At 38.7% G+C, this 72,089-nt stretch overlaps 3 protein-coding genes and 2 long non-coding RNA genes across 5 annotated transcripts in view; all 5 read left to right on the top strand.

Annotated features, from left to right (window-relative positions):
* Window positions 1-29,905: 29,905 nt before the first annotated feature.
* LOC138907131 (uncharacterized) lies at window positions 29,906-32,787 on the top strand. Its single transcript, XR_011414893.1, has 2 exons — window positions 29,906-29,975; window positions 30,962-32,787. It is a non-coding gene; the product is annotated as an uncharacterized lncRNA (long non-coding RNA).
* Window positions 32,788-36,526: 3,739 nt separating this feature from the next.
* LOC104104307 (kunitz trypsin inhibitor 5-like) lies at window positions 36,527-37,460 on the top strand. The gene has a single exon (XM_018773486.3). The coding sequence runs from the start codon at window positions 36,578-36,580 to the stop codon at window positions 37,184-37,186; it is 609 nt and encodes a 202-aa protein (XP_018629002.1). The 5' UTR covers window positions 36,527-36,577; the 3' UTR covers window positions 37,187-37,460.
* Window positions 37,461-39,664: 2,204 nt separating this feature from the next.
* Window positions 39,665-40,000, top strand: LOC138908282 (uncharacterized). Its single transcript, XM_070198940.1, has one exon. The coding sequence runs from the start codon at window positions 39,665-39,667 to the stop codon at window positions 39,998-40,000; it is 336 nt and encodes a 111-aa protein (XP_070055041.1).
* A 1,783-nt stretch (window positions 40,001-41,783) lies between these two features.
* LOC138908281 (uncharacterized) lies at window positions 41,784-42,182 on the top strand. The gene has a single exon (XM_070198939.1). The coding sequence runs from the start codon at window positions 41,784-41,786 to the stop codon at window positions 42,180-42,182; it is 399 nt and encodes a 132-aa protein (XP_070055040.1).
* Window positions 42,183-71,446: 29,264 nt separating this feature from the next.
* Window positions 71,447-72,089, top strand: part of LOC104104306 (uncharacterized) — a 7,145-nt gene continuing 6,502 nt past the window's right edge. The window contains exon 1 of the long non-coding RNA XR_688106.4: window positions 71,447-71,604. This is a non-coding gene — a long non-coding RNA (uncharacterized lncRNA). The remainder of the gene's footprint in view (window positions 71,605-72,089) is intronic.

Below are 72,089 nucleotides of genomic sequence, written 5' to 3'. Positions count from 1 at the left end.
CATGACCAGTGAGGTCTCGTTTACTACTTTTCAGTTTACTAAGGATGCCTTCATATGATGGGAGGCCTATGAGAGGAGCAGGACAGTCGGTGCTACACCACTTTCATGGCATGAGTCTTCGTTCTCTTCTTAGAAACGTTTGTGCCACCGACCCGTAGGGAATGGCTGCGCAACTAGTTCGAGCAGCTACGTCAGGATAGCCTGTCTATGACCCAGTATGAGATGAGATTTTCAAAGTTGGCTCATCACGCGGTTTGGGTTGTTCCCACTGAGAGGGAGAGGATTAGGAAGTTCAATAATGGCCTCACCTATTAGTTGTGTTTTGCTTTGACTCAGGAAAGTGTATCTGGTGCTCGGTTCGACGAGGTGGTTGATATTGCTCGGCGGCTAGAGATGGTCCGTAGTTAGGAGCATGAGGAGAGGGAGGCCAAGAGGCCTCATAGATTGGGTGGTTTCAGTGGTGTTTCTTCTAGGGTTCAGTTCTACCATAGCAGGGGTCTTCCTTATAGGCACGCCTAGATGGCTTATCCAATTCATCGCCGTGCATCATCCTGCCATGGTTCATACAGTGCTCGTCATGGTCAGTCATCTCTCAGTGCCCTTCCAGCTCCTACTATCAGTTAACTCGGTACTTGGGGCCCCCTTCAGTCCCCACCACCACCATCGTGGAGTTTCTTCGAGTGCGGGGAGTTTTATCATATGTGGAGACAGTATCCTCATTGCCCGGGAGGTCCAGTGTAGAAGAGGAACCAGGCTGCGACTTCAGCACCAGTTACTTCACCACCCGCCCAACCAGCTTGAGGTAGGGCCCAGGCAGCTAGAGGTCGCCCTAGAGGGGGAGGCCAATCAGGTGGCGGTCATGCCTGATTCTATGCTATCCCTGCCAGGCCAAATGTTATTGATTTAGATGCAATGATCACAGTTATTGTCTCAGTATGCCACAGGGATGCTTCTGTATTATTTGACCCTGGTTCCACTTATTTGTATCTATCAGCATATTCTGCTCATTATCTGGATATACCCCATGAGTTCTTAGTCTTATCTATTCATGTATCTACGCCAGTGGGCAATATTATTGTTGTGGACCGTATATATCGGTCATGTGTAGTGACTATTGGGTGATTGGAGGTTAGATTTGATCTCTTATTGCTTAGTATGGTTTATTCGACATGATCTTAGGTATGGATTAGTTGTCTCCATGTCATGCTATGCTGGATTGTCACGCTAAGACCGTGACATTGGCAATGCCGGGTTTACCAAGGATCGGGTGGAGAGGTTCTCTAGATTATGTTCCCAACAGGGTGATTTCTTATTTAAAGGCCCGATGGATGGTTGGGAAGGGTTGTTTATCTTATTTTTCCTTTGTGAGGGATGTTGGTGCTGATACCTCTACTATTGATTCTGTTCCGGTAGTGCGAGACTTTCTGGATGTATTTCCTGCAGACCTGCCTGGCATGCTGCCTGATAGGGATATTGACTTTGGTATTGACTTGGTTCGAGTACTCATCCCATTTATATTCCTCCATATCATAAGGCACCGGCCGAGTTGAAGGAATTGAAAGAGTAGCTTCAGGAACTTCTTAATAAAGGGGTTTATTAGGCTTAGTGTGTCTCCATGGGGTGCATCGGTTCTATTTGTGAAGAAAAAGGATAGTACTATGTGGATGTGCATCGACTATAAACAGTTGAACAAAGTTACAATCATGAACAATTATCTGTTACTGCGTATTGATGATCTATTTGACTAGCTTCAGAGAGTGAGGATGTTCTCTAAGATTGATTTGAGGTATGGGTATCACCAGTTGAAGATTCAGAACTTGGATATTCTGAAGACAGCATTCAGGATCCGTTATGGTCATTATGAGTTCCTTGTGATGTCTTTTGGGCTGGCCAACACCCCAGCAACATTCATGCATCTGATGAACAGTGTATTTCAGCCTTATCTCGACTCGTTTGTCATAGTATTCATTAGGAGCATACCCAACATTTGAGGATTATGTTGCATCAGTTGAGGGAGGAGAAGCTTTATGCCAAGTTCTCCAAGTGTGAATTTTGGATTAGTTCGGTGGCGTTCTTGGGGCACGTGGTGTCCAGTGAGGGTATTCAGGTGGATCCAAAGGAGATAGAGGCGGTTTAGAGTTGGCCCAGGTCGTCCTCAACTACTGAGATTCGAAGCTTTCTCGGCTTGGCTGGTTATTATCGTCGCTTCGTGGAGGATTTCTCGTCAGTTGCATTGCCTTTGACCAAAATGACTTAGAAGGGTGCTACTTTCAGGTAGTCGGATGAGTGTGAGGAGAACTTTCAGAATCTCAAGACTGCCTTGACCACAGCTCCAGGTCTAGTTTTGCCTTCAGCTTCAGGTTCTTATACAGTGTATTGTGATGCTTCTCGGATCGGTATTGGGTATTTCTTGATGCAACAGGGTAGAGTGATTGCTTATGCTTCGCGTCAGTTGAAGCCTCATGAGAAAAACTACCCCGTCCACGATTTGGAGTTGGTTGTCATCGTTCATGCATTGAAGATTTGGAGGCATTATCTTTACCGTGTGTCTTATGAGGTATTTATGGATCATAGGAGTCTCCAGCACTTGTTCAAAAAAAGGATCTAAATTTGAGGCAGCAAAGATGGTTAGAGCTGCTAAAAGACTATGATATTACTATTCTGTATCATCCCGGGAAGGCCAATATGGTGGCCGATGCCTTGAGTAGGAAGGCGATGAGTATGGGTAGCCTTGCATTTATTCCTATTGGTGAGAGATCGCTTGTAGTTAATGTACATGCCTTTGCCAACCAGTTCGTGAGATTAGATGTTTCGGAGCCCAGTCAGGTTCTAGCTTGTGTGGTATCTCATTCTTCCTTACATGATCGCATTAGAGAACGCCAGCATAATGATCCTCATTTGCTTGTCCTTAAGGACACGGTTTAGCACGGTGATGCCAAGGATGTTACTATCGGGGATGATAGGGGTGTTAAGGATGCAGGGTCGGAGTTGTTTGCCCAATTGAGATGCGCTACGTGAGTTGATTCTTGAGGAGGCCCACAGTTCACGGTATTCCATTCATTCGGGTGCCGCGAAGATGTACCAGGACTTAAGGCAGAACTATTGGTGGAGGAGATTGAATAAGGATATAGTGAGGTATGTAGAATTTTCAGCAAGTGAAGTATGAGCATCAGATACTGGGCAGATTGCTTCAGAGGCTTGATATTCCAGAGTGGAAATGGGAGCGAATCACGCTGGATTTTGTAGTTGGACTCCCACGGACTTCAGGGAAGTTTGATGCTATTTGGGTGATTATGGATCGGCTGACCAAGTCCGCGCACTTCATTCCAGTTGGGACTACTTATTGTTCAGAGCAGTTGACTGAGATTTACATCTGCAAGATTGTTCGCCTTCACGGTGTGCCGGTGTCCATCATTTCAGCACGTAGTTTACATCGCAGTTATGGAGGGCAGTGCAGTATGAGTTGGGGACCCAGGTTGAGTTAAGTACAACATTTCACCCTCAGATGGACGGACAGTCAGAGCGCACTATTCAAATATTGGAGGACATGATACACGCTTGTGTCATTGATTTTGGGGGTTCTTGGGATCAGTTTTGCCGCTCGTGGAGTTTGCCTACAACAACAGCTACCAGTCAAGCATTCAGATGGCTCCACATGAGGCTTTATATGGGAGACGGTGTCAATCTCCGGTGGGTTTGTTTAAGCCGGGTGAGGCTAGGCTATTGTGTACTGACTTGGTTCAGGATGCTTTGGAGAATGTTAAATTGATTCAGGATCGGCTTCGCACGGCGCAGTCTAGACAGAAGAGTTACACCGATAGGAAGGTTCGTGATGTTGCTTTTATGGTTGGGGAGAAGGTACTGCTCAAGGTGTCACCCATGAAGGGTGTTATGAGGTTCGGGAAGAAGGGCAAGTTGAGCCCTCAGTATATTGGGCCGTTTGAGGTACTTCAGAGGATTGGAGAGGTGATTTACAAGCTTGCCTTACCACCTAGTTTGTTGAGTGTGCATCCTGTATTTCATGTTTCTATGTTCCGGAATTATGTCGGCAATCTGTCTCATGTTTTGGATTTTAGCACGGTTCAGTTGGATGGTGAATTGACTTATGATGTGGAGCCGGTGGCCATTTTGGATCGGCAGGTTCAAAAGTTGAAGTCAAAAGACGTAGCTTCAGTGAAGGTGTGGTGGAGAGGTCAGCCAGTTGAGGAGGCTAATTGGGAGACCGAGTGGGATATGCGGAACAGATATCCGCGCCTATTTGAGACTCCAGGTATGTTTTAAGACATGTTCGAGGACGAACGTTTGTTTAAGAGAAGGAGGATGTAACGACTCGGCCAGGCATTTTGGGAGTTGTAGCCCCGTTCACCCATTTACTGTTCAGTTTATGCTTTATAGCTGCTATGCGACTTTTCGGGGTAGTTGGTTCGAGTCTGGAGAGGGTTCGGAACGAATTGAGATACTTGGTCTCAAGGTTGAAAGCTTAAGTTGAAATGGTTGACCGGATATTGACTTGTGTGTAAACGACTTCGGAATAGAGTTTTGATGGTTCCGTTAGCTCCATTGGGTGATTTAGGACTTAGGAGTGTGTCCGAATTGTGATTTAGAGGTCTATAGTTGAATTACGGTTTGAGTAGGTCTGTGGTGTCATTTGTGACTTGTGTGCAAAATTTGAGGTCAATCGGACGTGATTTGATAGGTTTCAACATCGTTTGTAGTAGTTGGAATTCCTTAGTTTCAATAGGCTTGAATTGGTGTGCGCTTCATGGTTTTAGCATTATTTGATGTGATTTGAAGGCTCGAATAAGTTCGTGTTGTGTTTTAGAACTTTTTGGTATACTTAGTTGAGGTCCCGGGGGCCTCGGGTGGAGTTCGGATGAATTTCGGATCAAGTTTGGAGTTAAATGGGTAATGTAGCTGAAGCCTTCTGGTGTAATCGCACCTGCGGAGCATTGGTCGCAGGTGTGAACTCGCAAGTGCGGGCTGGGAAGCACAAAAGCGACCTAGGACGGAGGTGTGCAGTGGTCGGAGGTGCGAGGCAATTTTCGCACCTGCGTGGTTGCAGATGCGGCGTGATGGGCGCAGAAGCGGAGTTGGCCAGTGGGGGAGTTTGCGCAGGTGCAGTGGAAATTTCGCACCTACGATTGCGCAGATGCGGAGGCAGGACCGCAAAAGCAAAAGGGAGCCTTAGGGCATGTACGTTGAAGCTAAGGAGTTTCCGCAAAAGAGGAACCGTAGGTGCGGTTAAGTTTCCGTAGCAGCGAAAAGACTGGACAGAACTTTAAAATAAGGGTTTCGTGGTTTTCTTCATTTTGAACATTCCAAGCTCGGGATTTGGTGATTTTTGAGGGGTTTCTTAAGGTTAGTCACTTGTGGTTAAATTTGTTCAATAATTATGTTTTCCAATTGAATTCCCCACCTACATTGTGTGGTTTTGAGGTGTAATTTGGGAGTTTGAGGCTAGGAATTTGGAGGGTTTAAATTGGGGGTTTGGGTGTCGATTTGGTGTTGGATTTTGGTAAAGTTGGTATGGTTGGACTCGGGGTTGAATGGGCTTCCGGATTTTGTGACTTTTATTGGATTCCGAGACGTGAGCCCAGGGGCCAGCTTTTGAGTCGACTTTTTGACTTTTGATTAATAACTTAGTATATTCTTATGGGATTGATTCCTTTAGCTCGTGTTGATTGTATCGAACTGTTTGTGGCAAGATTCGAGTCATTTGGAGGACGATTCGTGAGGCTAGGGCGTGTTGGAGTAGGGATTTGTACGGCTTAAGGTAAGTAACAGTTCTAAACTTGGTTCTAAGGGTATGAAACCCCAAATTACGTGTCAAGTAATTGGTATTGAGGTGACGCACTTGCTAGGTGACGGGCGTGTGGGCGTGCATAATAGTAATTGTGACTTAGGCAATTCCATGGAATTGTATACTTGAATAATCTGTTGTTATCCGTATATTCTCCATGTGTTATAGAAATGGAACTGCAAATCGTGTTAGAAATCATGCTTAGGCTATGTGTTGATACTGTAGGGACCCACAGAGGTCGTGTTACATGTTGAATTATCTACTAAATTGCCACTTTGTACTCATTCACAGTTTTTACTTGCATATTATATCTCAGTCTCTGTTGTTCTTTATTGATACATTATATCATCGCTGGTTGGGCTGATTATCATGATTATTGAGAGATCGAGAGACTGGAGAGATTGATGACTGAGTGAGGCCGAGGGCCTGATTGTGTGGATATTTATTGGGATCGGGTTGCATGCCGCAACATGTTTTATTGATCAATACTACGATTGGCTTATTATAGCGCTTGGGCTGAAGGATGCCCCACGGAGTCTACACATCAACGGTGAGCGCAGGTACTTACTGAGTGTGAGTGCGAGTGCTGAGCGCGAGTATCGAGTGACTGGGAGAATTGAGAGACTGTGAGGAATGAGTGACAGTGAGGATGGAGTGAATGGGAGAACTGAGTGACTGTTATTCTGAGATTATGCACTTGATTTCATTACTGTTGTACTTCAGCTGGCATATATCACTGTCATTTAGTCTCTGAGAGATACTATATACTATTTCGATTTAACTTGACATGAATTTACTGTTTTGGCTTTAAATGTCGAACTTGAAAGCATGCCTATTTTTCCTGTATTATATTTTTTGTAATTGAACTGTATCCTTGAAGCTCGTCACTGCTTTCAGTCCAATAGTTAATCTTGTTACTTACTGAGTTGGTTGTATTCACGATACACCCTGCACTTTGTGTGCAGGTCCAGGTGTTTCCGGACACGGTGGGTATTGATTATCTGAGCATCTTGAACATTCGAAGATTTCAAGGTAGCTTCCCGACGCAGACTTTTACTCTCCTTCCCTATCTTTCAGTTTTATGTATTTAGTTTCATTTTTTTTCATAGACAGTATTACCAGACTTGTGTTGTATAGACGCTCATGTACTTGGTGACACCCTGGTTTTGGGAACTTCTGTATTGAGTTTTGACTTTCTATCCAGTTTATGAGAGTTTTAATTATTTAAACCTGTGCTATTTTATTCTTCCTTTAAAAGTGTTGGAAATGTTTTGAGGTGTCGGTTTGCCTAGTACCATATTAAGCGCCATCACGATAGGCTAAATTTTGGGTCGTGACATGTTCGGGACAATTTCCTTTTGAGATACCTAACGTATTCTTCCAACACGTAATATTATTAACAAATTATTATTACAACCCATGACCTTCAGCAGTAACGTAATAAGCTCTCTCATTAGGAGCTCACAGTACTTACTGTGCACTTTGCTGTCAAACTTAAACAAAAAGGATGAAGTGATCCATTATTTAATCAGAAATTGTAAAAACATAAATCATTTTAAGCTAATTATATTCATCAACTATGTGTCTGCTATTTTGTTGGATTTTTTTAATCAAAGTAATTAAGTAAATGCAAGCTCAATATAATCAAGCATACATATAAAAAAATCCCCCCTCCCCCCCCCCCCCAAATCTAAAAATTCACTCAATTTAAAGCTTTATGAAGAGTTTGGACAATCCGAGTATCAAACATCAAAATCAGAGAAGATAAGAGAAATTAATGGGACGCCTTTTTCAATACGAAATTATTTGTTGGGTCAGAGGATTGGAGTTTTGCGCCGCCCATGGGGTCAAATGGGGGGACCAAATTGGGCTCTAAATTCCAAGTGCCGTCATCCCAAAGTCATAGGTGAAACTTGACACTAGCCTTCCAAGCAATCGTGAAAATATTTAAACTAATAAAATTGTACTTATCACCTAATTTTATTATTATTGAAACTTGATCTTTAATTGAATTAAGTTCGAAAATCACTTAGGGTCTGTTTGGAAAGCCACCCGATAATTGAAATTATTGTAATTATTTACCCGTAAAACGATACAGTTAAATTTATACGTGATTTCTAGACAAGTGAATTAATTCAATCGTGAAATAATAAAAAAAATGAAGAAGTATACAATACTTAGCTTTGAGATGAAGATTAAATAGCAGATACAGTAGTTCCGGGAGCAAGGCTTCCGGGCACAACAATAACAAAATCAAAAAGTAAGAAAGTAAAATTATATAAAGTTTTGAATGGTTCATGCGAGGGTTCATCTCCGTCATAAACCATAAGAGTTCGCTTTTGAAGGGATCGCTCTCGTTGTTGTGACCAGACCCACTCCCCCAGCCTCATCAAAGCCGACCTCACCCCTCGGGGTGTTGTTGTCGACCATTTGCTTTGTTTGATTAGCGGGAGCACCGGGAGGAACTGGACGTCGTCCATTCGTGTTATTGGAAGCACCCGACAACGCCTGCTTCAGTTCTGTCATAACCTTATCATGTCGTGTGAGATGACCTAAAATGACCTCTTGTTGTTCCTGCAGGACCCTTACTGCTTCAACAACATGCTCCTCTTCAGCATCATCGGGAGTCACCTCACGAACATGTCGCGGGTACGGCCTGCCATGAACCGACATGGAATCGTTTTCCCCATTGCGGGTATCACTGATTGAATCCTCGTGCTGAGGCTGGTCTCTTTAGGTCTCAAGATTGTGTGTGTTGTTAATACCATTATCTGCCATTTTTGTGATTTTTACTAAGAACGGATAAACAAAACACGTTAGTAAAAAAGGCAAGGATCAACTTAATTATACGATTGTCTAGGCCCCACGGTGGGAGTCAAACTGTTTACCCGTAAAACGGTACAATTGAATTTATATGTGGTTTCTAGACAAGTGAATTAATTCGATCCTGAAATAATAAAAGAATTGAAGAAATATGCAATACTTAGCCTTGAGATCAAGATGAAATAGCAGAAACAGTAGTTCCGGGAGCAAGGTTATAAAGCTTTGAATGGATTATAGCATAAGTTTGCCAGAATATTTGTGTCCTTTGCAATGATAACATAGCTCCCTATTTATAGTTGCACCTAGGGACCAAGGTCCTAGGATCATACCCTTCTTTAATGTCAATTATAAGGGTCATTGAAGAATGTGTAACGGTGAGCATGAATGAAAATATTTTTGTAACGGGTAGTGTATTAAATGTTGCAAAATATTCTCCATTAAATGATACCGAGTGTGGCAGGAATTTATTGTATCTTTATGAGCATCATTATTTCCGGTAAGAAATGGAACAATTGTCTTCGGTCTTAGCTATCCTCTGTCATCGGTTTCTCGTGTCATGCAATTACTTAACATAGCATATTTTAGCTATACAGATAGTCCCCCTGCTTTCCGGTGACATAACTTTGTGTCATCGGGAAGTTGGTATATACATTCTTTTTGGCGAGAATTTCTCTGACCCTCTCTGAAAAGCTTCTGATAGTTGATTAGACGCACGTCTCTCTGCATTTAATGCCTCGAACACGCGTCATCCCATGATTCAGCGTAACCTTTGTCGGTTATCGAGGTAATTATGGCCACGAGTTTAGCCGCCTAAACCTTTACTTATACGCATCTACTTCCTTAATTTTACACTTCATAACATTTGGAATTTTCTAAGACTTTCTTTACTCAACTCGTCTTCCGAATTCAACCTTTCTTCAACTTCCTTCTTTGAGAGAAAAAACTCTTTTACTGATAAGAAATGGCCTCTTCTTCAAGAAAACCTAGTTCTTCAAAGAATAAAGGCAAAGCTGACGATACTGCTCCCTCTACGGTGAGTACCATTGTCCCAATGAGCCTAATTAACACCAAAGATTTCTAAGAGAAGTTTCCTTCTGCTAACTCTCCTACGTGGGCCGTTGGCAGATACCCTTCGTCCATCCGTCCTTCCAGTATTCCTGTTGTGAAGGAAGATTGTCGTTACCAGGATTTAGACATTATCGCTCCTCATCTGGCGGTGCAGTAACCCTACCCAAGGAGGGTTTTATATACTTTTACATGTATCCCTTTACTTTGGGAACGTTTTCTCTAAGTGGAGAGCTTGATTCCGTTATTGTGGAGTTCTATCTCCGCTATCAAGTGTGTTTGGATCAAGTAAGTCCCTCTGTGTGGAGGACTATTGCTTGTTTTTGGTGCATGTGCCAAGACACGGGAGAGGAACTATCTTTAGCTCACGTGATGAACCTCTATTCCACCAGAATCTTCCGTGGCGAAATGATAAAGTTCAGCAAACGCGGCCACCATGCCCTGCTATCTAGCATGGATGATGACAACGATTGTGGGAGGATGGAACGGTTCTTTGCAGTCGCCACCAGTGATATCATTTCGGCAACGGCTTCATCCTTTCCAGAATCATGGAATCGCACTCGTAAGTTCTTTGTTTAATATTTCTTTCATTAAAAGTTTTTTCATATCTTTATCGACCCACCTTTTTCGCCTGTTTCAGCAACTCAATGGGTTCCACCTAGGGTTGAAGGCTTGGACTAGTGGGTCCAGAAAATCCTAGACGTTACTATGCCCGAAACCCGTATGTGGAAAGAACTGGCCCTTAAATACGGGTGGAAGCCTAAAAATCATGGTAACTTAGACTCATCTCGTCTTTGTTTTTTGTGTGAGGAAATTAATTAATCCTTTCTCTTTTTTCCAAATTCAGGTATACCCCCGGGCTCGGTTGTCGTCCTCGGGGAGGACATTTTGGCTGATCCTGCTGATGTGGCGAGGCTGCTTCTGGAGACTCTTACTCGAACAGGTGTCTCTGGGCCTGCTTCGGGTGCATGTATTTCTTCTCGAAGTCCTAGGTCGTAGGACAAGCAACCAAAAAGAAAGAGCTCCTCCGTGGCTGGGGGAAAGAATAAGAGGGCGAAGAATGCCTCCCCCGAGTCATCTCCGGAAGTTTGGGTGACAAACCCTCTATCCAGGCCGGCCATAGACATCGTGATGATGGAGAATCTAGTAATGAGGGAGCTTCTCTACATAGAAGACGAAGATCCTCATCAACTCAACAGAATGCTCAACCTGTTGAGTTAGTTACACCAAATGAGGACGATGTCTCGGAACTTTGGGGGGGAGTTTGAGAGGGTATAAAATGCAAACCCTCGTTGCCCAATCCCAGTCGCTGCGTTCGGTACCGTAAGGCTGAGTACTGGGCCCCTGCCGTCTTCGCTTGATGAGTAACCAACAACTAGCACTACATTTACCGTAGCTGCTTCTCACCCTTCAACGCCATCAACTTCATTACCCTCTTCACTCATTCTTCCATCAGCAACTACTACATCATCTCCACCGGCCGCATCTGTTCGAGAAGAGGATGTTCCTCTACCCCAGTCCCCAGTTCATGGGAATTTGTGGCAAAATTATGCCGCCTCCTTTGAAAATCCTCAAAGGAGGAGGAGCGTTACACTCTCGGTCTCCACCGGTTTCAACCTGTTATCCCAGCCGGTGGAACTTGCTAACTACCTGAAGTGTTTGGCTTCAGAAAAAGATTGGAAAAAGATACATGCTCTCTTGGGAGAGTGCTTGTCGAATAATGTCATGCACAACGTCACAGCGGTATATTCTTCATTTCCTTTGTCATTTTTTCTATCTTTGATTTAGTATTATTTTTGAATTTGCCTTTCTTGTTTCGCAGGCCAATTTTCTTCCTTCTGAGGGCCTTCGGAGGTTGATTCAGGAAAGGAGGAACTTACCTCCGAGCGGGATCAACTTTTGGTCGAGCATGACCAAACTCCAGCTCGCCTCTCAAAATTGGAAGCCAAAGATACTGAAGATGTTGTGTTGGAGACTCGTTTGCAGCAAAGCAAGCAAGAAGTAGAAACCCTTAGCCAAGAGATTACGCTGCTGGGGGTTCAATTTAAAGAGGCCAAGGCCAAATGTGCTGAAGTCCATAGTGTCATTCTTGCTGCATACAATCGCAAGGCTGCCTCCGCTGAGAGATTGACCAACTTAGAGGCAGCCTTGAACTCCAAACTGAAGAGCTTGCTGTTGCGGGGGTGAAATATGCCCAATTGGAGGAGAAGTATAAGAAGACTATTGAGCATAATATAATTTTCACCTCTAGTGTCTGCGAACTCGACGTTAGCCTCAAATCCATTAGATCCGCCCTGGAAAATCTTTCTGTCGAGGCTAAACAACTTAAAGAAGAACTCAAGCACCGAGGAACTTCCCTCGTTGTTGAAAAAACTTACATCATACACAACATGAGGAGAAAAACCTTGGAAGAGGCCAAGGCGGGTATCATTGACTTTGATGTCGAAATTGCTAAAGCCTGTGAGCTAGAGTCAGCTGCTAAAAGGGGTCTCCCAGTAGGGCCTGATTCTTTTGATTCTTCTAGTTCCGGTTCTGAAACCTCGGGAACTGAAGAGGAATCGGAGGGCGAAGATGTTGAAGGCCAAACTGATGAGGACCAAGATGTTGAGCCATCATCGGACCTAGCCACTTCCCCCGGGGGCGCGGACGCTTCTCTTCCTCTGGGTCCGGAAGATGCAGCACTTTATCTTTTCCTTTCTTTTCCCAACTTTTGTACCTGTGTCATTTTGGCATGTTTGCTGTAAATAAAAATATATTTTGCTCAAGTATTGCATGAGTCTTTCTGCAATCTTTCGTTTGAACATTTATGCAAGATTTAATCTTTGTATTCTTTTTTGCTTAAGTGTTTTGCGCAAGTTTTACTGTTTGCATTTAATTATGTAAGGTCTTGGGTGTATTTTTTCCCAAAAAGCATTTGGATTTCGGGCACAAGTTCTTCCGAAATCAACCCTTTATCGTGAGGGTTTTTATAAGAGAGGGCCCTCTTATGTTTACGGTGCTCTTGAAGAAGACGTCTCATGTTTATTACGGCACTAGCATTTGAAGTACTTGTTTAACTTTCAAATGATAAAATCAATCCATCGTTAACAAGAAACAAGATAGAAATAAAAGAACTTTACTTTATTCCTTCCATTTTCAAAAAGTAGATAAGCATTCATTATGCTAAAAAGAAACTGCATTTCTTGTGGATCTAATGGATCTACGAGAAAAAGCATCTACGAGGCTGGTTGCGCAATCCCTGGTCCTAATGATACAACTATGTTTCTGATTTTCGTATTCCAGTTGACGTGGCAGTCATTGTTGTCGTATCCTCATATCAATACACCCCCCAGTGTTCGAATGCGAAGGAAGAGAATTGGAACACTGGAAGTTTTGCATCTTCGAGGATTCCACTAATCAATTGCTAGATAATATTTAGTTTGGTAACAAACTTCACTTCCCGTTAGAAATTTATGCTATCGAGCCAAAGACTATCTAACAATCCTCTAGTGGTTTACAGTTGTGAATGGTCGAGTAACCTTTGCTTGATAGCAAACTTAATTTCCCTGTGGGAATTTTGCTACCAAGCCAAAGATTATCTAACTTCTCTGGTGTGGTTCTTCGCTTGTGTGCCTTGTTATTAAAGGTGTTATTGATTTTGTTGAAACCTTTTTCGTAGTATGCATTCTGTTGCTGCTTCGTAAAAAACCTTGCCAGAAAAATCCAATTGCGACAAAAACTGGACGAAGGAAAAAAGAGTGCAGCACATACTTTCAGTACAGGTGATGTTCATCAGCAATAATATCTCTTGAGGTGTTCCACATTCCAGTTGCTTGGCAATGTTTCTCCATCCCGATTCTCCAACTCGTACGAACCTTTCCTAGTGATAGCTGAAACCTAGTAGGGGCCTTCCCAAGTTAGACCTAGCTTCCCTGCGTTGAGTTCCCCAGTGTTTTGTGTTACTATCCTTAGAACCAAGTCCCCTACTTTGAAATAATGGAGGTTGGCTCTTCGATTATAATATCTTATCATTCTTTGCTTTTGGGCTGCCATTCTTATATACGCCAAGGCACTGCGCTCATCGAGTAACTCCAAGTTTATTAACATTGCTTCGTTGTTTTTCTCTTCATTTGCTTGGAAATATCTCAAGGTAGGCTCCCCTACTTCCACAAGGATTAAGGCTTCTACTCCGTACACAAGGGAAAAAGAAGTTTCTCATGTACTTGATTTGGTCGTTGTTCGGTACGCCCATAGTACTCCAGGCAGTTCCTCAGGCCATTTACCTTTGGCCGCTTCCAACCTCATCTTGAGATTTTGTATAATCAATTTGTTCGTTGATTCCACTTGACCATTTGCGCTCGGATGATAGGGCAAAGATGTGATTCTTTTGATTTTAAAGTCTTCAAGAAATTTTGTGATCTTTGCGCCTATAAACTTTGGCCCATTATCGCATGCTATCTCTTTTGGTATTCCAAATCTGCAAATTATGTTCTCCCATAAGAAATCCACCACCTTACATTCGCCGATCTTCTGATAAGGACCTGCTTTAACCCACTTAGAAAAATAGTTAGTTAAAATTAAAATAAATCTTATCTTACCAGGGGTCGGCGACAGTAGTCCGGCGATATCCATTCCCCACTTCATGAACGCCCATGGAGAAAGAACTGAGTGTAATAGTTCTGCTGGTTGATATACCAGTGGTGAGTAGCGTTGACACTTATCGCATTTTTGCATGAAAGTAATGGTGTCTTGTTCCATTCGAGGCCAATAGTATTATGCCCTTACTAGTTTTAGTACTAAGGAGTTTGCGCCCGAATGATTTCCACATATCCCTTCATGGAATTCTCGCATAACATAATTAGCTTTGGAGGCTCCGAAGCATCGGGCCAGCGGGCCTTGAAATGTTTTTAGTACAATTGGCCTCCTTTGAAGCTATATCGTGCTGCTTTGGCGCACACCGCCCGAGATGCCTTGGAGTCTCCAGGCAACTTCTTGTGTTCGAGATAATCAATGATCTCATTCCTACAGTCCTAGACCAAATTAGTAATATTCACCTCATAGTAGCTATCTGCGTCCAGAATCGAGTGCATGAGCTGCATTACCATCTCGTTACCTGATCCCTTCATTTCTATTGATGAACCGAGGTTGGCTAGTGCATCCACTTATGCGTTTTCTTTCTTGGGATATGCGTAATTGTCCACTCCCGGAATCAAGCAAGTAGAGCCTGAACCTTCACTACGTATTGTTGCATGCGCTCGTCTTTGGTTTCGAAGATCCCGTAGACCTGATTTACCACCAGCTGGGAATCGCATTTGACTTCTATGATCTCGGAATCTAGTCCCCTGGCCAATTCGAGTCTAGCAATCAAAGCTTCATACTATTCTTCGTTGTTAGTCAAAGGGACCGTTCTTATGGCCTGTCTTAGGGTTTCTCCTGAAGGTGTGGTTAATACTATGCCAAGTCCGGACCCCTTTACGTTGGAAGCTTCATCCGTAAATAAGGTCCAAACTCTCGATGTCAATTTTGACACTATCACTACTTCTTTGGTTGCTAGAGGCAGCAATCTCGGACTGAAATCGGCCACAAAGGAGGCCAAAACTTGTGACTTAATCGCGGTCCTAGGTTTATACTCTATGTTGAATTCACTCATTTCGACGGCCTATTTGGCCAATCTACCCGAGAGTTCGGGTTTGTGAAGGATATTCTGCAGGGGAAAGGTAGACACTATAGTGATCAGGTGACATTAGAAGTTAGGCCCCAGCTTCCGAGCGGCGACTACGAGAGCTAAGGCCAACTTCTCCAAATACGAGTAGCAAGTTTCTGCTCCCGTTACCTCTTCTTTGACTTTATTCCTGGCCTCCGCAATTGGGCGTTTCTTTTGTCTTACCGGAGGGATGCTGGGATCCAAGCTTAACTTGTGTACGGTCACTTCTGTTGGGATACCTATCATATCTGCATGCGACCATACAAAATAATCGGCATTATACTTAAGAAATTCAATAAATCCAGACCTGAGCTCGGGCTGCAGTCCTGTCCCCAAGTGGAATTTCCTCTCCAACAAATTTTCAAACAATGCAACTTGCTCGAGCTCTTCCGTTGAGGACTTCGTTATGTCCGTCTCTTCTGGTACCTGGAAATATCTTGGCACCTGATAAGATTCCGACGCTTCTTCCCCCTAGTTAACTTCACTTGATCCGGGAGCAGGCGTCGGTTCCTGTAATTTCTATGTCGCATGTTCCTTCCCTTTGATACTTGAGACTGAAATTGCATCCATCTCCCTTGCCACCAGTTGGTCATCTATTATCTATTTTATCCCTTCGGGAGTTGAGAATTTCAGCAACTAATGCTATGTTGATGGTACGGCTCTCATCTCATGCAACCATAGTCTTCCCATCATAATGTTATAACCCATATCAACGTCAACAACCTCAAAAATGGTTGTCTTTATCACCCCCTCGACATTTGTGGGCAGCAGGTCTCTCCTCGGGTCGTTACGCTGGCGAGGTTGAACCCGGCGAGGAGTTTTGTGGCCAGAATAATGCTTCTGTTAAGTTTGGCTTGCTCCAATACCCTCCATTGTATGATATTTGCCGAACTTTCTAGATCCACCATAACACGTTATTTTAAAATCTAATATATTTAGAGAAAGTACCAATGTGTCATTGTGCGGTAGCAACAATCCGTCTGTGTCCTCCTCCATGAAAGTGATGTCGTCTTCAGCGACTTCCCAAAATCTCTTGATGTGAGTTACTGATACCTCCATCTTTTTTGCTACCGAGAAGGTAACCCCGTTGTTGTTCCCCCAAAAAATCATGTTGATCGTCTAGTGCGAGGTCTTCCCCTATTTTCGAGGGCTCTGCATTATCACGGTTGCGACCATAATTATTCTTGGCCCGGTCACTTAATAATTCCCTGATATGGCCATTTTTTAGTAACGCCGCCGCCTCTTCATGCAGATGCTGACAGTCCCCAGTCCGATGGTCATTCGTCTCGTGGTACTCGCACCACAAATTAGGGTCCCTCTGGCTGGGATCGGACCTCATCGGCTTCGGAAACCCTGCTTATTTAATGTTCTTCATAGTCGATACCAACTCTACCACACTGATATTAAAGTTGTATTCTGATAGCCTGGGATAGGAAGGATCCTGAGAACCTGACGTTTCTTTGTCCTGCAATGATCTGTTATTCCGACCGTGATTAATTCTTCTATCGGTATCGAACCTGTCTGCTTACCAAAAACCTATGCCACATCTTTTAGCCCGTTCGTAGGGCAAAAACTAGCTCCTCGAAGACTGTCTATCTGTGTCAAAATCATCTTTTGATTTTTCTTTATTCTTCTCCCGACCTTTTGTCGACGCTGGGAAGCCAATCTGATAATCTTCGATCCTTATCTTGGACTCATATCAGTTGTGAACATCCGCCCAAGTCGTCCCTTGGAACTCAAGCAAGCTTTTCTACAATTTCTAGGAAGCATCAGAACTTCTCGGATTCGAACCCTTGGTGAATGCTTCAGCCTCCCATTTATCCGGAATAGCCGGGAGCAACATTCTTTCCTTTTGGAACCGGGTGACGAATTCCCGCAGCAACTCGGCCTCTCCTTGTGCAATTCTGAATATGTCCGCTGTTAGGTCCTGCACCTTTCTGGCTCCGGCATAGGACTTAATAAAAAAAATATGGGAGCATCTCAAATGAATCTATGGAATGTTCGGGCAACAGCGAATACCATGTCAAGGCTTCCTCGTGAGAGTCTCTCCAAATCTTTTCAGCAAAATAGATTCGATCTCATGGGGAGCTAAATCGTTCCCCTTCACTGTTGTTGTATATGTGACAATATGCTCCTGAGGGTCCAAAGTCCCATCATATTTTGGCATGTCGAGCATTTTAAACCGCTTCGGGATCAATTCTGGTGTCGCGCTTGGTTTGTATGGAAACTGAGTGTACTTCTTTGAGTCTGGCCCCTTCAGCACCGGTGGTGCGCCCGGGATTTGGTTCATGCAAGGGTTTATATCCCTCATAAACCATAAGAGTTCGCTTTTGAAGGGATCACTCTCGTTGTTGTGACCGGACCCACTTCCCCAGCCTCATCAAAGCCGACCTCGCCCCTCGGGGTGTTGTTGTCGGCCCTTTGCTTTGTTTGATTAGCGGGAGCACCGGGAGGAACTGGACCTCGTCCATTCGTGTTATTGGAAGCATCCGACAATGCCTGTTTCAGTTCTGTCATAGCCTTATCATGTCATGTGAGGTTGCCTAAAATGACCTCTTATTGTTCCTGCAAGACCCTTACTGCTTCAACAACATGCTCCTCTTCAGCATCATCAGGAATCATCTCACGAACATGTCGCGAGTACCGCCTACCATGGACTGGCGTGGAATCGTTTCCCCCATTGCGGGTATCACTGATTGAATCCTCGTGCTGAAGCTGGTCTCTTTGGGTCTCAAGATTATGTGTGTTGTTAATACCATTATCTGCCATTTTTGTGATTTTTACTAAGAACGGATAAACAAAACACGTTAGTAAAAAAGGCAAGGATCAACTTAATTACACAATTGTCTAGGCCCCACGGTGGGCGCCAAACTGTTTACCCGTAAAATGGTACAGTTGAATTTATATGTAGTTTCTAGACAAGTAAATTAATTCAATCCTGAAATAATAAAAAAAAATTGAAGAAATATGCAATACTTAGCCTTGAGATCAAGATGAAATAGCAGAAACAGTAGTTCCAGGAGCAAGGTTATAAAACTCTGAATGGATTATAGCATAAGTTTGCCAGAATATTCGTGTCCTTTGCAATAATAACATAGCTCACTATTTATAGTTGTACTTAGGGAACAAGTTCCTAGGATCATTCCCTTCTTTAATGTCAATTATAAGGGCCATTGAAGAATGTGTAACGGTGAGCATGAATGGCAAATTCTTTGTAACAGATAGTGTATTAAATGCTGAAGAATATTCTCCATTAAATACTACCGGGTGACAAGAATTTATTGCATCTTTATGTACATTATTCTTTTCGGTAACAAATGTAACAGTTGTCTTCGGTCTTAGTTATCCTCTGCCTTCGATTCCACGTGTCACCCTCTTATGCAATTACTTAACATAACATATTTTATCCTATAAAATAATTACTAGGGTTGTAATTACACAACCTAGTAATTACGATGACCTGTTTGTTTGTTATAACATAATTACAGTGTAATTATAAGCGTACTGTTTGGTTTCACAAATGTAATTATACAATTAGATTAAATTTTAAATGAAGTAATAATCGAAACTAAAACTTAATATAATAAATATATGCCTATAAATAATTTTTATAAGTATAAATGATATTAGATTTGGTATTTAAGATGCATAATGTTTCTTGAATATACACTAATTAGTAATCATATATTTATAACTAATATAATAAAAATAATTGATATATATTTTTCAAATTAATAATATTTAATTTAATTAATTATAAAAACTAAAATATACGTTTTGTAAAAACATCATTGAATGCATGTTTGATAAAATAAATTAATATTTATAAATATAATGTCATAATATTATGCAAATGTTTGACAAAACTAATCAATTCTAACTAAAAAATGAACAACATACAATGTGAAATAATAAGCCAATACTATTAAAACAAGTAAATTGGAACAATAAATATAACACAATTTCAAAATCCAAAAAAAAAAACTTTAACATATGTCAAATTCCAATATAATAAAAAAAAGTTCCAATACAACTTAAGATTAGGAAACATAATAAGTTTATAATTTCATTCAACAACGAAATTCTATTTTAATGACATCACTCATTATATGCCAAGTTTGTTAATGTCACGCCTCGAACCTGGGTCTGGACGTAACACGGCACCCGGTGCCTGACTACATATGACCGAGCGAACCAATTGGCTGGCTGAATAAACATGTGATATCATAATATACTGAATGCGGAAGACAAACTAGCACATATTAATATACTGAAAGTCTGAGAGATAAAAATCAAAGAGCGGAAATACTAATATAATTCTAGAACATATCTATAGCAAACATTGCTTAACATGAAAAGCATGCGACTCTGTCTAACTGTTACTCTATTCTATGAAGCCTATAATGAAGTACTGAAAATACTGACTATCTGTAAATACTGAAAGACTGTAAATAATGATAATGCCCCGAAAGAACTAGGGCTCACCAAATAGCTGGTACGAGAATCCTAGCGCGCTGAGTCATCAACCTATAAATCATTATCTGCATTGTGAGATGCATGCCCCGGGAAAAAGGGGCGTCAATACATTTGAATTGCACTATTATGTAAAGCAACTAAAAGAAAGAAATGTAAATGATGAAACTGAAACTGAAACTGAAGTGATAACTGATATCTGATAACTGAAATGATAACTGTTGAAACTGAAACTGAAATGATAACTGATAACTAATAACTGAAATGAATACTGATAATTGATAATTGAAATGATAATTGATAATTGATAATTGAACTGAATAAAGGAAGTAATGATATGAATACTCCCTATTCTGAATGATGAACCACTTGTCTATCTGAATAAACTACAGCCTCGGGCCCAATATATGTGCACAAGCTACGGCCTCAGGCCCAAGTATACATATACATAACTACGACCTCAGGCCAAAAATGCATAAAGCATAAACTATGGCCTCACGCCCAAACATGCATAAAGCATAATCTACGACCTCAGATGTCACGACCAAAAATTCACTATAGGGTGTGATGATGTCTAACGCCGCCATCAGGCAAGTCAACAGTGATTTATCAATTTAATTACCCATTTTCTTACTTTAGAAATCATAGATTTTAGTCAGGAAGGAGATTTACACTTCTAAATCCACGGGAACGTACAACATTTGTAGTTTATAAAAGAAATGAAAGGCGATAATAATATACGAAATCATAAGCATCAACTAGTATAACCCCAAAACCCGATGTCACAAGTGTATGGCCATTTACTAAGGAGTAGAATAATAATAATACAATATCTGTCTAGAATGTAAATAAGACAGGATAAAATAAATAGTATGATGGATACTCTGTGGACTGCGATGCGTAGCCTGGTATGTAGCTCACATTAAGTCTCCTCCACAGTTGCGCCTACGCGCCAAGATGATCATCAAATGAACCTGTCAGATCCTACACATTTAGTGCAGAAGTGCAGCATGAGTACGTAAATTATCGCGTACCCAGTAAGTATCTAGCCTAACCCCGGAGAAGTAGTGACGAGGGGTCGACATCGACACTTACTAGAGGTCCAATAAGGGAATATAATAAATCATAAGCAGATATGAAGCACACGACAATAATGTTGTAAATCTGTAAGTTACATAATCTTCCAAATATTTCCTTTAAAGTATAAATTTCTCAATCTTGTATTCTACCTTAACATCTCAGAAAATGTCAAGTGTCAATATCAAATGAATAAGGAATACCATATAAAATGTAGGGCATCAATGAAAAGATAATCTCGTGAATATTTGAACTGCCAGCGATATAACACATGATTATGCCGAGGTCGTTTGGTCCGATCCAGAATAATATGTACACTGGAGGCGTTCGGCCCGCTCCACAAGAAAGGAAGGGAAATCATCGAATTACGAGACGCGTGCTTACAATACATGGGTACGAAGCGAATTTAACCTTTACCATTTTTCAAATAACTTTCCAACAACTCAAGGTAATAAAGCTCGTCCTACTTTATATGTATGTATTTCTAAATAAATTCAATTATAATTTCAATTAATTAAGCCAGCATAATGAATTCAAGTATTTCAATTATTACATGATAAAGTCCTAAGTCTACCCCGACATAAAAATGCTTTAGCTACATATGGACTCTCGTCGCCTCATGCGTACATAGCACCCACAACTAACAGCACATAACAATTACATCACCTGGGGGGTAATTTCCCCCTCACAAAGTTAGACAGGAGACTTACCTCGCTCCGAAGTTCCATAACCGACTCCAATGCCTCTCTAACACCTCAACTCCAAGCCAAACATTCCGAAACTAATCAAACAACGTGCAAATCAATCAAAATATACTCCAATGCTTACAATTTAATAATTTGTAACAATTCCCAACTCCGCTCGAAAAGTCAATAAAATCAACCCTCGGGTCCACGTGCCCGTATTCCGGAAACCTTCGAAGATAAACTTTACCCATAATACCGCGAACTCAATATATAATTTATTCCAAATTTCATGTCCAATTTCGTAGTCAAAATCCAAAAATACCAATTTTTAGGTTTTCTACCAAAATCCCAAATTTTTACTAATTTCCATGTTTAAATCCATATATAAACCATGTATTTAACTCATAATATGCGGGAATTACTTACCTTGATATAGATGATGAAAATCTTCCCTCCAGGACCTCCAAAAATCGCCCAACCAAATGAAAGTTGTGAGAGAAATTGGCTAAGTCTCGGATTAAAAACACCCCACTGCCCAGCGACCTTCGCACCCGCGGTCAACTAGCCGCTTATGTGGCTCTGCACCTGCCAGGCAAATCCTCTTATGCCAGGCAAATCCTCTTATGCGAATCAAATTCCGCTCTTGCGCGACCTCTTTTGCGGTCCACACCTCGCTCCTGCGCACTCGCACATGCGGAAACCTTTCGCTTCTCCGACTCCAGCTTCCAGCTCACTTTTCGCTTCTGCAGAGCATTCTTCGCATCTGCGGGCTCGCATATGCAAAAATATCCTTGCATCTGGGGAAATCCCTGCTCAGTCCAAATGTCGCTTCATCGACCACAACGCCGCACATGCGGGCTCGCACCTGCGGCCCTTTCCACGCAGGTGCGATTGCACAAGATCCGAGCTACCTCAGCACTTCTCCCAAGTCCAAACTCGATTCGTTTCCAATCCAATTCGCAGTTAAGGCCCTCGGGACCCCGTCCAAACATACCAACACATCCCAAAGAAAGTTACGGACTTAGTCGAAGCCTCAAACCTTGTCAAAGCACATCAAAACTATAAATAAATGGCCAAAATCTTTCTTCCAACTTTCCAGCCTTCAAACTTTGTCGAACGCGTCCGAATTATACTTAAACATTCCGAAATGACGCTAAATTTTACGCACAAGTCACAAATCACGATACGAACCTATTTCAAGGCTCGGAACTCCAAACGAACATCGATAGCATAAAAATCCACTTCAAACCAAACTTATAAAATTCTAGAACTTCCAAAATGCCAACTTTCCATAATAGGCGATGAAATGCTCCCAGACCACCCGATACTCAATACAAACACACGCCTAAGTCCGAAATCATCATACAAACCAGTTGGGACCTTCAAATCCCGATTCCGAGGTCGTTTACTCAAAAGTCAAACCTTAGTCAAGTCTTCCAATTTAAAGCTTTCGAATTTAAAATTTTCTTTCCAAATCAACTCCGATTTTTTCGAAATTCAATTCCGACTATGCGTACAAGTAATAATACATGAAGTGAAGCTATTCAAGGCCTCAAACTGCCGAACGATGTGTTAAAGCTCAAAACGACCGATCGGGTCGTTACATCAGGCCCAAATATGCATAAAGCATAAACAACGACCCCATGCCCAAATATAGGTGTTCAACATCCATGGATTTAAATTCAGGAACTGAGAATCATACTACAATATGTGATGCTGAAATATTGAATCATATTGAGTTACATGATACTGGAATATTGAATAGGACTAGACTGAGACATGTATTCTTGAACTGATTATGAAAACTGAAACTTCAATTGTTTATGACATGCTGAGTAATCTAGACTGAGACTCATGGGCATCAAACCCAAGCCTATATTGATTACGCACTGAGCTCACAATGTTCAAAATGAAAGTCATGAACGGGTTATGAAGCTAGAGAATAGAAGTTTTGTAACTATTCAAGGAACTAGGTTTAGCTATATTTCTGAGGCAATTAGTAACGTTGTAAAAGAAATGTAGTATAGGGAGAATCATTCACATTCCCAAACATAGAGAGTTAGCCTCACATACCTTAACTTCCTGCTCTTGAGCGTAATACAACATCCGCTAACCCTTTCAACTTTAATCTATATCAATACAAGTCAAAGGGATTCCATATTAGCAATAATACTTATATTTTGGTCACTTAGGCATTTTATCAAACACCTTGAGGGCGTAAAGCCTCATAGACCTCATTAATGGTGTTTCAACACCCAACAACCCATTCTCTTGCTCCTAGATAAATTCTAAAATCTCAAATTTCTTATAATCGATATCATTCCTCATCACCCATAAGATAAACAACACCCTTAACCAATAATCAACAATCAATAACCAAAACATATAAGTGTTCATACTTTTCTACCAGCCCCATCAACTCATATCTCATGAACTTAGATTCTATAATCATTAACCCAAAGTTATAATCAATTGGAGGGTGAAGATATTATCTTTTTAAAGTTCAATCTTCTTGAATTCGAGTTCTAGGGTTTCGTCTCTCAAAACTGATGTCCCAATCGAATATCTAATAATTTAAAAGATTTACCCATGTTAATAAGGTATTGGAGAATTGAAATAAACTTAGGATCACCATTAAAACTTACCTTGGATGGTGGAGGGACCTCTAAGGAGATAGGTTCTTGAGCGCTTCCTTTTCTAGAGCAACGTTTAGTATTTTTGGGGTGTGGGGGACGAAGTGGGGCTTTTAAAATGACCCCCAGGGTGCGCTCCTGCGCAGATGAAGGCCCAACTGCGCACCTGGATGCACATCAAGGTAGTAGCACTGCCACAAGTGCACAGCCGCGCACGGGATCATCTGGGCGCGCACCTGGGCGCGCATACTGCGCATTGTCCAGTATAACGCATATAACGTTTTGCTCAGAAATCTGTTCAGACTACACAATATATCGTTGGAATGATATTTCAAAGGGCTACATCTTTCATGTATTAGGTTTTCCCAAATTCTCAACAAAGTTTAACGAAATTCGGATATAAGACAGACCTTCCATAAACTTAGTCGATTTTATCGAATCTTATGTAACTCACTCTCCGTCATGATTCCAAAACAAATAGTTCCACCCATAATCATCCCGATAGGACTTCATATGTCTAAGATGTCACATTAATACGCATTTAACATGTCCACACCTAGTCCGAATTTACGGAGTGTTACAGTTAATGACTTATTATTTCTAATATTAGGAGGTGTAGTTTGAAAAACTAGAATAATAATGCAGTTACGCTAAATGAAGAAAATAAAACAAATAAGAAATAAAATATAAGAGCAATTATCTGGAATCACAAGAAATAAAGGTAGAGAAATAAAAAATAAATAATGTACAAAGAAAATATATTTTAAAATTAAAAAAGAAAGTAAAAAGTAAAAATAAAATAAAAAAATAAAAATAATGGAAATAAAAAGTTATAAAGAAAATAAATAAAAATAAAAATAAAAATAAAAAGGAAAAAATTAAAAAATAACCTTGTAATTACACAATAATTAGCAACAATTCTCAACTCTCCCTTGAGAATTGGAGAGTGTAATTACACATCTCCAATTACACTCAGTTTCATGTTGACCAAGTAATTACTTGCTCATACAAACATGTCAAACTGTGTAATTACATCAAATTACACCCAAATCCAACTCCTATGTGACTTTCCAAACATGCTCTTATAGTTTGATATTTTTTTAAATACTTTTCGTATCGATAGTGTTTGAATTAGTTTGTGCACATCTCAATTGTTTTATTTAATAATATAGAATTCTACCAACACACATATCAAAATTAATTTTCATCCATCAAAATTTAAATAATGAAGTGATCCATCAAAATTTAAATAATTAGTATATTTTTGTCTCCATTAAAATTTGAGAAGTGATCATGCCAGGAACGCAGCTGAAACTCCAGAGGCGCGCACTTGGGAGCAATTTTTCTTGCCTATGTCTACCGGTGCCAAAATGATTAAAAAATAATTATTTACTCATATTATTCAATAAAAAATGGGTTGATTAATAAACTTTTTAAAAACGGATTAAATATGAATAAAAACTATATTATCCACTTAGAAAATAGATAGTCATTGAGTTTAAATTTTACATTTGTAACTCAAATTGAGAGTTTCTAAAGTAGGGGGTAGAAATTCTCTCAAAAGTGATAATATTCAAGAAGTCATGATAATTCATATTGTCCGTCGATTAATCTATTTTTTATCCGTATTAAATATAAATTAAATTAAATAATTTATTTATTTTTATATTTATTTTTTTTCAAACCGCACAGATCCGGCTCCACCCGTTCAATTGCCACCACTAATTGCCACCACTATCAATGCCCAGTGCCCACAACTTTTATTACTATTCATTTTTGGTGCTAGGAACAAAGAACCATAGTCCACTACAGTACTTGTAGTGTGAGTGGAGATGTGTCCGTCTCCGTGTCTCGCACTGACCTTAAGTAGTAGATAATGTTAGGCAAATATCCACCGACTCATCCTTTCCCCCTTTTTCTGTCTTTTTCAATATTAGCCTTTTGGGTTGTATCTTTTCTTTCTTTTTCGAGATCTATACCTTTTTTTTAAAACATCATCACGTCTACGCAATTTAGTGACTTAACTAATTTAAATTCGTATTACGGATCATAATCAAAGTGAAAATATTCTCTTTACCAGGAACTCAAAATTTGAACTTCTAAACCTAGGGTAAAAATTCCATTCATCTCACAACAACCACACTCCTTGATGATTTATAATCTGTTTGGTCAATTATTTTTTGGGTCTATTTTTTTTTTTCAAAGTTAATATATTTGACCGAGCTTTTAGAAGAAAAAAATAATATTTTTGAGTAAAAATATAAGCTATTTTTAGATGATACATATTGCTAAAAGAAATAGTTTTTTTTAAAAAAAATATACTTAAAAATATATTTTAAAAATTTGATCAAATACCAATTGATATTCAACTGTACCTTTTTAATTATTCATCAAAAAGTACTCCAAAAAAAAAAATCTCCTCAATATAAGCAATAATAAACCTAGTGAAAACAGCTTGTGAAGCACCACCCGTACCTTGCCATTTAGGTTAGGCAGACAGCACTCATCTTTCCTTATTTTCCATTTGGACACGTGGGGTGTAGGTGGTTTATTGTCGCTATTCCAAAGTGGTTAAAAACTTCCTTTTAAACGTGAGAGTTCTTTTTGTCAATTTTAACTTTGGTCAAATTCAATTTAAAGATTTGATTATTTGAAAACTATAGGGTACACCTCATGTCCTTTTGAAATTTAATTATCAAATTGTTGAAGGCACTTTGAAAGTTATATATGTTATTTTATTCATATCACATTGGAATCTTGACAAAAAATAAAAAAGAAAAAGAAGAATTTTATAAGCACCAAGATGATGATATCTATGAAGGTGTTTGGACATAAATTTTAAGATTTTTTTTTCAAATTTGGAATTGTACTAAAATTTGATTTGAAGATGAAGTTGTGTTTGGTTATAATTTTTGTAATATATTTGGATGTACTTTTTTCAAAACCATGAAACATATTTATATCCCACAATTTATAAAAAATATCAAAATCATCCCGATTTGATTATCCTATTTGAAACAAACAAACATGTTGATTGTTTAATTGTACGAACAATATCTAGTAGAAGTTGTAGTGACTCATTCAGGTAAAAGTATAAATGGTAAATCTTAACAGTGGATATCAAAATATAGTCAAAGGCCACTCAATCAGGTGGTAGGTAGTTGTAGGTGTTAGCCGGTGACGGATCTAGAATTTTTAAGTCATGGGTGTTGAACTATTAAATTATTATTAAAACTTGGTGTTAAAGTAATATATTTGTAAGAATTACTAGCTTTTTTAATATAAATAATAGTTCATGACTCCAAAAGTAATGGGTGCTCATAACCATCAACATACATCCACCACATGTGTTACTTAGGTTTAATAACTAATTGGGGTCTTTTATAAATTTAAAAAATATAGGATAAATTTGTAAAACTTAAAAATACCAATTTTTCAATTTTTTAATTGAAAATCTGGTTCTCAGCAGTTTTTCAAATTCAAAAATACATTTTCAAGTTGGATTAGAAAAAATATAAAATTTTCTTAATCAAACATTGTTTTGAATTTTTTTATTTTTTTTGAAAAAAAAGAAAAAAAATTAATGTCCAAATGTGCTCTAAGTTTAGGTTTTGTAACTTCAGATTAAAAGTAGCTCAGATATGAATAACATATTTTAGACAATACGAAAAGAGTAAATTAAAATCCAACATTGACAATCATTTATTGGCATTAATCACATTTTACCTAAATATCCAAGAAGAAACAGAAAACAACTTGAATACTGTTGACATAAACTCAACACTCAATAAAACAGTATTGCTATTAGTTTAATTTCCAGTAATTTAAAAAAACATTTAGAGAAACAAGTCAATTATAGACAGGTAGTGGCCAGTATCATAGATTTATTTAGCCATGTTTTTGTACTTTAATTTTCATAATAATAATAATGCGAAATTGTATAAGAAAGTAAGTATTAAAATAGTATCCTCCCCTTATAAAAGGCCAGCACTTTTAGCTATCTCCTTTTTGTGTTCTCAGATCTATCTTTTTCCTGTCATAAGACAATACTCCAAAAGGAAAAGAAAATGGAGCACAGGGCTTCTAATTTCCTCTGCTTATTCTTACTAATATTTGTGGGATTTTCCCTTCTCATTTCCACCATCGCAGTTCCTTCTTCAAGTAAGTCTTAAACCCATTCCTATTATCTTTTCTTTTCAGTTATTACTAATATTAATTCCAAGCAGTAATATGTATCTTGTGGTGATAATTCACAGGAAGCCTAAAGACAATTACAGAAAATCTACCATTCCAAGATTCTCATTACAAGGTTCCTCTTTCTTCTGTCTTGAATCCTATTTACTTACAGTAATTTCCTTCTTTTTTTTTACTTTTTACGTGGAGGTGTTTAACTCTGTACGGATTACTAAGACTTTTCAAACTTATGGCTATAAAATTATGTCGATAAAGATAGAATGAAATTTTTTAAATTAAATATGTATCTTGTGGTGATAATTCTATAAGATTATCTATGAAATTGATAAATAATTCTAACTTTTTCTTTTGAAATTGTTGAAGGTATTGATGGAGGTAGAGAAGAAGAGGGAGTTGGTGGAAAGAGATGACTATGCAGGAACAGGTGCCAATAACCATCACGATCCAAAACCTCCTGGGACTGAATAAATGAACTGAAAATAAAGAGAAAATAAAGAAAATGTGTGCAGTGAAGTAGATGTAATTATGTTGGTTGTTTTGTTTTCTTATTTGAATGGTAATTATTAGAAATGTAAAGGACTACATTGAAGTACTATATATGTTTAATTTCTTTTGTTTATTGCACACAATAGATTGAGAAATTTGGTTGTTGGGCTTGGTTTGTGACCATGTGATCTTGAAATGAAACAACCTTGACTTCGTTACACATTTAATTTCCCAAAAAGAAAATTGTTTTGTCACGCTTGCAACAGGAAATCCCCATTGGCAAGTTGAGCTGACTGCTCACGGGAGGGGGAGTAAAGGCAAACATGAAATCCTAATACTGCCTTAAGGATAAATTTGATGAGAAAACATAAGTAATATATCTTCTTGCTTTGTTAAAATAATACTTATTTTGGACTAAATTTGAAAGCTTAGCAAAGCAAGAATGGACATAAGGGAGTATTTTCGTGAAAACATGATAGAGAAATAAAAGGAAATTAAATAGAAAATAAAGAAAGAAAGACGGAATAGTGAATACCATACCCAACAAATGAGTAAAAACAGCACTAACCTTTTTTCGGACCGGTTATAAAGGACCGGTAATAAAAAAAATAGTTAACGTTTGTGAAGTCATTAAAAAATAGTCATTATTTTGTTGAAATACAAAAAATTTCAGCATAATATACGGAATTATAGAATTCCTGCATATAAATTTTCAGCATATTATGTTGGAATTCCAACTCACGAAAACTTTCGGCATATATTATAAGAGACTATGCACCTCTTGCATATAAACTTTGATGAAACTCGAACTTATGTTCCAACATATCATGCTTTAAGCTTAAAAAATTCGAACACCAATCATGAATATGGCTATTTATGATTTTACCCAACAAATGATGTGACGAGTTACATGACAAGAATTAATTATAGTACGTACCTAAAATGATAATAATTGATGGAGTGAAAGGACTTCTTTTCCTTCGGCAGGACTTGGATGGTGGTTCTTCGCATGTTGGCATCTTGGTATCCACGCAAAGCAATTGATAACATATGAGGTTAGGATAAATTAAATGGGAAAACTTTCTCTTTTTTCCATTAATAATATGATGACTAAGAGAATTAATGAATACATTATACTCCTATGTTTCTCGAAATAGGCTGAAAATTCCATAACTACTGTTTATATCAACTTTAGGTTTTCATCCTCATGTGATACAGTGATACTAGGAGTAAGTACAAAATATTTAAGAAAAAAGACACGTGTGTTATAAGAAAAATCAAATTATGGTGGATGTCTACTCTTCCTCCATGATCTTCTCAAATGCTTAATGACATATTCAATGACATATTTTTTTTCATTTTTCATGCCTATATAAAGGCCTTGTAATAGATAAGAAAATACACACAATTGAAGAAGAAAATCTCTTCCTTCTCTCTATCTCCATTTCTTGTTCATGTTTTACTAAATTGCTTTTATTTCATAACAACATATTTTGTTCATGTTTTACTAAGTTGCTTTTATTTTATAACACGTTATCAGCACGATACCCTAATCAATTGAGTTACTTATATCTACAAAATTGTTCTACATCATAAAAGGCATGTTCCTGCCGTGCCTAATATTCATCTTGAAGAGATAAGCTTTTCTTTCTCATTTAGCAATTTCAAAGAATGGTATCAAACATAACTGAAGTAACAATAAGGTTGAGGAGACCAGTACACTGTGATAAGGCATATAAGGCTAATGCTAAGATACGTTTTCTAATCCTTTTTAATTAATTCATTTTCTTATTCGTTTTTCTTATGGGTTCTTTATTTGTTATGAAAGTTTCCAATGCTAAGTATTTTCTTCTTACAAATCCATTCATATTCTTAAGTGTTTTACTTTATAAAGGAAAATACTTAAATGTAAACTAATTACTACTCCATGTTTTACTTATTTTATTTTGTTGCATTATCAATATCCATTTCAATGAACGAGTTTCTAATATTTGTTGTAAGTTTGGTCTAATCTCTTTCATCTCGTATCCTGGTTATATAGATCTTATTATAAGAATCAGAAGTATATAATGATGCAGCCAAGAGTTACGTACTAAACCAAAGACCAAATGAAGTACAAGAAATTGGGGAGCTACTACACCTTTTGCAAAGTCATTTGAGGAATTTGGTTCCTTAGTTAAAAAAAAGCAAGAACCTTATGTAAAGTTTCCCTTAACTGAACGTTTTTCTATAAAATATATGCTTGACCATCATGCGCCATTCTGACTTTTGAAAAGGTAATGTGAGGTAAGTTTCTCTCGGGTAATCTTAATAGCACAACTAGCATACATTATTGATAAATAAATATACGATCCAAATGGAAAAATATTTTAAATTAGCATTGGCCGATCAAAACTTTTAATTCTCGTATATTGAAAAATTGAGTGAGTTTGTATCTCTGCAACCCAATTTTTTATTATTTTTACACGATATTCTTAGTACACTCCATTAAATAAAAAAAAGGGTTTAGTTTCTTGTGACTTAAAATACATAACTGCTCCTATTTTATAACTGATGTGGGAGGCAACAAGATGGTAGAGTCATTCCAGTATTGACTTTTTCATTAATGTTAAAAATATTATTAATGATTTTTTCAATTATAGGTTATGCTATATCTCTTTGTTTTTTTAGAGAGCATAATACTTAGTTTTCATAAAAGTGCATGGTAACTAGTACTACTATATTATTCTATTTGATACATTATTTTTCTTTAATGTTCTAGTCATATCACTTTGATCTTGAAGTAAGCTTATTGCAGCAAAGACCACATGTGAATTTTCAATATTATTTTGTATTTTCATATATCTGTTTGACACTAATTACTTAGCTGATTTGAGTAAACGAAAGTCTAATGTTGAGAATTATATCCAAATGACATTATGAATAGTTTAACTCAAGAGGTAAACATTGCCTTCACAATAATAATAGTTCTTCAAAATGTGAAGGCAATGTTTACCATCAAATTGGTATGCAAAATAATAAAGCACGCCGTCGATTATGATACATTCATTGAAGAGAATGTGACTTGTGATAAGCATTGAGAATGCAGACCCATTTCTAAAGGTGAATGTTGTAATATGTTATAAAAGTAATGAATAAAGACATGCAATGCATGATTGGATGAATACCACACAACTCACCTTTGAGGGAGGTTTGAGTGAAATAAAGAGAATAAATATTATTGTGTGGTTACATGAATATGTCATTGGTCGCGTACATGTGATACGCCAAAAAAATATATTTTGTTGTGCCTTATAGAAGGTTATTAAAGGCAAAATTAAAGCAAAAAAAAATGACTTTGCTTATGATGATTTTGACAATGACAATTTATTATGATATAATTTTCTCCATGCAGGAGACATTTACTATATGAATGGTGTGACAAAAGATCTTGTAGTACAAAAGTTGTTAAGAGCTCCGGAAAAATTAATTTGTTACTACCCGAATGAATAAAAGTATTCACGATATTGATATTGTAAAGTCTCAAAAGAAACTTTTTGAGTTTCAAAAGTATAAGTCAAAGTGGTTGGCATATTGAGACTATAAATGAAAGGAATATTTTCATATTTCTATAATCATAACGGATAAATATGAAAGATTGATTAATCGTCAGAGATAGCTTAGAACCAACAGTTCATTATCTAATGGATCTTTCCGTCCAGTGGCGGACGGGTGAGTAACGCGTAAGAACCTGCCCTTGGGAGGGGAACAACAGCTGGAAACGGCTGCTAATACCCCGTAAGCTGAGGAGCAAAAGGAGGAATCCGCCCGAGGAGGGGCTCGCGTCTGATTAGCTAGTTGGTGAGGCAATAGCTTACCAAGGCGATGATCAGTAGCTCGTCCGAGAGGATGATCAGCCACACTGGCCGATTTTCTTTCTAGTTGTACTACACAAATATAAGCATGATGATGGAATCATATGTCACAAGTAAACTAGAGGTTTACTAAAACAAATATTAGTTGGCATGACCGGTTGACCAGCTCAGTTCAATTATAATGCGAAAAATTAATTGAGAATTACATTGACATATATTGAAGAAATATTAGATTTTTCAAGAATTCTCTTGTGCTGCTTATTCTCATGATATATCAGTTAAAGTTGGGATTGAATCCTTTGATTTCTGGAACTAATAAAATGTGATAAATATATGGGCCCAGTCACCTGCCATGTCGACCGTTTACTATTATATGATTTTAATAGATGCATCTATTCTTTGGTCACATGTGCATTTGTTATCAACTTGCAGTTTGGCTTTTGCAAGACTGATTGCTCAAATTATTATAGCACAGTTCCAAAATATAAATTATGATTATTTATCTTGATAATACTGGTTTAAATCCAAGTTGATTTAGCAGAAATTGTATGCCTCCAATTATAGCTAAACCATTAGTTATGAAAATAAAATTGCCAAAATAAAATTTGGTATGTGATGTATTATTTAATATACAACAATACTTGTATGCATCTAACCAAATTAAGATAAGTTCTCCCTATCAAAATCGGTTCAGGGTCAGTAACCAAATAATTTTCATCTAGAAATATGAACGTGCTATATGATTTAATTGTTCCACCACAATATACAAAGATGGATCCCCAAATAAGGCTAGGGATATGTGTCGGTGATCCCAACAATAGGGGAAGAAAATGGGCAGCTGAAAAAGTAATGCATGTAATGAATTATTATTAGTACATCTAGATCCTCGTATGAGAAAATGTGAACTTGAAGTTCAAGGGATAATTCATTTGCAAAATATTGCCAGACGTATTTGCTGACCCAAAGTTAAATATCATATTCAGCTGCTAATGCTCCACATAAAATAAAGTTCATAATGAATAGAGTCTATGGCATGCATGAAGCATAATAGACTAATCGGTTTCAAAGATAAAACTCCTTGAAAAAGGAGAGGAGCAAATGTTCAAGATGGTCATAATAAGGAGGCAGGTGCTCTAGAAGAGCACCACGACATAACACTTCATAAGGCCTCATGGGAAAAGCTCAGGTACCTGAAAATAATAAGAAAGAGATCTCAATAAGTTATGTCTTTATTGGATAATAGTAGAATCGATATAAAATGATCGTCGACGATATTGTTAATATAATGTAGCGCTCAATATTATTAATATTGACGAGGATCTTGAGTTCAAATCTATCATGAAATTTGGACAGATAAATAATTGGCCAAATAAAAAATACGCAATGAAAATTGATTTCACCTGAAAAATATGAAGTTGGACGGATAGTCCCAACACCTGAAAGTATAAAGCCAGTGGAGGTATAAATGCGTTCTTGTACGAAAAAAAAGGTCAAGTCGATAAACATAAAGACGACTTGTGTCACTAGAAAATTTGTAAATATCCTTACATTGATTATATAGAGACACGTTCTCCTGTGGTGGATGTCGCCATTTCAGGTTTTAATCTGGCAATACAAGAAAAATGTGATATGCGTATAATGGAAATCATTGAAGGATTTAAATTGTTCTGAAGCATATTAAGGTTTCCAAGAAATTTATTAAATAAAGTTTCAAAAATCCTTATACGGATTGAAACAATTAGGGCGCATGTGGTATAGTCGCTTGAGTGAGTACCTGTTAAAAGAAGGGTACAAGAAGGATTCAATTTGTCCTTGTATCTTTATAAAAAGATCCGGATCTAAATTTGTTATAATCACCGTGTACGTTGATGATTTAAATATTATTGGAACTCCTAGGGAGCTTCCTAAAGCAGTAGAACTTCCTAAAGCAGTAGACTATTTAAAGAAAGAATTTAAAATGAAAGATCTTGAAAAGACAGAATTTTGTCTTGGTCTACAAATTGAGTATATGAAAGATGGAAATTTTGTCCATCAATCAGGATACACCAAAATAATTTTAAAGCGATTATATATGGATAAAGTACATCCATTCCGACCTCATGAAAATAATGAAGAGCGTATTGGTCCTGACGTACCATATCTTAGTGCAATTGGTGCACTAATATATCTTTCTAACATTACAAGGTCTGACATAACTTTTTCAGTTAATGTCTTAACAAGATATAACTCTGCTCCTACAAGGAGATATTGGAATGGAATCAAACATATATTGCGGTATCTAAAAGGGACTACCGATATGAGATTATTTTATGGCAATGATTATAGTCCCGATCTTATTGGTTATGCCGATGCTGGGTATCTATATGACCCACACAAGGCTCGATCTCAAACAGGCTATGTGTTTACATATGGAGGCACTACCATATTTTGGCGATCGACTAAGCAATCAATCGTGGCTACTTCATCAATTCATGCTGAGATAATTGCTATTCATGAAACAAGTCGAGAATGTGTATGATTGAGGTCTATAATACACCTTATTCGAGACAAATGTGGTTTGAAATGTGACAAACTACCCACAATTTTGTATGAAGACAATGCATCATGCATAGCCCAATTGAAGGGAGGATTTATAAAGGGGATAGGACAAAGCAAATTTCACCAAAGTTATTTTTCACACATGATCTTCAAAAAAATGGTGATATCAATGTGTAACAAATCCATTCGTGATAATATGGCTAATCTGTTCACCAAATCTCTAGCGACGTCAACCTTCAAGAAACTAGTGTACAAGATTGGGATGCGAAGGCTCAAGGACGTGAATTGATGCTCTCATCAGGGGAAGTTAATACGCGTTGTACTCTTTTTCCCTTATAAGATTTTATCCCACTGGGTTTTCCTTGCAAGGTTTTTAACGAGGCAACCAAAAAGCGGATTACTAAACATGTGTACTCTTTTTCCTTCACTAGGATTTTTTTTTCCTATAGGGTTTTTTCCTAATAAGGTTTTAACGAGGCACATTATCTATGGACATCCAATGGGAAGTGTTATAAGAAAAATCAAATTATGGTGGATGTCTACTCTTCCTCCATGATCTTCTCAAATGCTTAATGACATATTTCTATGCTTAATGACATATTCAATGATATATTTTTTTTCATTTTTCATGCCTATATAAAGACCTTGTAATAGATAAGAAAATACACACAATTGAAGAAGAAAATCTCTTCCTTCTCTCTATCTTCATTTCTTGTTCATGTTTTACTAAATTGCTTTTATTTCATAACAACATGTCTTGTTCATATTTTACTAAGTTACTTTTATTTTATAACAACGTGATATATTTTAAAATATCACCATCTATAATTGCGTACTAGTACTAGCCCCGCGCCTTCATCTTTTACCTTCTGATTCATTCGACTAAAAGTCAAGAAATTTTACAGACAGGTTTTCCAATTTATCTCATTCTATTGGTTGACAATTCATAAGCACAACAGATTATTGTCTAAGCTAATCTAGACGTTTGCACTTATTTCTTTCGGTGATAAAACCATTCAAATGTAGTTCTCCATACGGAATGCCTAACTTTACAAGAAATTCAAAACGTGGTAAATTAAATTTCAATGTTTTGACTTTTCTCTACCCATATAGCATACTTTAACGAAAATTAGGCTCTCATTTTTCCAAAAGTTTGAAAAGCAAAACTCAAAACGATCACATATGCCATACATTTCAACATCGGCTTCTATAAATATATAAACACTTGGCCCCAAATATTTCATGCATTAACCATATCCTTAAAAATGAAGATCATATCAAGGATTTTATTGCTTTCTTGCCTCCTCTTTTTTGCCTTATTCCAGGTAAAAGCTGAACCAGTTCTTGATACTAATAAACAAGAAGTCCGTCCAGGTTACAGCTACTACATTTTGCCGGCAACCACCGGCGCAAACGGCGGTGGACTAACGCTAGCGAAAGGCGAAAACGGGAGCTGCCCGCTCGACGTTTTTCAAGCACAAAATGTTCAGAGCAAAGGCCTTCCTTTAAAATTCTTAATGGTGAATTCAAGTTCAGGGCTAGTAATTGACGAAAATGAAGACATAAATATCAAATTTGCAGCACCAAGATACGTGTCTATTTGCAATAAAACCACTGTTTGGAAAATTGAAGATGGGTTTGTGACCACTGGCGGAATTAAGGGTGGGTCTGAAAATGGCACGGCCACAAGTTTGTTTACTATTCAGAAGTATGAAGATGCCTATGCGTTACAGTATTGTCCAAGAGCTACAGGGTGTTCTTTTATTTGTCCAAGATTGTTGTGTGGGTATATTGGTATTGCACCAGCGAATAATGGATCGAGGCGTTTGGCTGTCAATCGTCCGGTTTTCAAGATTTTATTCCAAAAGGCTTAGCATACAGAGGGCGGACTCAAGATTTTTCTTAATTAAATATTTATAACAGATGTGAACTTATATGAGCAAAAGCTATTAGAATTAGGTGAACGCATAATTATAAGCTAGGTTTGCCTCTACTAAGATATTCATAGATAACATATATAGCCAAAATAATAGCAAGCCCTGATGTTATAATTTATTGGCGTGGGCCGTATGCATGTTATGCAGGATGTGTTTCATTTGATTTGTCATTTAATCCACATGAATAAATGATTGATATATATTTAAGAAATGTAAATTTTTAGCCGCTTCCAAAGATAAGATAATGGACGACAAAATGAATATTTATATATATACATTTTTTGGCTAGCGAATATAATTAATTTCGGCCTACCAACCAATTTTGATTTTGCCCAATATATTTCCTGTAGTTCACCTTTTTGTTATTTTGATTTATTATTATCCTAATTTCCTTTCTCTATTGAATTGATTAAAAATCAAGGTTATCAAATTGTTACTATTTTATTTTTTTCTGTACGTTATCATGCATATTTGACTTGCTACGAAGAGTAATTTTTGGTTACTTATATTTTTACAATTACATATGAGGGTTAAAGGAAAAAGGGACGGGACAGTAAGGATTGTGTGAAGACTTTAATAGATACACCAGAATCCAGATTATAAAGCTTTAGTTTGCTCTAATAAGTTATTTGTTATTAAATTATTTATACTATTAATGCAAAAAACTTAAGATCCATGTAAGAAAAATTTTGTTATATATAATTAAAAAGTTTACAAAAAAAAAATAAAAAAATCTATCAATGTCTGCAATTTAACCTATAGCAGGTTGTTACTTGGTTTTCTAGAAATTACGTGTTATAAATCAACTTATCTGATAGTGTGAAAAATGTATATATTACCGGTACACAAAACTTAAATTCCATGTTAATTTAGGTTATATCCACCGTGCCAAATGTATCAAAACAGATGCAGTCGCATCTTTTGTCCTATAGTAGTGTAGTGTCGGCATAGAGGAAACAGAGTAGAAATCGGATAGCTCATCTTGGAGTCGGCACTTACATCTTGCAGTAGCTCCTCTGGTTTTCCAAATCAGATGTAATCGTAGTGGAAAAGGGCATCTGATTGCTCATCCCTGGCCTGAATCGACCAAGGTGCGCTCCATTGTCAGTGGGATAACAATAAAATGATAGAATGCCTTTCTTCACAGCTCTTTTCCTAAACTATCAACGCATTTTCTAATTGTTTTTGGACCGATCTGCCGGATTCATCATGAATTGACAAGTTTTAATCTTATTGCCAGTTTAGCTTTTATGAGGGTTTTGAACCGGCAATGTGAGCAAGCCCGCACTAGGAAAAGTTACCTCAAAAGCCTACAAATCCTTAGAATCAATATAGACTTAGCTAAATATAAGACACAGTGGAAGAGAAAAATCCATTTATGTGATATGTACTAGTTGGGAGTATGTTTTAGACTTGGTAGAGAACTTCCACTATTATTATTACTATTATTATTATTATATATATATATATATATATATATACACTTACAAATTTAGTTTATTTTGGTAACGATGATGATATATTGATATGAAACGAACGACGATTCATAGTTTCATACTGTGGATCCTAACTTGTTTAGAATTAAAGTGTAATTATTGTTATAGTTATTTTATTTGAATCGTACATACTCACCTATGTCAACAGTAATCTGTCAAGGAACAACAAAACAAAAGATGATAAAGAAGTACTAGTAGTAAAATATTTCCAATCTTTTGAGTTGAAAACTTGAGGCGGCTTTTCATTGCAACTAAAAAGTCCACAACAATTTGGCGCAAAGGACTATAGTTTAAATGACCATAATAACCCTTTGATAATATTCTCCATGCATGTGGTTTTTGATTTTATTTCCTAGTGATGTTTCGAAGAATTAAAAAAAAACGTTCAAGAATTTTTTTGGAAATAAAATAATAATGAGGTTCTAAACCCACTTGATCCGTCCCCACAAAACATACAGGTTCTACAGATTGTGAATTCCACTCCCTCCCTTTTTCCATATTTTTTCTGTTTCTTCGTTGGTATTGCTAAAGGGAATATTATTAAAACAGAGTAAAGATTAGTTAGTCGGTTATATTAGCTAATTACGGTTAGTGTAGTTAGTTAACGCCGTTAGTGAGTTGGTTAGTGAGCAGCACATAATGTGCACGCGACTCCACCAAGATATTTGTATAAAGTCTGCAGACTTGTATCTTTGTAATGCAAGAGAGAAACCAGATCTTCTTCTTCATTATTCCCTTTCTAAATTCCAGAATATTCTTTCGCCATAGATGAGCCCTAGCTTCTCATTTATGTAAATTAACTAAGATTCACAAAATTAATCCTCAATTTAATATGGTATCAGAGCGGCGGTCGTGAGGCGTGAACTCCGGCGTAAAGCTCCGACTGAATTAGAACGATTTCGAGCTGGAAGAGGCGGATATGGCGAAAAATGAAGTAAGTTCACTTGATCACAATCATCCATTATACCTTCAAGCTGGAGACACTAAAGGGCTGGTTTTAATTCCAATCAAGTTCACAGGGCCAGAAAATTATGCCCTGTGGAGCAGAGCAATAAAATTGGCCTTGCGAGGAAAGAGCAAACTAGGTTTTGTGGATGGATCGTGTGTAAAAGCTAGGTACAAAGGGGAATTGGTTGAACAATGGGAAAAATGCAACGCAATAGTGTTATCATGGATAGGAAGCATTGTTTCGAATGAATTAATGCCAAGTATTGTCTATGCATCAGATGCGAGGAAAGCGTGGAATGATTTTTAGGAGAGATTTGATCGCTCAAATATGACGAGAATTTATCATTTCTGGACTAAGATAACAACAATGCGGCAAGGAACAGACTCGGTAACGAGTTACTACACGAAAATGAAGGATCTATGGGACGAATTGGATGTGTTGGCTCTTTTATCGTGCTGTGATTGTGAGGAAGCGAGGCCGTCTATTGAACTCTTGAAGTCACAACGTTTGCTGCAATTTCTTATGGGATTGAATGAAAGTTACAACAACGTAAGAAGCAATATACTTGCTAGGAGACCAGTGGTGACAGTAAATAAAGTTTATGCTATTGTCACACAGGAAGAGAGCCAGAGATCGCTTGGTGTTGTGGATACTCACAAAGATCCATTAACTATGCTAGCAGGAAAAATGCAAGGGTTCAGACCAAGAAGACCAGGGATGATATGTGAATATTGTGGCTATAAAGGCCACTTGAAGAAAAATTGCTATAAGATTGTAGGGTACCCCCAGACTTTAAAAGTAAGAAGAAAGGTAGTCAATCTGGTGGAGCTCTTAGGCAGTCTAGCAGCAGAACACAGACTGGAGGAGGCTATAAGCCAAGAATCAACAGTGCAGCAACAGAGGATCAGGTGCAGGGACATATTTTTACTCAGGAAGAGTATTCACAACTCATGAGCTTGCTTAACAAACCTCCACCAGGTGATTGCATCTCGAACATGATGGCAGATACTGTTACATTACTTTCCCAGACTTATAATTGTGAATGGATAATAGACTCAGGAGCATCACACCACATTACACCCTGCAAGGAATTACTAGAAGACATAAGAAGCTTAGAAAAGAGTCACAGCAGTAGAGTGCAAGTACCAACTGGAAATAAGTTATCTATATCTAGTGCAGGAAGTACGGTGGTACTAGGAAGTTATAAAATCACCAATGTGTTGCACGTGCCAGACTTTAAATTTAATTTTCTTTCAGTTTCAAAGCTAACCAAGGAATTGCTGTGCAAGGTCACTTTCTTCCCTAACTTTTGTGTGTTTCGGAGACTTTACAATGGCAAAGTAATGGGGATTGATAGAGAAAATAATGGACTCTACATATTGCAAAAAGAAGTAAAGCCTACAGTAGGAGCAACCGTAATAAAAGGTGCAGATGAAGTTGAGTTGTAGCACTTAAGGCTAGGACATCCTTCAGCTATAGCAATGCAACACATACCAAAACTGAAGAACAAGCTAAATAACGCAATGCAAGAGCAATGCACGGTATGCCCAATGTCAAAGCAAGTGAGATTAAAATATCCTGTTAGTAAAAGTAACACTAGTGGTATTTTCCAATTGATACATGTAGATGTGTGGGGACCTTACAAAAGGCCTATTTTTGATAGAAAGCAATTCTTTGCTACTATGGTAGATGACTATAATAGATACACTTGGGTCTGTTTACTTCAATCTAAATGTGAAGTGTCAGTTGTACTTAAGGATTTCTTAACTATGATAAAAAATCGGTTTGGTGCATGTGTGAAAATATTAAGGTCGAATAATAGCACAGAATTCTTTAATTCTCAATGTAATGAACTCTTGTAATCATTCACCAAAGCAGTTGTGCTTATACACCACAGCAAAATGGGACAGTAGAAAGAAAATATAGACATATTTTAGAAGTGGCAAGAGTATTAAAAATTCAAGGTGCTATTCCAGTCAGATTCTAGGGTGAATGTGTTAAAACAACAGTTTATCTAATAAATAAGTTGCCTACACCAGTACTAGAAGGCAAAACACCATACGAGGCACTATATGGGAAGGAACCAGTGATGGATAATTTGAGAGTGATTGGATGTCTGTGCTATGCAAGCAACTTACCTAGATATGATAAACTAGCTCCTAGAACAAGGAAGACAGTATTGATGGGCTATTCTGAGACTCAAAAGGGGTACGAGCTGTTTGACTTGGACACTAAAACCTTTTTTATCAGTAGGGATGTTAGTTTTAGGGAAAGAATTTTCCCTTTCAGAACCATGCCAATTGAAAATGAAGATGATGTATTATTCATGCCAATAACCAATTTAGGAGGGGCACATACACACAATGAAGAGAGTTCTCATGCTTCACCTACACCACAGCAGTCACCAGATCCAATACACCAAGATGGAAGTGATTCTACAGAAACTACACATACACATGGCATTGCAGATCACCAGATAGATACATAGGACATTGCACCAGATTCTTCATTAGAGACAATGGATGAATGTCAACCAATAGTGTCTAATAAAGAGATGCCTATTGAGGAACTAGTAGAAAGACAACATTCAGCTGAACAAATGACAGAGATTGACAGAGGCAAACGAGTTACTAAACCACCCATTTGGTTAAAAGATTATGTCACTACAAAAGAGGGTCTGCTAAGTGCTCATACTCCATTGCAAATTATGTGGGATATGATCACTTATCTGCTGACTATCAGAAATATTTGATCTTGTTTTCAAGCCCAACAGAGCCAAGAAACTTCAAGGAGGCATCTCAAAATCAGAGATGGATTGAAGCAATGCAACATGAGGTTGATGCTTTAGAGCAAAACCATACTTGGGAGCTTGTTGACATACCTGAAGGGAAGCAGACTGTAGGCTCAAAATGGGTATATAAGGTCAAGTATAAGCCAAATAGAGAAGTGGACAAATACAAAGCCAGGCTTGTTGCAAAAGATTACACTCAATAGAAAGGATTAGACTACCATAAAACCTTCTCACCCGTTGCTAAAATGGTGATAGTAAGAATAGTGATTAGTGTTGTAGCTTCGAAAAATTGTCCTATATTCCAAATGGATGTCAATAATGCATTTCTAAAAGGGGATTGTCACGACCCAAAATCCGACTAGTCGTGATGGCACCTAACCCAACCCGCTAGGTAAACCAATTATCAAATATCCAATTTTAATAACAATTATTAAAGCAATTTAAGTAAAGAAAATCTTAATCTTATACATTTCCCAAGAACTGGTAATATAAATCATGGGTTTCTAAGAATAGAGTTTACAAAGTGAAAATGAAATAAATACATAGTCTGCTTGAATAGTACATAAACAGAGTTTTACAGATCTAATGCTACGACGAACAAGAGGCAGCTACAGCCAGGATGCAGGTACATCTTCAATCCAGCTCCCATCGAACACAGCAACATCAGCAGCCAACATCTACACGCAAGGTGTAGAAGTATAGTATGAGTACAACCGACCCCATGTACTCAATACGTAACAAACCTAACCTTAGGTTGAAAGTAGTGACGAGCTAACACGAAGGTCGGGTCCAACACTAATATTCCACAACAGTTCATAACATAATACAAGTAATAAAAGAGGTATCTCAGAAATAAAATGCTCAGATCGTTCACAGTTCCAGAAAAATAGATATTTCTTTTCAAGTATCTCAGTGAAAACCCAAATCTTTTACTGAAAATACCGAAATACGAGTAAGTTTGAAAAACTGCAATTTTTCCCTAAAACTTCTTTCAATAATAAGTAAGATGTTTCATTTTCAGATAGCATGATGAAAGTACGTCTCTATGCCTACATGTCAAGATACAGGTAAAATCATAAATGTCACCAACACCGGGTAGCAGAAGGAAATGCACCTTTATGCATGTATCTCAAGTACGTATGTCGAATGCAATGCATCTAAATGATGAGATCATGTACTTACATCTCAGAGTACTCAATCTCATAGTCTCGTATTCTCTCTCACTATGCTCAATGCTTAGCACACTCAATCACTCAGCGTTGTACAATACCTATTGTGGCGTGTAGCCCAATCCATATATGACCATAAGGTCCGTTGCGGCGTGCAACCCGATCCTCCCTCCCCACACACACATATATATATATATAGTCGACTGTGCTTATTAGGGGTGTGCAGACTCCGGAGGGGCTCCTTCAACCCAAGCGCTATATTGCTGTGGCGTACAGCCCGATCCAATACTGTTGCGGCGTGCAACCCGATCCAATACTGTTACGGTGTGTAACCCGGTCTAATATATATATATATATATATATATATATATATATATGTATGTATAGCCCGAAGGCTCTTTGCGGCGTGCAACCCTATCCATATAAAATATAATCAATATAATATGCTGCGGCGTGCAGCCCGATCCCAAAATGTCACTCTCACTCAGGTCCTTGGCCTCACTCAGTCATCAATCCCTCCCGTCTCACTCACATGCTCATAATGTCATGAAACTAGCCCGACAACAATGATATGATGTGTCAATAAATAATAACTGAGACTGAGATATGGTATGAATGCATGAATATGACTCAGTACGAAATCAATGAAATCGGTAAGATGACGGTAAGAAAAGACCACTATGGGTCCAAACAATATCGGCATAAAGCCTAAACATGATATCTAGCATGATTGACAGCTCAATTACTTTATCACATAGAGAAAATACGGATATCAACAAAATAGGTCCATTATTCAGTGCCATGGAAACAACAGAGTCCCAATTCATATGGTGCACGCCCACACGCCCGTCACCTAACATGTGCGTCACCTCAACAAAAATCTCATAATACGTATTTCGGGGTTTCATACCCTCAGCTCCAAGATTAGAAGAGTTATTTATCTCGAACAAGCCAATTCCAATACCGAGCAAGCCAAGCGATGCTCCAAAATGCCATCCCGCGCGTTCTGACCTCCGAACGGCTCGAAACTAACCAAAACAACTCAAATACATCACACAATGTTAAAGGAACCAATCCCGATCAAAAAGATCAAATCTTGAATCAAAAGTCCAAAATGGGCCAAAAGCCCAACCCGGGCCCGTACCTCGAAACCCGACAAAATTTACAAAATCTAATGACCCATTTAATTACGAGTCCAACCATATTAGTTTCACTCAAATCCGACCCCTGTTCGATGTTCAAAACTCAAAAATTCATATTATGAAACTTTAGGCCAAAACCCTCAATTTCCTCTTTACAATTCATCAACCAAAAGCTAAAATCGAAGATAAAGTTATGGAATATAACCAAAACTGAGTATAGAACACTTACCCCAATTCATATGGTGAAAAGTGCTTCAAGAATCGCCTCAATCCGAGCTCTATAGCTCCCAAACTGAAAAAATGGTCGAAACCCTCGAAATAAAGTACTTTATAATCATTGAGCGAATCAATGAATCGCGATCGCGGAAATACTTTCGCAATCGCGAAGAAGAAAATGCACTGCCTCTGAAAATACACTACGCAATCACATAATAAACTATGCGATCGCGAAGCACAAACTGCTCAGTCTCGAAAAGAACCTACGTGAACGCAGCCCCAGGCTCGCGAACGCGATGAAGAAACCATGAAGACCTGCCCAGCTCAGCTCTACAATGCGAACGCATGCACACCTACGGGAACGCGATGAAGAAACACTCAGCCTCAATTTTTCCTTTACGCGATTGCATCCCTCAGTCCGCGTTCTTGAAGAACACTGGGTGTACCATACATCAGCAGTACTAGCAGAGAAGAATGAAGGAAAAATAGCCCGAAACTCGTCTGAAACTCACCCGGGCCCCTCGGGACCACGTCCAAACATACCAATAAATCCCATAATATAACACAGACCTACTCGAGGCCTCAAAACACACATAACAATATCGGAACGACGAATCACTCTCAATTCGGATTCAATGAACTTTAAAACTTCAACTTTGACAACCGGTGCCAAAACCTATCAAATCACGTCTGATTGACCTCAAATTTTGAACACAATTCACATTTGACATTACAGACCTACTCCTACTTTCGTAATCAAAATTCGACCCCGATATCAAAAAGACCGCTCCCGGTCAAACTTTCCAAAATTTCAACTTTCGCCATTTCAAGCCAAATTCTATTACGGATCTCCAAATCACAATCCGAACGTGCTCCTAAGTCCAAAATACCCAACGGACCTACCGGAACCATCAAAACTCCGATGCGGGTTCAAATTCACCAAAAGTCAAACTTGGTCAACTCTCCCAATTTAAAGCTTCAACAATGAAATCCATTCTTCCAATTCGATTTCGAAATGCCTGAAAATCAAAACTGATGATTCACACAAGTCAAAATACATCATACGGAGCTACTCACACCCGTAAACTACCGAGCGAAGTGCAAATGCTCAAAACGACCGGTTGGGTCGTTACTGGGATTTGCAAGAGGATGTTTATATAGATCTGCCTCTAGGTTTTCAGAGGCAGAGGGAGTATAAAGTCTGAAAACTACTCAAATCATTGTATGGATTGAAGCAAGCTTCAAGGCAATGGAACATAAAACTCACAGATGCTCTCCAAGAAGCAAGTTATCTTCAAAGTCCTTATGATCATTCTCTATTCACCAGTAAAGAAAATGATGAAATTGTCATTATCTTGGTATATGTGGATGATCTTCTAATCACTGGTAACAATGGAAGATTAATTGAGCAAGCCAAATTTACACTGCATAGAAATTTCAAAGTAAAGGACCTAGGTGAGCTAAGGTATTTCCTGGGAATTGAGGTATTGAGATCTAAGGATGGTATACTTCTCAATCAAAGGAAGTACACACTTGAATTGATCTCAGATGTTGGTTTAAGTGGTGCTAAACCAGTTAACACACCACTAGAGGTGAAACAAAGCTCACTACTGTAGACTATGATGAACATGTGGGAGGTGTCAATGATCCTTTGCTTACAAACATTACTTCATATCAAAAACTAGTTGGGAAGCTGTTATATCTTACTATCACCAGGCCGGATATCATCTTTGCTGTGCAAGTTGTTAGTCAATTTATGCAGAAACCTAAGACCTCGCACTGGGAGGCAGCCCTCAGATTGGTAAGGTATCTCGAAGGCTCTCCAGGGCAATGGATTCTGCTAAGAAACAGCCCATGTACAAAGGTGACTGCATTTTGTGATAGTGATTGGGCATCATGTCCAAACACTAGGAGATCTGTCACTGGATATGTTGTGAAGCTGGGAGATTCACTTGTTTCTTGGAAATCATAAAAAAACACAATGTGAGTAGAAGTTCAGCAGAAGCTGAGTATAGAAGCATGACATCAGTAGTTTCTGAGGTGATTTAGTTGAGAGGTTTGCTGAAGGAATTAGGGGTGATTGTCTCTAAATATATGAAGCTGATGTACGATAGTAAAGCAGCCATACAAATTGCATCCAATCCCATCTATCATGAGCGGACAAAGCACATTGAAATTGATTGTCACTTTGTGAGAGGCACCATTAAAGGTGGACTAATATTGCCAGAACATGTCAACACAAAAGACCAACTTGCTGATTTACTGACCAAAGCTCTGGGAACTACATAGCACCAGTCACTTCTATCCAAGCTTGGAGTGTTCGATGTCTTTCACCCTCCAGCTTGAGGGGGAGTATTAAAACAGAGTAAAGATTAGTTAGTCGGTTATATTAGCTAATTACTGTTAGTGTAGTTAGTTAAAGTTGTTAGTGAGTTGGTTAGTGAGCAGCACATGATGTGCACGTGACTCCACCAAGGTATTTGTATAAAGTCTGCTGACTTGTATCTTTGTAATGCAAGAGAGAGAAAATAAATCTTCTTCTTCATTATTCCCTCTCTAGATTCCAGAATATTCTTTCACCATAGATAAGACCTGGCTTCTCATTTCTGTAAATTGACTAAGATTCATAGAATTAATCCTCAATTTAACAAATATTAAACTGCACATGTGATAGAAGTGACATACTATATTGTTATAAGTATATTTTTCTCAACTATGCAAGAGATTAATAGCTTGTTTGGCCAAGCCGGAGAAACCTATTTTGAGAAGTACTTTTTTCAAAAGTGCTTTTGGAAAAAGTATTTTCGGAGAGAAGCAGTTTGTGTTTGGCTAATCACTCTAAAAAGTACTTTTGAGCAATAATTTGTGTTTAACCAAGCTTTTCAGAAAGTGCTTTTAAGAATCAAATTACGAATAGGGACATGAGTAGATTTACTTAATAGTTAATATTATAAGTAAATAAATAATCTTAAAAATGTCACGACCCAATTTTTCCTCCGTTTGGGTATCGTGATGGCATATAGTCTTAGGGACTAGGTTAGCCTAACAATAATTAAAACAACAATACTATTTAAATAGAATCTCTTAAAATTTCCAATAACGGTAGTACAAGTCATAAGCTCTACAGAGTGTTTGCTAGAAAACTTCTAAATACAACTGTCCAGAAATAAGAATAAATAGTGCAAAATGAAAAGTTGAAGGTGACTCCGAAGCCTGCGAATGCAGCGGCAGGTTTACCTTGAGTCTCCGCAGCAACAGTCCACACAACTAGCTAACAAACAATTACCTAGATCTGCACAAAAATATTGTGCAGAAGAGTAGCATGAGCACACCACAGCGGTGCCCAGTAAGTATCAAGACTAACCTCTGTGGAGTAGTGACGAAAAACAGTCAAGACACCCACTGGTCTAATAAACTGAACAGATATAAGTACATGAACAACAAAAGTATAATGTCTACATAAAGACTATGCAATATGGCTCATAGTACAGTAATGGCAATAAGGAAGGAAATAACAAGTATCAGCGGAATATCACGAAAATGACACAGAAAGGTGAATGGAACACAACCTAAATCCGGAATCACAAATACAGCAAGGACAAATAATAACTCAGCAACTATAACCGCTTTTACATCAGGTTTTAGTCAGCAACTCCACGAGGTACCGAACCTCGGACAAATCATAACTTACGGGTCTCAATACCTGAACTCTAACACTTGGCATCATGTGCCATCATAACGTCTCATAACCGCACTAACGACTCACGTGCCAATAGAGTCATTCTCACATAGAAGGAAAGTAAACAAGGGTGAGCATCTATGCTCAACAATATCAAGAACACCTCTTATCTGATAAGCGTGCTTAACTACGTGTATGCTTGTGCAAGTGTACTACCATAGTCCATATCAGCAATTAAGCATAAGGAAAAAGAACGGACATCACGTAGAATATTTTCTCACAGCTTTCACAAGATAAAGCTCACACAAGTACGTATGCAACTATACATATATCAACAACAAGAATGCCCCCAGGCCACAAATCATCACAAATCAACCCCTGACACAGCCCACCTTGTCTCGCCACGTGTGCTATAGTAACATAAATGCCCGCCTTGTCTGGACACACGTGCATAATAATATTCCCACCTTGTCTCGCCACATGCGCAACCCATGTATATATGTATATATACATATCCCGCCTTATCACACCGCATGTGCAAATATCAATAGTAACAATAGCACGACAGAAACCCCGTGCAACCCCATAATAACAACTGCATGACAGAAACCTCGTGAATCACCACAACAAGTACAACAATTCAACGAAGGGAAAACTAATGTGTAGCAACGATAGAATAGCTCACAAGGAATGCTATGCGTAAAGAGAACAGCTCAACGAAGGGAAAACTAATGTGTAGCAACGATCCCACAATATACACTTCAACAACAGGGAAGCTAACATGAATCAAATAATGCTAAATAAAACAAGTCGACTAAGATATAGGATATCTAAACTTCTTTTAAGGTTGAGAAAATTACGAAAGATATTCAACAATTCAATTAAGGATAAGCAGCAGAAATATAATCATAACCTCAATTAAGACTGAACAATTATAGGATGAAATAATATAAATTCCAAATAAAGATAAGCAGTTATGAAAAGATAGCATGGCTATAAAAGAGATAACAGTTTCAGTTAAGGCACATATGAATCAAGTAACAATAATAGTGAATCATAAAGCAATTGATTCTAATTAAGCAGGTAGATGTGAATATAGTAATTAAGATATATAATCATAACAAGAAAAACTGCATATTCAATGAATACAAGGACCTAAGAACCATAAAAGGCCAACTTCTCACAAATAAGTCCGTGCACGCACTCGTCACCTCGTGTACACGGACTACAATCAACATAGAAGACTCAAATCCTAAGGGGAAGTCTCCCACACAAGGTTAGGCAAGATACTTACCTCGAACCAAGCTCAATAAGTCCGTAAGAATGCCCTTTCCTCGATTATCAGACTCCCAATGGCCCAAATCTAGCCAAACGCAAATTGCATAGCATGAATACAACCATAATAGACTCATCTAATTAGTGAAATCAATATTTTAACAAAAAATCCGAAATCCGCCTTAAAAAGTCGACCCGGGCCCACGTCTTGGAATCGGGTAAAAGTCACAAAATACGAACACCCATTCACTCACGAGTCTAACCATACTAAAATCATCAAATTCTGATACCATTTTGTCGCTCAAATCGTGATTTTTCATTTTGAAAATTTTCTTCAAAAACCACCCTTTTCCTCAACTCAAAACACAAATTAAATGATAAAAATAAAGATAGAATCATGAAAATAAGTAAATTCTAGTTGAAGAACACTTACCCAATCGATTTGCTTGAAAAACCCATAAGAAAGCTCCCAAAACCGAAGTCTAAAACTCAAAATATGAATAAAATGGCCAAACCCTCGACTTAATGTTTTTGCCAGGATTTCCGCATCTGCGGGCTAGGAGACACACCTGCGCACTCGCATTTGCGAGAAGGAGTCTGCATCTGCGAACTCATCTGGCCAGGCCTGGAACCGCATCTGCGGATTTACAGACGCACCATCGGCATCGCAGAAGCGAAAGGGGGGAATGCAGAAGCGAGCTTCTTCACAGATGTGATTGAGGGACCGCAGAAGCGGCCTTCGCACCTGCGTACAAGCTTCCGCAGAAGCGAGCAAGCTCCCAGGCCTCAAGGATCGCAGAAGCGACCAGGCTCACGCAGAAGCGGAGCCGCACCTGCGCTCCAAGCGTTGCAGGTGCAAAAACACCAGAACCAGACCTGTTCAAAATCATGAAAAACATCTGAAACTCGTCTGAAACACACCTGAGGCCCCCGGGACCTCGTCCAAGCATACCAACAAGTTCCATACCCTAATACGGACTCGCTCGAGGTCTCAAATCACATCAAACAATGTCGAAACTATGAATCGCACCATGAATCAAACTTATAAATATTCAAATCTTCCAACTTCTAAAACCCGTGTCGAAACCTATCAAATCAACCCGGAATGACGTCAAATTTTGCAGGCAAGTCCCAAATAACATAACGGAGCTGTTCCAACTCTCGGAATCGCATTCCGACCCCGATATAAAAAAGTCCACTTCCGGTCCAAATCTTCAAAAATTTGACTTTCGCCATTTCAAGCCCAAATCAGCTAAAGACCTCGGATTTACAATCCGAACACGCTCCTAAGTCCAAAATCACCCAATGGAGCTAATGAAACTGACGGAACTCCATTCCGGAGTCGTCTTAACATAGTTCTGACTATGGGCGAAATCCTAAGACCTAAGCTTCCGTTTTAGGGACTAAGTGTCCCAAATCACTCTGAGACATTCGGTAACCGAATTCAACCATGCATGCAAGTCAATACACACAGTATGAAGCTACTCAGGGCTTTATGCCGCAGGACGGGACTTAAATTCTCAAAACGACCGGCCGAGTCGTTACATCATTCCCCTCTTAAACAAACGTTCGCCCTCGAACGTGCTAAGAATCACCTCGAAGTCTTGAAATCACTGAAAGTACATACCCAACATACACCCGTGGGGGACCCTACATCACCCCAATCCACATAAGCCTGACGACACCAGCATGACGACACCAACTGTAATTTATCCTTTCTATCAACACCAATAATCCTTAGAGTCAAAATTCTCACCTTTCATTCATCTTCAAAAGACCCGATTCTAAATCCATAACCGGTATTAGTCTCAACCAGCTGTAACAACTCATGCCTACATCCACAAGGTATGGCCACACAACAACACACATCACATATAGGCCCATAATAACATTTCTGATCACATTAGCTGCCCGAAATCAAAACCAGCACCGACAATTAGACCCATATCTGTTAGCAACCCGTTTCAAACCTCCACAACGCTGACAATGATGCAAGAAACACGAAGACCTCATAACTATACACCCGTATCAACAAGTCACAACTAACACCACCGGGCACACACCCCGCAAGCCAAAACTCAAGAAGCACATAACGAAATTGACTAAATATGTAAAGAGAAACACATAAGATAAATATAAAACAAGCCCGGCATGCACAACTTTCTAACAATACCCTACTACGAATCAATTCAAAAGGAAAAATCAAAGTACATGAACAAATCATAAGGATCTCATCCTAGTATCACCCTCTACCGCGGAACGCAGCCTGGCTGAAACATATCAAATCACATGGAGTCGCGAGGGTCTCGCCCTCAACTCTGAATCACAAGTCGAACATATATCATACCAATGGAAATCTTTCACTAACTCAATTCTGCCAATAAAATCTCAACACTTGCTAAACTCTCACCCCGGTAGAGTATCAAATCACAAATTATAATTAATTTACTCAGGAATCACATCAAACCTACCATAATGGATAACGTGAATTCACTTATAGTCTCGTAACTTTCAAAAATGAATAGAAACAAATGATAGACACGGGCTACCACTCATAGAGTCTCCCAACAAGGGTAAACACCTAAACATAATACTAAGTCATGAACTCACCCATAGGTGGGACAACAAATATGAGAACCCGCCCCGATAAGCAGAACCGAATCAAAATACTAATGGTTCCCCTCTGTAACAAATCAAAAGCATACCTGTATGACATCACCTGGCGCAGTGGCCTCAAGCCTACTATATGAAACACATCAGCGGGTCGGGCCTTCCCCTCTTGGGCGCCCTCTAATCGCCTGAATACTCTGCTGTGACACACCTGTCCGGAGTCTAGGACAATCTCTCACCCTGTGGCTGGTATCTCCACACTCGAAGCAGCCTCTCTGCTGACGTGGCTGGGAGAACTGTACGGTACAGGTAATCTGAGACCCATGAGCACCTGAAACACTGTGCGATGCCTGAAGTGCAAACTGAACTGGTTGACCCACAAAACCTTTACCATGTCGTACCCTGCCTCCAAAATAAGGACCGGTAGATCTCTCCGGTCTACGAGGCCTCCTCACCTCCCTGTCCTCTCTCTCCTGATCTTGCCTGTACTCTCACTCATGACCTCGCCTGTCTTCTCTCTCCTGGTCCCACATGCCTTTTACTCGGCGAGCGATCCCTACCACCTGCTGAAATGAAACATCTGACTCTAACTCCTGAGCCATGCTAAACCAAATATCATGCATGAGTCCCTCAATGATTCTACGGACACGCTCTCTAACTGTGGCGACCAAAGCAGGTGCATGCCTGGCCAAATCACTGAATCCCACGGCATACTCTGACACTGACATAGTGCCCTGGCGCAGCTGCTCAAACTCCGCGCGCCATGCATCTCGAAGGGACTGAGGTACAAACTCTCTCAGGAATATCTCTGAAAACTGAACCCATGTAAGTGAAGCTAACTCGGCTGGGCTACCCAAATCATATGCCCGCCACCATTGGTAAGCTGCTCCCCTGAGCTGGAACGTAGTAAAAGCAACCCCGTTCGTCTCCACAATACCCATAGTATGGAGAATGCGGTGACACTCTTCCAGAAAACCCTGTGCACTCTCTGAAGCCAAACCACTGAATGTAGGATGGTCATATTTCTTAAACCTTGCAAGTCTAAGCTTGCTCTTCCTCATATGCTGCTGCCCTGACCACGGGTTAAACTTCAATCACAGGCTGTGTCGCCATGACACATAGAACCTAACTAACATGAACTCGCTGCTCTGGGGTGTGGGCTGCGGGAGTCTGGGTTCCTCCCCCAGTTTGTGAAGTAGCTGGTGCAACCGGAATCAACCCCGCCTGAGCCAATGTACCAAACATGCTCAAAATCTGTGCTAAGGTCTCCTGAAGTCCGGGGGTAATAACAGGCGCCTCCAGTACTTGCTCCCTAACTAGAACTACTGGCGGCCCCTTAACTGCTGCGCTGGTAGGTGCTCTGGCTGTGACACTTACTCCTCGTCAGCCTCTGCCTCTGCCTCTAGCGGTACTTGCTCCGGGAGCAACGTCGTCTATAACTGTAGCTCGTGTCCTCACCATCTGTGAGAGAATAGAATGATAAAAGTTCAAACTCCGAGATCAATAAGCTCGCACGATAGGAATGAAAGAAGTGAGATTGTCCTAATAGTTCTGTAGCCTATCGAAGATAAGTACAGACGTCTCCGTACCAATACGCAAGACTCTACTAAACTCGCTTATGACTCGTAGCACCTATGAACCTAGAGCTCTGATACCAACTTGTCACGACCCAATTTTCCTTCCGTTTGGGTATCGTGATGGCACCTAGTCTTAGGGATTAGTTAAGCCTAACAATAATTAAAATAATATTATTTAAATAAAATCTCTTAAAATTTCCAAAATCGGTAGTACAAGTTATAAGCTCTACAAAGTGTTTGCTAAAAAACTTCTAAATACAACTGTCTAGAAATAAGAATAAACAGTGCAAAATGAAAAGTTGAAGGTGACTTCGAAGCTTGCGAACGCAGCAACAGGTTTACCTTGAGTCTCCGCAGCAATAGTCCACACAGCTAGCTAACAAATAATTACCCGGATCTGCACAAAAATAATGTGCAGAAGAGTAGCATGAGCACACCACAGCAGTGCCCAGTAAGTATCAAGACTAACCTCTATAGAGTAGTGATGAGAAACAGCCAAGACACCCATTGGTCTAATAAACTAAACAGATATAAGTACATGAACGACAAGAGTATGATGTCTACATAAAGACTATGCAATATGGCTCACAGTACAGTAATGGAAATAAGGAAGGATAAAACAAGTATCAGCGGAATATCACGAAAATGACACAGAAAAGTGAATGGAACACAACCTAAATCCGGAATCACAAATACAGCAAGGACAAATAATAACTTAGCAACTACAACTGCTTTTACCTCAGGTTTTAGTTAGCAACTCCACGAGGTACCGAACCTCGGACAAATCACAACTTACGGGTCTCAATAACTGAACTCTAACACTTGGCATCATGTGCCGTCATAACGTCTCATAACCGCACTGACGATTCACGTGCCAATAGAGTCATTCTCACATAGAAGGCAAGTAAACAAGGGTGAGCATCTATGCTCAACAATATCAAGAATACCTCTTATCCGATAAGAGTGCTTAACTACGTGTATGCTTGTGAAAGTGTACTACCATAGTCCATATCAACAATTAAGCATAAGGAAAAAGAACGAACATCACGTAGAATATTTTCTCACAGCTTTCACAAAATAAAGCTCACACAGGTACGTATGCCACTATACAAATACCAACAACAAGAATGTCCCCAAGGGACAAATTATACCAAATCAACCCCTGACACAGCCCACCTTGTCTCGCCACGTGTGCAATAGTAACATAAATGCCCGCCTTGTCTCGCTACACGTGCATAATAATATTCCCACCTTATCTTGCCACATGCTCAACCCACCCACCCACACACACACACACACACACACACACACACACACACACATATATATATATATATATATATATATATATATACACACATATACATATGCCACCTTGTCATGCCGCATGTGCAAATATCAATGGTAACAATAGCACGGCAGAAACCTCGTGCAACCCTATAATAATAACCGCACGACAGAAACCTCGTGCATCACAATAATAACAACCGCACGGTAGAATCCCCGTGCATCACCACAATAAGTACAACAGCAACAATGAAAATAATATAAAGTACGACAAGTAAATCAACTCAAGAACTTTAATTCACAAAGACACGGTAGAACCAATTCACAAGGAGTAACCACAGTAAAGAATGCTAGGCGTAAAGAGAACAGCTCAACAAAGGAAAAACTAATGTGTAGCAACGATCCCACAATATACACTTCAACAATAGGGAAGCTAACACGAATTAAATAATGCCAAATAAAATAAGTCGACTAAGATATAGGATATCTAAACTTCTTTTAAGGTTGAGGAAATTACGAAAGATATTCAACAATACAATTAAGGATAAGCAGCGAAAATATAATCATAACCTCAATTAAGACTGAACAATTATAGGATGAAATAATATAAATTCCAAATAAAGATAAGCAGTTATGAAAAGATAGCATGGCTATAAAAGAGATAACAGTTTCAGTTAAGGCACATATGGATCAAGTAACAATAATAGTGGATCATGAAGCAATTGATTCTAATTAAGCAGGTAGATGTGAATCTAGTAATTAAGATATATAATCATAACAAGAAAAACTGCATATTCAATGAATACAAGGGCCTAAGAATCCTAAAAGGCTAACTTTCTACAAATAAGTCCGTGCACGCACTCGTTACTTCGTGTACACGGACTATAATCAACATAGAAGATTCAAATCCTAAGGGAAAATACCCCACACAAGGTTAGGCAAGATACTTACCTCGAACCATGCTCAATCAATCCATAAGAATGCCCTTTCCTCGATTATCAGACTCCGAATGGCCCAAATCTAGCCAAACGCAAATTGCATATCATGAATACAACCATAATAGACTCATCTAATTAGTGAAATTAATATTTTAACAAAAATTTTGAAATCCGCCCTAAGAAGTCGACCCGGGCCCACATCTTGGAATCGGGTAAAAGTCACAAAATACGAACACCCATTCACTCACGAGTCTAACTATACTAAAATCATCAAATTTCGATACCATTTCGTCGCTCAAATCGTGATTTTTCATTTTGAAAATTTTGTTTAAAAACCACCCTTTTCCTCAACTCAAAACAAAAGTTAAATGATAAAAAATAAAGATAGAATCATGGAAATAAATAAATTCTAGTTGAAGAACACTTACCCAATCGATTTTCTTGAAAAACCCATAAGGAAGCTCCCAAAACCGAAGTCTAAAACTCAAAATATGAAGAAAATGGTCAAACCCTCGACTTTATGTTTCTACCAGGATTTCCGCATCTGTGGACTAGGAGATGCACCTGCGCACTCGCATTTGCGAGAAGGAGTCCGCATCTGTGAACTCATCTGGCCAGGCCTAGAACCGCATCTGCGGATTTACAACCGCACCAGCGTCACCGCAGAAGCGAAAGGGGGGAACGCAAAAGCGGCCTTCGCACCTGCATGCAAGCTTCCGCAGAAGCGAGCAAGCTCCCAGGCCTCAAGGATCGCAGAAGCGGAGCCGCACCTGCGCTCCAAGCGTCGCAGGTGCGAGAACACCAGAACCAGACATGTTCAAAACCATGAAAAACATCTGAAACTCGTCCGAAACACACCCGAGGCCCCCGGAACCTCGTCCAAGCATACCAACAAGTTTCATACCCTAATACGGTCTCGCTCGAGGTCTCAAATCACATCAAATAACGTCGAAACTACGAATCGCACCATGAATCGAACTTATAAATTTTCAAATCTTCCAACTTTTAAAACCCGTACCGAAACCTATCAAATCAACCCGGAATGATGTCAAATTTTGCAGGCAAGTCCCAAATAACATAACGGAGCTGTTCCAACTCTCGGAATCGCATTCCGACCCCGATATCAAAAAGTTCACTTCCGGCTACAGACCTCGGATTTACAGTCCGGACACGTTCCTAATTCCAAAATCACCCAACGAAGCTAATGGAATCGACAGAACTCCATTCCGGAGTCATCTTCACATAGTTTCGATTACGGTCGAAATCCTAAGGCCTAAGCTTCTCTTTTAGGGACTAAGTGTCCCAAATCACTCTGAGACATCCGGTAACCGAATTCAACCACGCACGCAAGTCAATACACACAATATAAAGCATCTCAGGGCCTTATGCCGCCGGACGGGACTTAAATTCTCGAAACGACTGGCCAGATCATTACAAAAAAATTATTTTTACAAGCAATAATTAAATCTTTTCATTTTATTTAAGTAAAATATAAAAATAAAATTTAAAAGTACTTAATTCTTTTAATATAAGTTAAATATATTAAAAATAATTCAACAAATATAAAAGCGTTCACCCCTAATGTCACTATATATTAGAAAGCTATCCTAAATATAATGAAAAATATTTATATATTAATATCCTAAGTATTAGGTTTAACGGTTATTTTGCTATATATTATATTTTGTTAAGGATATTTTTGAAAAGAAGAAAAATCAAAACTGCTTCTACTTCTGCTTTTGGGAAGAAACTACTTTTTTCTGTTTCTCAGAAACTGCTTCTTCTTCTTCTTCCCAAAAGCACTTTTTCCCCAAAAACGCTTGGCCAAACACCTCAAGTTAGGAATAAAAAGTGCTTTTAAGGGAAAAAAAAAAAGCACTTTTGATCTATTGAGAAGCTTGGCCAAACTGACTATAAGCAAACACGTTATTTGAATAGGAATTATGAGGTTTGACCAGTGATAGGTTTGAATGAGAAAAAGTAATGGTCTTTAAAAGATAAGTTTAAAATAGTCCTCTTAAACGTATTATTGAGCAATTTTGGAATTTTAAATTTGTCAGATGTTAACACTTTTGATATTCATCAAATGTTTGATAAACAGTTGTGATCTTAATTTGAAAGCTAATTAAAAGCTCGTTTGATCAAATTGCCGAAAATGCTTATATTGAAAAATGCTTTTGCTTAAAAGTTTCAAAAAGTGCTTTCGGAGAGTTTTAGTTTGTATTTGCCAAATTCATTTGAACGATTTAAAAAAAAAGTACATTAGAGTGTCGAATTACCAAAATGAACAATAAATAATCAGTTCACGATTAATATTATTTAAAAAAAGAAATAAATTTAAATATTTACTATAAAAATTCAATTATTTTTTTGTTTTTATTCAATTAGAATATAATATTATATATATATATATATATATAGAGAGAGAGAGAGAGAGAGAGAATAATAATTATAAAATATGGTTATCTAAAGCAATAATCCCAGGTATCCTATATTACTTATTGTTTACATAACGCTTCAAAAATATCAAAATACAATCATTTAGTATAAATTTGTCACTTGTTAGGCAAGCTAACGTTAGATGTAGTTATTAACCATTTATAATAATGCAAATCAAATGAAAACTAATAAGCTAAATAAACTAAAATAAAGTAGATAAATATGATAAACGGCTATATCCAAATACAAATCCCAGAACTGGTGTCACGAATACACGAGAATCTGGAGTACTACAATAAATAAATAGCAAGGGTAATGTAGGAGGGGACTACAGGGCAGCGAATGTTGTGCAGCTGCACCTCAAGTCTCCGTCAAGCACCGGATCCGAGGAATCTACCGAACGCCGCTAGGACAAACTCTAAAATCTGCACAAAAAGTACAGAGTGTAGTATGAGTACAACCGACCCTATGTACTTTGTAAGTGCCGAGTCTAACCTCGACGAAGTATTGACGAGGCTAAGGGGGTCACTTAAAATAACTTGTACACAGTAATAATAATAATTATAGAGAAGGATACAAGAAATGACGGTAAAATAGTTAATTTATTAAAATGAGCTCAATCCTCGCAACTAGAGAATCCAGAATATCATACCTCAAAATATCATATAAAAAGGCTAAAAGCTAACACAATAACACAATGAGCATAACATACACTATCTGTTAGAGCACGCAACCCGATCCCACCGTACTCACACAATCCTTCTTTATTCCACCATAATATCATTTATCAATATCAAGAATCACATATAAAATTCGTTGCGGCGTGCAACCCGATCCCACCATATCATCATAATCAATGTCATAATCCTTCCTTATTTCACCATGTCGTAATTTATCAATAACAAGTATTACGTATACAACTGTTGCGGCACGCAACCCGATCCCACCATATCATTATAATCAATGTCAAAATCCTCCCTTATTTCACCATATCACAACTGTAGCGGCATGCAACCCGATCCATAAATATTCTCAATAAACGTAATCAATCCAATAGTTCATTTTACAAGAATCTCTATATTAAGGAATATGAAAGCAAGCAATAAAGAATTACGTACTAATCAAAAGAATGCTAAAAATCATACAAAAGCAATAAAACAAGTCAAGTACGTGACAATTAAGGTGTGAAAGTAAGACAATTAAGGCAAGTAGCAATTAATCACGGAATCATAGAAGGAACAAACAATTTAATACATGAATAATTGATGACAAGTAATAAATTATGGCATAGAAATCAATTAAACCATGTAACAGTTAAGCCAAGTAGTGAGATAATTCATGAAATACGAGAAAGTCATGGAAACAATCACCTGTCACCTCGCATATACGTCGTTACACACGTAATTCACGTAACATATAGTTCAAGGGTTCCTAATTCCTTCAAATCAAGGTTAGACCCAACACTTACCTCGCTCCACAACCAAATCAAAGCTCAACCGGGGGCTTTCCTCTAAAATTCACCTCCAAACCAATCGAATCTAACCAAAATCGACTTAATATCATCAAACAATGCTAGGAAAATCAATTACAATAGATAAAGCTAAGATCTTTACTCTTTTCGCAAAAAGTCAGCAAAAGTCAACTCGGTGGACCCATGACCCCACGAGTTCATATATGTGATTAGTTTTAAAATTCGAGTCCAAATTGACTCTCAAAACTCGATTTCTTATTTTTCAAAAACTTGACAAGGATCCACAAATTTTAACTTTGATTCACTTGATTTTGATGTTAAAATTGAAGATAAATTGAAGAAATAGGATTAGAAATGGATTAGAATCACTTACCCAAAGTTTGTAGATGAAATTCCCTCTTCAAAATCACATCCTACTGAGCCTCGGGTTCCAAAATATGAAAATGAGGCAAAAATTCCGTCCCTCAGCTTTTTATCGAGTTGCAAATATCGCAAATGCAAAGAAATCATTGCAAAAACGAACTCCCCTCATCTCTGTTGTCATTGCAATTGCGACGACTAGTTAGCAAATGCGAACATTAGAACTTCGCAAAAGCGATCAAATGATCGCAAATGTGATCTTTGCTATTCCCATGCCGTATTCACAATTGTGAATAAAATATTCGCAAAAGCGATCATAACAGACTTGGCCATTCGTTGCAAATGCGACCTATAATCTTGCATTTGTGGGACCTGCATACAAGATCACACCAGCAACACCAAAACTCACCCGAGCTCTCGGGGCTCCAAACCAAATACCAACACAAGTCTAAAAATATCATACGAACTCTTTCGCGCGATCAAAGTACCAAAATAACACCTAGAACTACAAATCAAATATCAAAATGTAAGAAATTTTCTAAGGACTCAAGAACATGCAAATTTACATCCGGACGTCCGAATCACGTCAAATCAACTCCGTTTTGCACCAAATTTTGCAGATAAGCCATAAATGTTGAAATAAACCTTTTTCAAATTCCGAAAACCAAAATCCAAACCCGGTAGAAATTAAATCTACCTACATTCAAACTTGAAAATTCTTTAAACCTTCAAATTACTAGTTTTCAACAAATCATATTAAATCAAGTTAGGGACTTCCGAATTCGATTTCGGGTATACGCCTAAGTCCAAAATAACAATATGGACCCACCAGGACCATCAGAACATTGATCCGGGTCCGTTTACTCAAAATATTAAGCGTAGTCAACTCAAATTATTTTTATGGTTAAAATTCACATTTCCTTAAATTTTTCACCTAAAACATTTCCGGAAAAAGACACGGATGAGCGCACAAATCGAGGAAGGATAAACAAAGCTATTTGAGGTCTCGAAATATAGAAATAAGGCTAAAACTCAAAGTGACCTATCGGGTCATCACATTATCCACCTCTAAACATAAACGTTCGAACTCGAACGGACATAGAAAGGTACCTAGACTGGTGAAAAGATGTGGATATCTACTCTGCATGTCGAATTCGGACTCCCAGGTGGCTGCCTCAATTGGATGACCTCTCCACTATACTCTAACTGAAGGATAACTATTAGGCTTCAACTTCCGGACCTGCCGGGTAAGAATGGCCACCGGCTCCTCCTCATAAGTCAAATCCTTATCCAATTGGACTGAGCTCAAATCTAACATATGGGACGGATCACCGTGATATTTTCGGAGCATGGACACATTGAACACCGGATGGAATTCTGGTAAACTAGGTGGTAATGCTAGTCTATAGGCCACCTCACCCACTCTATCAAGAATCTCAAAGGGTCCAATAAACCTAGGGCTCAACTTGCCATTTTTTCCGAACCTCATCACACCTTTCATGGGTGAAACCCGGAGCAATACCCTCTCCCCAACCATGAATGCAACATCACGAACTCTCAGATTGGCATAACTCTTCTGCCTAGACTAAGCTATGCGAAGTCGATCCTGAATCATCTTGACCTTTTCCAAGACATCCTGAACCAAATCGGTACCCAACAACCAAGCCTCTTCCGGCTAAGACCAACCAACTGGAGAACAACACCGCCTCCCGTACAATGCCTCATAGGGAGCCATCTGAATACTCGATTGGTAATTGTTATTGTAGGCAAACTCCACAAGCGGAAAGAACTAATCCCAAGAACCTCCAAAATCCATAACGCAAGCACGAAACATATCCTCCAATATCTGAATGGTGCGCTCGGACTGTCCATCCGTCTAGGGGTGAAATGATATATTCAACTCAACTCATGTGCCTAACTCACAATGTACGACCCTCCAGAAGTGCAAGGTGAACTGCATACCTCGGTCAGAAATGATGGACACAGTCATACCGTAAAGACGAACGATCTCGCGGATATAGATCTCGGCTAACCGCTCTGAAGAATAGGTGACTGCCAATGGAATAAAATGTGTTGACTTGGTCAACCTGTCCATAATGACCCACTCTGTATCAACTTCTTCTAAGTCCATGGGAGCCTAACAACAAAATGCATGGTAATACATTTCCACTTCCACTCAGGAATCTCCAACCTCTGAAGCAAACCAGTAGGCCTCTGATGCTCGTACTTTACTTGCTGACAATTCAGACACCAAGCAACATATGCAATTATATCCTTATTTATTCTCCTCCACCAATAATCCTATCGCAAGTTCTGATACATCTTGGTGGCACCCGGATGAATGGAATACCGGGGACTATGGGCCTCCGCAAGAATCAATTCACGAAGCCCATCCACATTGGGTACACATATCCGACCCTTCATCCGCAACACCCCATCATTTCCAACAGTAACCTTCTTGGCACCACCGTGACGCACCGTGTCCTTAAGGACAAGTAAATGTGATTCACCATACTGACGCTCTCTGATGCGCTCATACAAAGAAGATCGAGAGACCGTGCAAGCTAGAACACGACTGGGCTCCGAAACATCCTCACGAACTGATTGGTCAAAGATTGAACATCTGATTCAAGCGGTCTCTCACCAACTAGAATATACATAAGACTACCCATACTGACAGTCTTTCAACTCAAGGCATTAGCCACTATATTGGCCTTCTCGGGATGATACAAAATGGTAATATCACAGTCTGTCAACAGCTCCAACCACCTCCTCTGCCCCTTCCTTTTGCTTGAACAAATATTGTAGTCTCCGACGATCCGTGAACACCTCACACGACATGCTGTAGAGATAGTGCCTCCAAATCGTCAGTACATGAACAATAGCTGCCAACTCTAGGTCATGAATAGGGTAATTCTTCTCATGAACCTTCAACTTCCGCGACGCATATGCAATCACCCTGCCATCCTTCATCAATATTGCACCGAGCCCAATATGCAAAACATCACAATACAACGTGTAGGATCCTGAACCTGTAGGCAACACCAACACTGGGGCCGTAGTCATAACAGTCTCGAGCTTCTGAAAGCTCAACTCACACTCATCCCACCACCTGAATGGAACACCCTTCTGGGTCAATCTAGTCAATGGGGCAGTTATGGATGAAAACTCCTCCACAAACCGATAATATTAACCCGCCAAACCCAGGAAACTTTGAATCTCTGTAGGTGAAGTGGGTCTAGGCTAGTTCTAAACTGCCTCAATCTTCTTAGGATCCACTTTTATGCCCTCGACCGATACAATATGCCCCAAAAGGCGGCCGAGTCTAACCAAAACTCACACTTTGAAAACTTGGCACATAACTGACTATCTCTCAGGGTCTGAAGTGAACACCTCTCAAGGGAACACCTCACACGATACGCCGTAGAGATAATGCCTCCAAATATTCAGGACATGAACCTTCAACTGCCGCGACGTGTATGCAATCACCCTACTATCCTTCGTCAATACTGCACTGAGCCCAATATGCAAAACATCACACTACAACGTGTAGGATCCTGAACCTGTAGGCAACACCAACACTGGGGTCATAGTTATAGCAGTCTTGAGATTCTGAAAGCTCAACTCACACTCATCCGACCACCTGAATGGAATACCCTTCTGGGTCAATCTAGTCAATGAGGCTACTATGGATGAAAACCCCTCTATGAACCGGCAATATTAACCCGCCAAACCCAGGAAACTCCGAATCTATGTAGCTAAAGTAGGTCTAGGCCAGTTTTGAACTGCCTCAATCTTCTTAGGATCCACTTTTATGCCCTCGACCGATACAATATTCCCCAAAAGGCGGCCGAGTCTAAACAAAACTCACACTTTGAAAACTTGGCATATAACTAACTATCTCTCAGGGTTTGAAGTACAATCCAAAGATGCTGCTCATGCCCCTCTTGACTGCAGGAGTAGATCAAGATATCATCAATGAATACGATCATAAAAGAATCCAAATAGGGCTTAAATACCCGGTTCATCAAATCCATAAGTGTTGTTGGGGAATTTGTCAACCTAAATGACATCACTAAGAACTCATAATGTCTATACCGAGTCCAAAAATTCGTCTTATGGACATCTGATGCCCTAATCTTCAACTAATGGTAGCCAGACCTCAAGTCAATCTTTGAAAATACTTTGGCACCTTGAAGTTGATCAAATAAGTCATCAATCCTCGACAATGGATACTTATTCTTGATAGTGAGTTTGTTCAACTACCGATAGTCTATCCACATCCTCATCGACCCATCTTTCTTCCTCACGAACAACACATGCGCACCCCGGAGCAAGACACTAGGTCTAATGAATCCCTTATCAAGCAAATCTTGTAACTGCTCCTTTAATTCCTTCAACTCCGGCGAGGTCATACAGTGTGGTGAAATGGAATGGGCTGAGTGCATGGAGCTAAATCAATACAGAAGTCAATATCTTTGTCGAGTGGCATCCCAGGTAGATCTGCAGGAAACACCTCTGAAAACTCACACACAACTGGTACTGAATCCATGGAAAGAACCTCCGCGCTTGAATCACAAATATAGACTAAATATGCTAGACATCCCTTCTCGACCATACGTCGAGCCTTCACATAAGAAATAATTCTGCTGGTAGAGTGGCCAGGAGTCCCTCTCCACTCTAATTGAGGCAACCCTAGCATGGTTAAGGTCACCGTCTTGGCGTGACAATCCAATATAGCATGATAAGGTGATAGCCAATCCATGCCCAAAATAACATCAAAGTCTACCATATCAAGAAGCAGGAGATCTACTCTAGTCTCAAGACTCCCAATAGTGATCACATACGAGAGATAGACATGGTCTATAACAATAGAATCTCCCATGGGCTTGGACACATACACATGAGCACTCAAAGAATCACGAGGCACAACCAGGTATGAAGAAAAATAGGATGACACGTAGGAATAAGTAGAGCCCGAATTAGGTCTAACTGGGAATGCATAAAATTGAGCCTGGGCCCCACCACCCTGACCTCCGTCTCTTGAACGGCCTCTAGCTGTCTTGCCTCCACCTCTAACAGTCTGACCTCCACCTCTAATGGCCTGACCTCCACCTCTGGCAGCCTGACCCCTGACCTCTACCAAAAGTACCCCTGCCTCCAGATGAGGCGCCACTGAAACCATCGGAATAACGAGGCCTCTTATCAGACACCTGCCCCCTCTCCTAACCACGAACCATTTCAATCTGTCTAGAAATATCTACGGCCCTCTGGAAAGAAATATCATCTCTAATCTCCTTGGCCATCTGTAGCCTGATACTAAAAGTGAGCCCATCAATGAATCTCCTCACTCTCTCCCTCTTAGTAGGGAGTAAAACAATGGCATGGCAATCTAAGTCCACAAATCGAGTCTCGTACTGGGCAACAGTTATACTACCCTACTGAAGATGCTCAAACTATCTGCGGTAATCCTCTTAAAGTGAAAGGAATGAACCTATGTAGAAATAGCTATGAAAACTAATCCCAGGTAAGTGCAGGCGAACTAGCTTGTCTCGTCAACATATAATCTCTCCACCATCTCTTGGCGGAACCAGTCATCTGAAACACTATAATGTTGACCCCATTGGTCTCAACTATACCCATGTTGTGCAATATCTTGTGGCAAACAGTCCAAGTAATCTTGTGGGTCCTAAGAAGATGCACCGCTGAAATGAATAAGGAAGAGCTCGGTAAACTTATCCAACCTCAACAAGGCCTCAGAAGACATAGTGGGCCTATCACCGGCCTGTGCCGTAACAACCGGCTGAACCACCCCAAATGGCTGGGCTGTTGGAGTCTGATACAGGGGAGTCACCTACTCCGGGGTGTGAGTAGCGGGAGTTTGTGCTTCTCTTCCAGCCCGAGAGACGGCTGGTGCCATCGGGAATGCACCGGTCTTGGCCACTCTTCATAAGGCTCACTAAGCGGACTAGAGCGTCCTAAAGCACGGGAGTGGCTATAAATCCCCCCAAGGATCTGAGCTGGTCCAAAGGGAACGGTCTGAGCTAGGACCTCATCCTCATGATCAATCTGAGGATCCACTGTGGGTGATGTTGTTCGAGCTCTAGGTTGAGCTCTGTCTCTGCCTCGGCCTCTGACCTTGGTAGTAGCTATCATAAGGGGCTCCGGCTCTTGTCCGGCTGTAGATGTTGTGCGTTTTTTCGCCATCTGCGAGAGAATAAGAATAGAATGGTTCAATCATCAATAATAGAATAAAATCACACGATAGAGAAGGAAAGAAGTGAATTTTTTACTAAACTCCATAGCCTCTGAAAGATAAGTACAGACGTCTCTGCACCGATCTCCCAAACTCTACTAAGCTTGCTCATGACTCATGATACCTAAGCAACCTAGTGCTCTCATACCAACTTGTCACGACCCGAAATTCCCAACCTCGGGACCGTGATGGCACCTAACATTTCACTTTCCAGGTAAGCCAATGTTAGATATAGTTATTAACCATTTTTAATAATTCAAATCAAATGAAAACCAATAAGCTAAATAAACTGAAATAAAGTAGATAAATCTGATAAACGACGATCCAAATACAAATCACAGAACTGGTGTCACGAATACACGAGTGTCTAGATTACTATAAATAATAGTCAGAATGAAAGCATAACTGTCTGAATTGAAATAAACAGCTAGGGTAATGTAGATGGGGACTTCAGGGCCGCGAACGTTGTGAAACTGTACCTCAAGTCTCCGTCAAGCATCGGATCCGAGAAATCTACTGATCACTGCTAGGACCAACTCTAAAATCTGCACAAGAAGTGCAGAGTGTAGTATGAGTACAACCGACCTCATGTACTCTATAAATGCCGAGCCTAACCTCGACGAAGTAGTACGAGGTTAAGGTGGGTCACTTAAAATAACCTGTATGCAGGAATAATAATAATAACAGCGAAGAAAACAAGAAATGACGAAAAAGCAGTTAATTTATGAAAATGAGCTCAATCCTTGCAACCAGAGAATCTAGAATATGAGACCTCAAAATATCATATAAAAGGATGAAAACTAACACAATAACATAATGAGTACAACATACATAATCCATTGCGGCGCGCAACCCGATCTTACCGTACACACACAATCCTCCCTTATTCCACCATAATATCATTTATCATTATCAAGAACCCCGATCCCAATATATCATCATAATCAATGTCATAATCCTCCCTTATTTCACTATGTCATAATTTATCAATAACAAGTATTACGTACACAACCATTGCGGTGCGCAACCCGATCCCACCATATCATTATAATCAATGTCAAAACCCTCCCTTATTCCACCATATTACAACCGTTGCAGCATGCAACCCGATCCATAAACATTCTCAATAAACGCAATCAATTCAATAATTCAATTTAGAAACCACGTACTAATCAAAAGAATGCTACATATAATACAAAAGCAACAAAACAAGTCAAGTACGTGACAATTAAGGTGTGCAAGTAAGATAATTAAGCCAAGTAGCAATTAATCACGGAGTCGGTGAAGGAACGAAAAATTCAATACAAAAATAATTGATGGCAAGTAACAAATTACGGCATAGAAAGCAATTAAAGCATGTAACAATTAAGGCATGGAGTGAGATAATTCAAGAAATACGAAAAAGTCATGGAAACAATCATTTTGACGGCGTATATACACTCGTGTTCAAGGGTTCCTATTTCTCTCAAATCAAGGATAGACCCAACACTTACCTCGCTCCGCAACCAAATTAAAGTTCAACCACGGCCTTTCCTCTAAAATTCGCCTCCAAACCAATCGAATCTAACCAAAATCGACTTAATATTATCAAACAATGCTAGGGAAATCAATTACAATAGATAAAGCTAAGATCTTTACTCTTTTCCCAAAAGGTCAACAAAAGTCGACCCGGGACACGCCCGGTCAAAACCCGAGTCCAATGGTAGATTCCGACTACCCCTGACCCCACGAGTTCATATATGTGATTAGTTTTAAAATTCGAGTCCAAATCGACTTTGAAAAGTTGATTTTTTATTTTTCAAAAACTTGACAAGGTTCCACAAACTTTCACTTTGATTCACATAATTTTGATGTTAAAATCTAAGATAAATTGATAAAATAGGATTAGAATCACTCACTCAAATTTTGTAGATGAAATTCCCTTTTCGAAATCGCCTCCTACCGAGGCTAGGGTTCCAAGATATGAAAATGAGGCTAAAACTCTCGTCCCTCAGCTTTTTTGTCCAGTCGCAAATGCGACATGGGGTTCGCGTCATCACAAAAACGAATTCCACACATCTCTGCTGTCATCGCAATTACGATGACCAGTTCACAAATGCGAACATTGGAACTTGGTAAAAGCGATCAAATGATCGCAAATGCAATCTCTATTGTTCCCAGGCCATCTTCGCAATTGCGAACAAATATTCGCAAATGCGATCATAATAAACTTGGCCATTCATCGCAAATGCGATATCTAATCTTGCATTTGCGAGACCTGCACACCAGATCACACCAACAACACCAAAACTCTCCCAAACTCTCTGAAACTTACCTGAAACTCACATTGAGCCATCGGGGCTCCAAACCAAACATCAATATAAGTCTAAAAATATCATATGAACTCGCTCATGCGATCAAATACTAAAATAACACCTTAAACTACGAATCAGACATCAAAATGTATGAAATTTTCAAAGGACTCAAGAACATGTAAATTAACAACCGGATGTCCGAATCACGTCAAATCAACTCCGTTTTATACCAAATTTTGCAAACAAGTCATAAATAATGAAATAAACCTATTCCAAATGAACTCGGCAGCAACAAAGTCAACCTACAATCAAACTTGAGAATTCTTTTAACCTTCAAATTACTAGTTTTCAACAGCTCACGTTAAATCAAGTTAGGGACTTTCGAATTCGATTACGGGCGTACGCCCAAGTCCCAAATCACGATACAAACCCACGGGGACCGTCAGAATACTGATTCGGGTTCGTTTACATAAAATATTGACCATAGTCAACTCAAATCATTTTAAGATTAAAATTTATTTTCTTCAATTTTTCACAGAAAAAATTTCCGAAAAAAGATATGAATTATGTACGTAAATCGAGAAAGGCTAAACGGAGCTGTTCGAGGTCTCGGAACACATAAATGAAGGATAAAACTCAAAGTGACCTATCGGATAAAACTCAAGGTGTTAACGTTCATCCTCGAACGGACAAAGAAAGGTAGTTGGACTAGTGAAAAGGTGTGGATATCTATTCCGCATGTTGAACTCGGATTCCCACATGGCTGCTTCAATCAGCCGACCTCTCCACTGTACTCTAACTGAAGGAGAAGGAGAATAAAAATTCAAAGACGTATAAGAGAAGAAGAATAAAAATTCGATAAAAATAAAATAAATAAAAACTAAAAAAGGGATGATAAAAATTAAAAAGAAACAAAAAAATTAAATTAATGAAGTATCATTTGAAATATATAAATTTTTTAGTAAAGATATTTTTGTCTTAAAAAATTAATTTTCTGATTCTGCTTCTTCGAAGAATCTAGAATTTGTAGCTTCTTTTTAAAAGCAGAAAAATTGCTTTTGCTGCTGCTCAAAAGCACTATTTCATCTTGGCCAAACACATCAAATTTTTTTAAAAAATACTTTTGACCTCCTTGAAGCTTGACCAAATATATTCCAAATATTAGTGGTCTAACCTCGTAGGTATAACACCTAATAACCCTACTATGTTTTCCAGATCTTTTATTTTTTATTTTTAAATTAAATTTCTCTTATATTTCCTGTTCATAGTTGATTTGTAGATTTTACTCCAGAATTTTGATAACCTTTTCGTATTTAATTCTTATGATTTTTGTTAATCTATTGGAGAATTAACGGATACTAGTATCCTTTTTCTACAATAATAATAATAATAAATTCAGTAAAATTTCACAAGTGAGATCTGGGAAGGGTGGTGCGTACGCAATCTTATTCCTACCTTGAAAAGGTAGAGATGTTGTTGTTGATAGACCCTCGAGTCAAAATAAAAAAAAAAATAATAACAACAAGCAATAACACCATAAATCCAATAAGAACATCGAAGCAAAATGAAACATCTCATGTCCCTTTTCTACTATATAGAAATGTGAATAATGATTGTATGTTTGATATGTGTTCTTAATGTCATTTAATTAAGGTCTGAGGATAATTTAGTCATTACACCACTTGTGCATCCCATGTTTTGACATCACATGTGTTCATTGCGTCAAACGTAGCAATTCTATTGGTTAACAAAGCAATTTTACTGTTGTTGGAGAAAAAAAGCAATTTGTTTTTGTTCCTTTAATTTGTGGTAGTAATTCTTTTTTTCCCTTGTTAACTTCACCCTTTACTCTAGGGTGGGGCATAATACCGGCCGAATCGAAAAAATCAGTCGAACCGTAAATTTTGATTTTTCGGTGTCGGTTTAATCGGTTATTCGGTCGGTGTGCGATTTATAAATTATTAAATTTTGGTATTCGGTGCTTTGGTATTCGGTGCGGTTAACGGTTTTGGTATTTCGGTTTTCGGTTAAACCGAAAAAGTAAATTTTTGGGTATGAGTACCTAACTCAATAGGACAACACAGACTTACGTTACTCATCTGAAACCCAATACCCATCTGAAACCCAATTTACCCATCTGAAACCCAATATCCATCCGAAGCCCAATCTACCCAATACCCATCTTAAACCCAATTTACCCAATACCAGTACCTAACCCAACATAGACTTATATTACTTTTCTAATTCCCTTCCTTAGAAATTAGAAATTATTTCTAATTAGGGTTCTTGTTCTTGAGACTTGAGAGTCCCGACTTCCTTCCTCCTATGTGCGACTGTGGCGACGCCCGACTGCTGTGAGCCTGTGACGCCTTCGTCCTCCACTCGTCATTCATCCTTCATCCTCAGGTTAGTGGTTACCTCCTTCTTCTCAGTTCCTTTTCAGTTTTCCCTCGTTGCTCTTCCTGCTGGTTTCTTTCAACTTTCAATTTTCTGCTCTTGTTTATAGTATAATAGTATATATGCGCATTTGCCTCTTATTTTTAGGACTCTTTCGAGTTAATATTTGCCAAAAAGAAGTGACAACTGCATCTTTTGTTTTTTTGCCTCTGTTTTTGCTGTTGTTCTTTTGTTCTTTTATTCTTTTTGCCTCTGTGCCTACTTAATTTTATGCGAGTTGCGACATGATAGATTTATATTGTATACCAGTTTGCATTTTTAAGTCTGTTTTCATTCGATTTTGTATAGATGGCAGAAGTTGAAAGTAGAGTAAGTGAGGTGGGTTCATCTGAAAGTGAACCTACTTCTTCACCTACAAATTCAGTTGAAACTAGTCAAGGCCCCAAAAAAAATAATCCGTACAATGTAGATCAATATCTTGGGATCATTTTTAA

The sequence above is a fragment of the Nicotiana tomentosiformis genome, chromosome 3 (assembly GCF_000390325.3).
Source record: "Nicotiana tomentosiformis chromosome 3, ASM39032v3, whole genome shotgun sequence".
NCBI classification, from domain to species: domain Eukaryota; kingdom Viridiplantae; phylum Streptophyta; class Magnoliopsida; order Solanales; family Solanaceae; genus Nicotiana; species Nicotiana tomentosiformis.
This window is presented reverse-complemented; position numbering and strand designations above follow the sequence as displayed.

Excerpts from the sequence above, each read along its gene's own strand:
- LOC104104307 (XM_018773486.3), top strand. The coding sequence starts at position 36,578 with ATGAAGATCATATCAAGGATTTTATTGCTTTCTTGCCTCCTCTTTTTT.
- LOC138908282 (XM_070198940.1), top strand. The coding sequence starts at position 39,665 with ATGGCGAAAAATGAAGTAAGTTCACTTGATCACAATCATCCATTATAC.
- LOC138908281 (XM_070198939.1), top strand. The coding sequence starts at position 41,784 with ATGGATAATTTGAGAGTGATTGGATGTCTGTGCTATGCAAGCAACTTA.